Source organism: Lepidochelys olivacea, assembly GCF_965140295.1.
Source record: "Lepidochelys olivacea isolate rLepOli2 genome assembly, chromosome: 9".
NCBI classification, from domain to species: Eukaryota; Metazoa; Chordata; order Testudines; family Cheloniidae; genus Lepidochelys; species Lepidochelys olivacea.
This window is the reverse complement of record NC_140419.1, coordinates 30,115,412-30,187,500: the sequence shown is the minus strand read 5'-3', so window position 1 is coordinate 30,187,500 and position 72,089 is coordinate 30,115,412. Positions and strand designations below refer to the sequence as shown.

The 72,089-nt window shown below is 42.6% G+C and overlaps 1 protein-coding gene across 2 annotated transcripts; it reads right to left on the bottom strand.

Moving 5' to 3' along the window:
• Window positions 1-14,046: 14,046 nt before the first annotated feature.
• Window positions 14,047-65,167, bottom strand: LOC311526053 (phospholipid scramblase 1-like). 2 transcript variants are annotated; one of them, XM_084638699.1, is made up of 10 exons: window positions 65,064-65,160; window positions 64,742-64,819; window positions 46,784-46,813; window positions 45,847-45,948; window positions 37,233-37,402; window positions 36,264-36,306; window positions 34,559-34,779; window positions 26,751-26,912; window positions 25,360-25,521; window positions 14,047-14,598 (listed from the first exon to the last, which is right to left on the bottom strand). In XM_084638699.1, exons 3-10 carry the CDS (start codon window positions 46,791-46,793, stop codon window positions 14,539-14,541), a joined length of 930 nt encoding a protein of 309 aa, XP_084494825.1. In that variant the 5' UTR covers window positions 46,794-46,813; window positions 64,742-64,819; window positions 65,064-65,160; the 3' UTR covers window positions 14,047-14,538. The 2 variants fall into 2 exon arrangements, with proteins under 2 accessions (XP_084494825.1, XP_084494824.1); XM_084638698.1 differs by lacking the exon at window positions 64,742-64,819 and having other exon boundaries at window positions 65,064-65,167.
• Window positions 65,168-72,089: the final 6,922 nt, after the last annotated feature.

Here is a 72,089-nt window from a genome sequence, read left to right as displayed (position 1 = left end):
GTAACTTATTTCATGATTCTCTAAAAATAAGGGCATTTAGACCTTAATCTGTAATACTTTTGTCCTAAAATAGAATCTGCCTGGATGTAGCTTCTAACAGAGCTTTCGCTACAGTCTGGCCTTTTCTTAGTTATACTAGAACATCAGCACTGTAAGACTGGAATAGCCCAATGCTCCATCTGTTCTGGTATCTTGTGCCTGATAATGGAATCATATAAAAAGCGAGATCCACCGATGTAGCATTACACAGCTTGGTGTAAGAATTTTTTCTTCACCACTGCTGGTGGGAAGTTTATGTACAGAAACACGAGAGCTGATCACATTGGAAATTTTATCCTGCCAGTATCTGTGCAGATACTATTCTTGTTTATAAAATGCCTAGTCATTTCCAAATATTATTAGTCTATTTGCTTCAGTATCTTCAAGCAGCAAATCATACAGTCTTGCAATATAGTATATTAAAATATATTTAACTTTACCTCTCATACATTTGTTGTCTAATTTCATTAAGTGCTCTCTGATAAACATATACATTACATTAGTGCCCGTGGGTCCCAGTGAGGCAGGGACTCCATAGTATTAGGTGCTGTACAAAGATAGATAATAGTCCCTGCTGTGGTCATTTTACAATTAAGACCTCAATCCTGCAAACACTTACACTTACTCAGCTTTAACCACACAAGTAGTCCCATTGAGCTGAGCACCTGGATAAGATTTTGCAGAATTAGGGACAAAAAGACAAAACACAGACAAAAGGTTGTGAAGACAGCTGGGGAGCAAATGAGTTTCCTGTCCCACAAAACTATGTAAGACTCCAAAAATTTTTCTGTTCTGCACTGGGACAAAACGGACACCTTTTAATTTTTTTAAACTAGGGAGAAAAAGACCCATCCCAGAACAGCTAATTGGTTAGAACGCTCACTTGGGAGACCCAGGTTCAAGTCCCTACTCTGCCATTCTCCCTGGTGAATGCCCCAACCACCAGGCAATTGGCTATGCTTGGCTGGGTCTCTCAAGCTTGCCTGTTGAAGCTGTTCCACTTGTAAAATTAAACATTCATTGGAGCAGAAACTTCAGCCTGGGCCTCGGCCTGCCAGGTGAGGGCCCTAACCATTGGGATATAAAGTCAGTCTCTCTCTGGCCCAGTGCACAGTTAATTATTTATACAGTATAACAGCTCCAACAGGACACCTTAAGGTGAAAACAGACTCAATAGCCTGGTAGGTAGAACGCACAGCTAGGAAAACAAGGTTCAAGTCCCTGCTATGCCCAATTCAGAGCAGAAACCTGAAACTGTGTCTCCCACATCCCTGCTGATTATCTTGACCAGTGGGTATTCAGCAGTCACTCTCTCCTCTTGCCAAGCCCCCCTGTTCCATTCTTGAGCTGAGGGGACCTTTCCTGACAAGAGTTTTGTTGAAACTGGCACACTCCCAAAAAAGTTTTGGTGTCAATGAACTGGCATTTTCTGACAAGTTTTGTGAAAAACTTCTCAGCTAGGGAACAGAGAATAACATGCAAATCAATGAACCTGGTGACTGGCGTTATGCTGTTAGCTATGTGTTTTGTTGTTGTTTTTAAACTGGGGTTAGAGGCAGGGTGAAGCTTCTATGAGGCAAAAGGTATTTCCAGGAGCAGTTAGCCTTCTCAACTGCACCAGTCATTATTTTAGATCTTTTATGACAAAATTAAGTGGTGGGAGGCAGGGTTTCTCCCCTCCACTGCAGCTGGCTGGGGGAGAATTCCCCATGTGCAGGCATGATGTAGGAGTGCTACACCATCTAGGGTTGCCAGGTGAACGTCAAGTCAAAAGGGAAACTGGCAGCGTCCGATGCCAAAAGTCCAGTTACGTGCAGTGACCAGTCCCCGCCACTAAGGGGCGGGAAAGAGCAGCTGCTAGAGCCTGGAGAAACTGCTCTGCTTAGCAGCTGCTGCTCTTCCTGCCCCACAGCCTGACTGAGAACTGGCTGGCTCCTGGGCCCAGCTCCGGTTGTGTGCCGCCTACCTGCCCCACGCTGCCCCGCTAGACCCTGATTTTCTCCAGCCCCTAGCTCCAAGGACCGACACACCCCACTTCAACCGCGCTGTGGCACCGTTCCCCTACCTAGCCCCTCGCTCTGGGGATCATATTAGTCTTTCTGAGTAGAGCCAGATTTATGCGCAACTTTATGATCTTTAGAAGCCTCCAGAAAAAATGGAACAAAACCATATCTTTTTTCCCATTCTGGAGAAGGGATCTTTAGAAAATATTTAGGGATGTTAGGAAGTATGTTAAGTATGTTAGGAAATTAAATTGCTGAGCAAAAATCATTTAAAGTTTTACCCTTTTACATAGACTGAGCTTTAAATTTTTCCATCTTCCACTATTAACTCATATTTGTCTAACAGGGATCCAGCTGCATCCAAGTTTGCTGTTTAAACCTGCATTTTACTATATATGAACCACATCCTGGAAGATACTGAGTACCAGCAGCTCCCCTTGAGGGCTTGATCCTGCAAAAGCTACTGGCATTAGAGTTTACTACTGTGACTAGTCCATAGAAGTCAACTGGGCTACTAATGGTACTAGCTCTACATACCCTGTGAACGTTTTGAATTTCTGCCATACAAGATAAAGGTATGTATATTAAATTTAGTGGTGGAGTTTACAGGTGTGCATTTTACATGCAGGTGCTCTTGTTGTATATGTTCAAAATTTGAGGATCTTATTCTATGTATATGCCATTAAACTCAATTGGGATTTTGTCTGAGTTAAAGATTGGTTACAAATTAAGTAAGGAACTCAGATTTGACTCTCTGTATTGTGCATATTGTACTAAGGGCGTAGGGGAGGGGCTTTACTTTTGCAATTGGTGCTCATTTGGATACTTCCTCTCCTCATCTTAACAGAGAAAAGCTTCAAGTCTGATGTGGGGGGTTGAAGGCGTCAGACCATTTCCCCCCCTTTTATGCAGCCAGGCCCACACAAATCATACCAGTCCTAGCCTCAGGGTAGCCTTCTTTAAGAGGCCTTCCCTCATACACCCTCATATTCAGAGTTGCTGTGTACCAATCACTCCCCTTGAAATCAATGGGAGTTTCAGGTGCTCAATCTATTTGAAAATTGGACCTTTATTGTTTAGGGATCAACAAAATCAAACCTCATTTGTCAGAATCCTGAACTTCACAGTCACCTTAAGCCTTTCAGTTGGCTAATCAAAAGAAAACAGAAATAAGTTCAGTTTTCTAATCCCAAGCAATCAAAAATAATGAGATACCTTCCCTCCCCCTGCACACACACAAATCATGACTGGCTTAAAAATTGTGTGGTTTTTTTTAAGATACATTTTGGGTTCTGTGGTATATTTACCACTTGGGTTTTGCACCTTTAGGTCACACACAAGTCACATTTTGAAGTTTTTCTTCATACTTTTAAAATTTGAGAGTTGAGATGCTTATAATTCCAAGAGGTGAGGCTTTAAGAAACACCCCCCCCCCCAATGTTACAGTAGTCACAATAAAATCACAAGTATTAGCAACACTGCATGTTCTAGATATTTGTCTACCACTGATAGCAGGATTCTTCTCTCAGATACTTCCTCTTCCCTTGGGCTGAGCATTCATTTCTTGATAACTCCAATGATTCATAGAATATCAGGGTTGGAAGGAACCTCATGAGGTCATCTAGTCTAACCCCCTGCTCAAAGCAGGACCAATCCCCAATTTTTGCCCCAGATCCCTCAATGGCCTCCTCAAGGATTGAACTCACAACCCTGGGTTTAGCAGGCCAATGCTCAAACCCCCATGAGCTATCCCTCCCCTACATCAGCTCTGTCTTTCCATGTACTTTACAGAGACTGTGGTTCCATTAAATGATTGTATTTTGGCCTATACAGCTGGAGATAAAAGTTTACACTCATGATACAGCTGGAGAGGTCATTAAAAGATCTAGAGAAATCCATCTGTGACTCTCACTCTATAAAGGTTTTATGTAACAGTTTTATCTAACCAAGATGGAATTGAATAACACATTGCAAGCTGAAAATCTTATAATGCTTTCCAAAGCCTGGATTTATGAACAGGGAGATAAAATAGATTGCTTTATGGTCTGGCTGATAAGAAAGAGAAGAGCTCTAGATTTGCTGGTGATATATTAAAGCTGGATGTGGTTAAAGGTTTTCCCCCCAAATTAAGTTTGTAAAGCATGATAGTGTGATACCTGGGATGAATTTGACCTATTACTTTCACTGGAGTTATGTCAAGGATGAATTTGGCCCTTTTTGCTACCAAAAAGCTCTGTAAGAATTTAAGGAATGAATATGTTTTAACAAAATTATTGGAGACCAAAGGGTGATTAAGAAATAAGCATTGTGGAGAACTGTCATTTCTGCCTCTGAGAGTCTTCACACAGGGAAAACCCAAATACTGATTTGTCATTTGGCTAAAGATCTGTTCTTTGTCTATTTGCGATATACAGGAAATAAGTAGAGACTCATGTCTTAGGTAATTTAGTAGTCTCTTAGAACAGCTTTGATTATGCCACTTGTGCTTACACATAGGCTTCAAAGCTAAGGCTACTATAATCCAGTTGAAGTCAAGAGAGTTACACCAGAGATAACTTTTACCTCTGATATCTTCCAGGAATGTTGGGGAGTAATAAATGTATCAATCATTTGTATTATAATGGTATGCATAAATGTATTCCTGTCCGTATATTTATGAGTTCAATAAATGTTCTTGATATTAGTCTAATATAGATACAGTGGTCTAGCTAGGAACTTGGATATTTGGGCCCTTTATTCTCCTTATATGGAAAAGCCATTGCCTACCTTCTGTGTGAGAGGATATTCTGCTGCCCGCTGCATGCCCCATATAGAATAAGGAATATTCTAACAACATAAGCACCCTGAGCAAGTGTTTCTCAGAAGTAGCAGGGCTGCAGAATAGGGTCCTTAGTTTGCTGTTACTTAGGGTCTGATTGTAATGCCCTTATTTATATGGAGTAGCACTTCACTCCACAAGTGGTCCAGTAGGGCTAGTCATGAGGTAAGGTGTTACCCTTTCTTGTGTTGACTATCACAGTCTGATCCTTAGCAAACTGTTATTTAGCCAATGTTCTAGCAGGCATAACAGAGAGAATTCAGGTGAATGGAACTAAGAATATAGCAGCAGAACAAATTTAGAAGACAGTAAAGGATTTAATTAGATAATGGAGGGGATTTTCAAAGGAGCCTAAGGGAGTTAGGTACCAACCCTTGGTTCCTCTGAAAATCCTAGCCCTTGACTACTTTCTTGGGCTATAAAAGGAACTGAAACAGTTGGATATGAGCATCTGTGGGACAACACTGATGTATTTAGCACATGAATCCCCATAAGTCTGTCTGTATGTACATGACCTTGTTCAGGCTGTCATAGGGATTGTGCCTACTTCCACTGAAGGAACTGAAATTTTTGCCATTAATTTCAATGCAAACAAGATTGAACCTTTAATGTCCTTTTAATTTCCTGTTGCCAATTCACATAATACTTACAAAATATAACATCCCCTAAAACCAGTAACTTACAACAGAGTGAAAATATATCTCCGACAATATTATGTACAGATAAAACTACAGTATTATAGTATCACACCTGAATTTGCCTCCCACCAAAAAAGTAACTAACTTTAGACGATATACTTCTCAGGATTTAAAGTTCAAGCTACACAAGATACTCAGCGAGAGACACTTGCCCATAAAATGAGAACCTAAGTTTTCATGGTAGTGCATAGGGAGTATGTTTAACTTGGTAACTTTTGCTGATAGTCGTACCACTACATCTCTGTGCATTGCTTTGAAAATGTAACCTATTATAAAATTCAACATCACACCTTTTGTGCCATAATGTTACTTTATCAAAATAGAAGATTTTGTTATTTTATCACCATCTTGGGGTAGATAGCTCCCAGCATCCGATGACTGCACAGGATAGCTGTATTATCACCAGTCTCAAGAATGTTCAAAAAACATCACGTCCTAGAAGGAAACATACATTAGAAAAATGCCATTAGATGTGTTTAGATATACACTATAGGTCCTTTCCCTGAACAGTTATATTATCATTTTAGCCATTGCCACATAGTGCTACTCCCAGTTTGACTGGCCATTGTTGGTATGTGTATTTGTAGTGATCATAGTTATTACATAATGTTTGTACTGCTATTAGCCACCATAAGTAAGTGGCAGTGGCATTCTGAACTCTCATGCAGGGCACAATTTTGCACAAGTTTGTGATTGCAGCACAGGCTAGTGGAGATACTAAAGTGGTTGATCCTACATTCAGATATTTTACACCATGGAGGGCAATATATGTTCCAAGATTGGAAAGGCAGAACCAACATAGCATCTGAAACCTTTATTAAATGACTGAGTTCAGACTGTAAGATTTTTGGGGCAGGGACTGCCTTCTGTGATGTGTTTGTATAGTTCCTAGCATATTGGTGCCCCGATACACAACTGGCATTCTGAGGCACTACAAATATATAAATAAATAATAATGGGAGATAATTATTAGGGTGAATTTTCTGATGTAATGGAGTCATTTGCATTGCACTGACAACATAAACCAGCCCTGACACCAGCTTAACCAACCCAGGGACAATCACCCCACTGTAAGAGCCAACACAGAGCTTCATATACCTCTCAATTTTGCTACTGCTGGCATAGCAGGGAAAGAGGAGAAAGGCTGGCACTCCCTGTGCTACACTGAAACTCATTGGCGTTTTGGTTCCTGTGGCTCTTGCAGCCAGCATAAAGTGATGTAGTGGACAGGGCCAGGCAATGCAAAGGTAAGCTTAAAGCCACTTTTGCATACACAACCCATGGCCCTCTACGCAGCTTAGACACACTTCAGCATCGAGCTCTGTTGTTTTGAGTGTGTGTGTGTGGGGTGACGTTCCCCTCTGGTGTTGTCTGGACCAGTGATTGTTGGGTCGCCCTCAAAGTTATATAAGTATGATAGAATTATAATTATGTAGTGGTAGAAATAAAGATAGTCAAAAGAGTATATAGGTATTGTAAAAAGGTATGAACATCAGTTCCATGCTGTTGAATTTCACTCTGTAACAAATGCAAGGCCAAAGTGCTAATTATTTCAGGCCGGTACAGGACAAAGAGTCTGTGCTAGAAAGTGATAAGTACTTTGAGGAAACAATGCTGTTCTTTAAAACTATACTCTTCCCCCATGGGGGCCCCTTGTCATGCCTATGTAAATCTTGGTATCCAAAGAGGGAAAAATAGATAGTGGGATAAAACTTGTTAAATGAATCAAGAGTCACAGATTGTGTTGTTAAGTAAAAGAATGAATGATGCATGGAATTGAGAGCCTGAAGCAGGGAAATAATTGGTTAGTAAATGGTGCCAGCCTAATGCTAAGAATTTCAACCTTGATATCGATGGGCCGAAGAATATGCAAAGTGGAGATAACCGGATGACCCCCGGAGGGCTAACCGGAATCCACCCAAAACGCATCAAGGAAGAACAAGAAGATAACACCTAGCCATCATGGAGCCGTCATGGATGTACCACCTGCTGATTTAGCTGATGGATGGTCATGTCAATTGTAAATTCAGCGTGATGAAGCAACTTCCATAGACTTGTATTGAACCAGAGACCTATAAAAATTGGGTCCAGGGACTGTGTTCTTTGAGTCTGGTTCTACGACCACCCTCCAGGAGCATCGGATGCGCATCTGACAACGACTCAGCTCCACTCTCGTGTCCAGGCCACCTGGCCAGTGACTTGGCACGAGCAACATCTAGGCTAGTAACTATAACAACCTTTATGTAGAACCTGTGTGTGAATGGATCTATATAGAAATTGCATATAGGAATATTTTGTTGTATTTACAATAAACGTGGCAATTTGCCTTGTCCCTCTTACAAGATGTCATGGTTCCTCCCCCACTCTGAACTCTAGGGTACAGATGTGGGGACCTGCATGAAAACCTCCTAAGCTTACTTTTACCAGCTTAGGTTAAAACTTCCCCAAGGTACAAATTAATTTTATCCTTTGTCCTTGGAATATCCACTGCCACCACCAAACTCTAACTGGGTTTACTGGGAAACGTAGTTTGGACACGTCTTTCCCCCCAAAATCCTCCAAACCCTTGCACCCCACTTCCTGGGAAAGGTTTGGTAAAAATCCTCACCAATTTGCATAGGTGACCACAGACCCAAACCCTTGGATCTGAAAACAATGAAAAAGCATTCAGTTTTCTTACAAGAAGACTTTTAATAGAAATAGAAGTAAATAGAAGTAAAGAAATCACCTCTGTAAAATCAGGATGGTAGATACCTTACAGGGTAATTAGAGTTTGTGTGTGTGTGTGTGTGTGTCCCCGGGAAAAGGGGGGGGTGAGAAAGCCTGGATTTGTGCTGGATATGGCCCACCTTGATTACCATGCACATTGTAGGGAGAGTGGTCACTTTGGATGAGCTTACCAGCAGGAGAGTGAGTTTGTGTGTGTATGGGGGTTGGGGGGGGGTGAGAACCTGGATTTGTGCTGGAAATGGCCCAACTTGATGATCATTTTAGATAAGCTATTACCAGCAGGACAGTGGGGTGGGAGGAGGTATTGTTTCATGATCTCTGTGTGTATATAAAGTCTGCTGCAGTTTCCATGGTATGCATCCGATGAAGTGAGCTGTAGCTCACGAAAGCTTATGCTCAAATAAATTGGTTAGTCTCTAAGGTGCCACAAGTACTCCTTTTCTTTTTTCAAAACACAGAGAATCCCTCCAGGCAAAACCTTAAGTTACAAAAAAGACACAGACAGAAATAGTCAATCTATTCAGTACAGTTCTTTTCTCAGCCATTTAAAGAAATCATAATCTAACACATACCTAGCTAGATTACTTACTAAAAGTTCTAAGACTCCATTACTGTTCTATTCCCAGCAAAAGCAGCATATAGACAGACAGAGACCCTTTGTTTCTCTCCCTCCTCCCAGCTTTTGAAAGTATCTTGTCTCCTCATTGGTCATTTTGGTCACGTGCCAGCGAGGTTACCTTTAGTTTCTTAACCCTTTATAGGTGAGAGGATTTTTCCTCTGGCCAGGAGGGATTTTAAAGGGGTTTACCCTTCCCCTTATATTTATGGCACAAGATCCTGTTGGTATCATTTTTATTAGTGTACCATGATCTGCTAGGCCACTCCAATCCTTGACTCTAGGAGCCAGCCTTACCCTGCTCTGCCGCGAGAACCCCCACTCCTGGGTGTTCACACACAGCCTCTGGCATGTAAGCTGCTCCCAGCTACTTGCAAGCGAATGACACTCGCCAATATCTCCGGTCCCAGGAACAACCCTACGAACCTCCGTCTTTCAATGTCCAGTTATGCCCACTGGATGCTGCAAGATTATATAAATTCATCAATTTAACAAAGAAATCAATATGTACCAGGCTTGTTCTCCCAAGGGGAGTCTCTGACACACTGCAAACCAAATGCACTGCTTCAGGTAGAATAAACAAACAGATTTATTAACTATAAAGGTAGATTTAAGTGATTACAAGTCAAAGCATAACAAATAAGATTTGGTCACATGAAATAAAAGCAAAACACATTCTAAGCTGATCTTAACACTTTAAATGTCCTTACAAACTTAGATGCTTCTCACCAGAGGTTGGCTCTTCAGCCAGGCTCTCCCCTTTGATCAGTGGTTCAGGCGCTTGGTGGTGGTGGTGTCTGTAGATGTAGGTGAAAGAGAGAGAGCATGGCAAAATGTCTCTCCCTTTTATCATGTCCTTTCTTTCCTCTTGGCTTTGCCCCCAGCCCCACCCTTCAGAGTCAGGTGAGCATTACCTCATCACAGTCCCAAACTGCCCAAAGGAAGGGGGTGACTCCCTGGAAGGTCTAACAGATTCTTTTGATGCTGCCTAAGCCAGTGTCCATTGTTCCTGTGAAGCTGGGCTGGGTTTGTCCTATCCATGCCCTTACGAGGTGTAAACTACCTCTCTGTTCTTGGAGAGTTTTTGCATGGGCTTGCTGTAAGCCATGAGGATACATTTTTCAGCCTCATAACTATATACATGAAATTATAACCTATAACATTACTATAACATTTCTATAATCACCATGCTCGGTGCATTATGAGCCTTCCGAAGACACCCAACATGACAAACTTTGCATTGGATACCACATAATCATTTTATAAAGATGAACATGGAGGTGTAGGGTGTTCCCCCAAGGTACAGAGCATCATGGGGGAGGGAGGGGAGGTTGTTTCCTTGGTTGTTTTTTGTTTTAAGTTTAAAGCCAAACAGAAATAGAAAAGTTGGGAATCATGAAAGGGTTATTTAAAAGGGACTAACACTGCTAAGGTAAAAAAAACTGAAGCGTAAAGGCTGTAAAAAGAAGTCAATTATATTGGGATGATAGCTGGCAGAGCTCAATAAAGATGTAATTCAGATTGAAATTGAAAACAATTAACTGGAGTTTGACTTTCATTTAACATAAAACAAATATTTATGAATATGATAAAATTGTAAAATTATTTGCTTTGGAGGTGCACTCAACTGGTGCTTCTCCACTTTATTTTATGGGAGCAAGTATCAACCCTTAGTTAAATAAAAAGGAACTAAATACCCTGTTAATTCAGAGAACCAGTGGAGGGAAAACAATACTGCATTCAGTAAACATTCTTTTCAATATTACAGATAATAGAAGTCACAATCAAGAGAAAAAAATGCTGCAGTTAACAGACGAATGTAACAAAAATGGATGAGCTACAGAAGAATATTATGAATAGTCCTACTAGTGAACATGCAATACAGGTATGATTCCAGAACTATCACACTGTAAAACCACCTCTCAGGGCTTGCCAAATAGCTAGTTAATTTTTAAAAAGATATTTAAAAGAAAATTTGCCACACCGATACTGGCACTAAATCAGAGATACATTAGGTTTTTTCCAGTTTGTTTTCCTCTCTCCCTCCTTCTCCTGAGATAAGCAAAATCATCATTTTTTCTAAAAGGAGGAGAAATCCAGCAGGATCTAAATCCTGTTGCCCACGTCTGTTACTACTGAATAATGAATAAGAACAATTGTACATAATACAAGCCAGGAACCTGGATCTTGCCTTTATATCCTCTGTGGATGGAGAGTTACATTTCAAGTACAGCTGGGGATGCTTTGATGTAGAGAAAATTCCCAGGTGATGTTGTCAGGGTTCCCTCCCCACTCTGATCTCTGGGGTACAGATGTGGGGACCTGCATGAAAGATCCCCTCAGCTTATTTCTACCAGCTTAGGTTAAAACTTCCCCAAGGCACAAATCCCTTCTTGTCCTTGGACGGTATTTGCTGCCACCACCAAGTGAGTTAGACAAAGATTCAAGGAAAAGAACTACTTGGAGTTTCTGTTCCCCAAAAATATTCCCCCCAAACTCCTTCACCCCCTTTCCTGGGGAGGCTTGAGAATAATATCCTCACCAATTGGTACAGGTGAGCACAGACCAAATCCCTGGGTTTTTAGGACACTAAAACCAATCAGATTCTTAAAAAAATCAGAACTTTATTATAAAGAAAAAAAAGTAAAAGAAGCACCGCTGTAAAATCAGGATGGAAGGTAATTTTACTGGGCAATCAGATTCAAAACACAGAGGAGTCCCCTCTAGGCAAAACTTTAAAGTTACAAAAAAACAGGGATAAACCTCCCACTAAGCATAGGGATAATTCACAAGCTAAATCAAAAGATACTCTAACGCATTTCCCTGCTATTACTTACTATTCCTGTAATTTTAGATGTATCATTCAGAAGGAGCTGGATTACTTGCTTGGTCTCTCTCTTTGTCTCGGAGAGAACACACACAGAGCACAAAAACAAAGCTTTGCTCCCGCCCCCAGATTTGAAAGTATCTTCTTTCTCCATTGGTCCTTCTGGTCAGGTGCCAACTAGGTTAATTGAATTGATTAACCACTTACAGGTAAGGGGATTCTGTACCTCTGGCCAAGAGGGATTTTGTATTACTGCATACATAAAGGTTGTTACCCTTCCTTTTATATTTAGACAGATGTAAAGCTGGTGGTTCCTTCACTCCTGGGAAGAAATGAACTGAGATGGAAAGCAGTCCACTCAGGCAATCCTCACACAGCAGAATGATCCCAAGGGGAACACTCCATATGGAGTGATTTAGAACAGCCCTTAAGCTGCTAAAAATTATGAAGGGGAACATTTTGTCCTCCAGCTAACCCCAGAATTGAGAAAGCTTAAAGCCACATTTCCCCCAAACCTCTGTGGGTTGGCTGGACCCAAGTATCTGGTCCTATGATTTAAGCATCAGAATATATATTACCTTGGATAATATAGCAGTCATGCTTTGTTTTGGCACCATCAACAGCAATGCTGAAAGAGGTTATTACACATTTTTAATGTGACGATGTTTGAAGTGATGCTTGTGCAGCATCTTCACTCAAAGAGGAAAAGGGACCGGGGGAAGTTAGGTGTGGCTACCTGTTGGCTGTGTTAATCAGTAATGATTGCAGGGAATATTTTTATAAGTATATATTCTGGCTCTCATGCAGGAGTTAAAACAAATATACACTCATCAGATGTAAACATCTGCAAAACTACTTCAAACCTCTTCATCCTACTTCAAAATCCTTCTTGAAACTCTTATTTACCATGAAGCCTACAAAGAATGGCTAGGTTATGGATGTGCTGAGATCACAACCTATCATGCTGACAAGCGCATTCTCATGGTTTCCTTGTACTCCCACCTCAGTCTGTCTGCATCCTCTGTGCCTTGTCTTATATGTAGATTGTCAGCTCTTTGGGGTAGGGACTGTCTTTTTGTTTTCTGTTTGTATAGGACCCAGCACACTGGCATCCTGGTCCATGACTGAGACTCCAAGGCACAACGGTAATGCAAATAGTAAAAAATAATAATATGGGCATTATGCAGAGGAGTCCTATGGCTCATCGGCCTTTTGTTATTTCAGCGGAGTCATTGGCACATTTAAAAAAGGTTGAATAACTAAACAAAAGGAATGTATTTTGAGAAAAGTGAACAAGTAATTAGAATAGACTTGTCAACAATATCACACAGATGGAGGCACTCACACAAAAATGCCACCCTTAGCATGTAATAAGCATCTGGGACTGAGAAGCAAGTGTGTGCTTGTGAGAATAGGGGCTGGGAACTGACAAATGTATTCATTTGTTTACCCAGTTCAAATAAAAATGCTTATAAACCATAATCAAAAGGAGAAGACAAAACAGTTGAAAACTGATTATATAAAAATAGCGTCATGGGGTCTTATGTCTGTTTCTCCCTATTTCCATACTAATTTGCTGAGTTTACAAATAAATTAACCTACCAAGTCTTCTTAAATACCTCTGATAGCTAGTGCCTAGGCCAGTGGCCAGGAAGAGGAGTGATGATATTACCAGAGCAAAAAGAGAGGGAAATCATTAACTGTTCCGACTTTTTTCTTTTCTCTCTAAATATGTTTACCTAACTGCCTTGGTTCTACGATCAACTGTAATTACTGAGCAAGTGAAAGAGGATTCACTCTAAGGTACAAGCCGCCATACAGTTATGTTTCCATCATACTACAAAGAATCAAAAGTTCATAAAAAAAAAAGAGTTTAAAGGCCACTATATGATCCAGCTTTTAAAAGAGTTAAAAAGTGGCCTATCAATAACTGTAACAAATTTTAACTCAGAACACCAAAATCTCCCTCATGTTCTAGGTAAGTGGGACAAGTCTATTTTTAAAAAGGGTTTAGGTCTGCTTTAATCTTGCTTGGGTAAACTGTTAATTCTGAAAGACTACCAGCTGTATACAATGTCTTTAGGAATCACTTTTGCCAGTATCAGTTAACACATAGTTAAATTACAGTGAGGCACTCTACTTCTGTTGGGCAAATTTGCATCTGGATTGTGAGATGCGGATGAAGATAGTGGAAAAAACAGACCTTTCATTTACACCTCTGCTCTCATATAATATTTTCTTTTATATAGTTGAAATATATTATAAACATCAAAATATGAATGCTAATATCTATTTTATCATAATTAAACAAAATATAGGATTACAGTGTTTAATATACAATATATAGATATTACAGAGAGAACTGAATTTTTTATATATATATTTAAAAATAAAACATTGACAAAGTTAAAAAATCTGCCCTTGTTGTAGGATCAACTGTAGTTTTGTGCAAGTGACAGAGGATTACTCCCAGTCTTCCAGTACTATAAAAGATCTTCTACAAAGTGCTCACAAGAATAAAGAAATCATTTTTGCAGTTCATATTCTAGTCAGAGAAGATTCACAAACATTTCACATTATTTATACAGATCTAATCTATATTATATCAGAGGTATAGAATTGTATTTGCAATATCAAAACAATAAAATAGGGCAATAGAAACTCTAAGTTACAAAAGAAACTAGCAATAAGCAAAAGATCCATACATGTTCTATATATACTGGATTTTTTAAATATATTTTAGAAAAAGAGCACAAAGCCGTGTGAAACTTTTCTCTGTAAGCACGTTTTAAGCCCAACAATAGATTCTACTGCCACACTCCTGCTCGCTGGTTCTTATTCCCAGTTTGTTCAAAAAACATGAAATCCTAAACAGCAAAGAAAATGAACATAGAATTAGATAGTTCTAAGAGGCCAGGTATGTAGATCAGAGTCATCTTAATGCTTTTAGAGATTATTCTGAGAACTAAAACTTCATGGGGGTTTTAAATTCTATTTTGCAGAAAATACAAAATAATGCTCTCTTCCCCGTGGGTCATTTGATACAACCTTCAAAGTTTACTTTCCTAAGAACACATGCTGTGTCAGTGATAAAAGTACGAATAAAGGATTTCTGAACAAACATTGTTGCTGTGTGCCAAATAAAAGTAGCCAAACATAAAAAAGTTTATTTTTAGTTTACCATTTAAAAAGTGAAAATTGACGATTTTTTTGTACTAAGAATAGGAAAAACGATCTGAGCTTACCTGAAAGTACTTTTTTTTAGGTAATATCCATATATCTGTTATTTACATACTCCAGCCTGCTTGCAGGTTGGGAACAGAGCCAGACCTGTCAGTCATTAGCGGAGTTGGGGGAGGTGGGGATGGGAATGCCCCACCTCTTAATTTCTTTCTTGTTGAGACAACTTTTACACAAGCATAATTCCATCTTTCTTTCCTAAATTACAGATGCTTTAATTATATTCTCCGTGTCGTGGTGGTGAGTTTCTCCTTGTAACAAGGTGTGTAGAGAGCCAGGCGGCCTAGTTGCTGGAGCGCCTGATGTCCGGCCCCTTATTTCCTTGGTTAAGGTACCTCAGTCTTTCAGGCAGTGGGGCTAGGAGGACCTGGGCACCCCCATTTCCACCGAGTCCCAGCCCAGGGCCCTGTGTGAGCGGACCACTGAACAGGGGGTTCTTTGAGGAGGGATTCTAAATCCACTGCTCTGGGCTACTTCCTACCAGAGTCCATTTAGTTTGGGGCATGGCCCCCTATAGTCCAATATGCTAGGGTGGCTTGCCGCCCAGGTCACCCTCTTGCGGATCTTGGGTGGTGCCCTACTGCAGTTCCAAGCTCTTTCAAGAGGGGCAGCCATCAGTTTGGTACTGCCAAACTCCACAATGTCTCTGGGTTGCAGTCAGACAGATACTTCAGTCGCCATTACAGTTACTAAAGGCTCCTAGGTCTCCTCCGCTGTCTCTCTTGGCTGGGAGTCAGAACATGCTCCCTGTTGGCTGCCTTGGCCGGCAGGCTACTGCTCCTTCCTGTTTTTGCCAGTCAGCCCTGAACTACGCTAGACTCTCCTTTTTTACCCGCTCCAGGCCTGGCATTAGCTGCAGGTATAATAGGGTAGGGCTAGCAGGGCTCAAAGGTTCTCCTTAGCTCCTGCTGTGCTGGCAGGCAGTTTCTCTGCATTATCACACATTCCCCCATCCCCATAACCTCATCTGGAATCTGACCTCCCCAATCTGGTCTCCTCCACCTTGTGAAGAGAAGTCAGCATTCAGGTGTGCTCTGCTAGCCTAGTGTTGGATGTAGAAAGAAAAGGGCTGGAAGGAGAGGTACTAACGCATAATTCAGGGATATTATCCTTCATGGCCTGTAGTCATTGGAGAGGGGAATGGTCAGCGACTAGCATGATGTGAGCACCCCAAAGGTAGTAGCAGAGCTAGTTGATAGCCCGTTTTACTGCTAATGCTTCCTTTCCAATCATGGAGTAAGCCCTCTCTCTTGGGAACTGCTTCCAGCAGATATATAGGATGGGGTGCTCATCACCTTCCATTACTTGGGATAAAATGGTCCCTATGCCCACGTCTGAAGAATTGGTCTGCAGCAGGAACAACTTGGTGAAGTCGAGGCTGTAGAAGACGGGTTTTCAGCAGAGCTGGGCTTTCAGGGTTTGAGAAGCCTCCTCACAACCTTTGGTTCTTCTTTGGACTACCATTCTTGAGAAGCTCGGTAAGAGGGGCCACAATGGTTGAGAACTCAGGAATAAAATCAGTGGTATCACCCAGTCCTAAAAGACGGCACACCTGTTTCCTCGAGGAAGGCATAGGGCATGTCTGGAGGGCTTGGATCTTATTGACCAAGGGTTGCACTTTCCCTTTTCCTAAAGTGTATGAAAGGTAGGTTATTTCATCCTTGCCCAGGTGACATTTCCTTCTTTACTACAATCCAAGAACGATCTAAAGCAAAAGGGAAGGAGGGTGGGTAGTGAAATACATATAGGGATCTCACATCATGAAGAACCTCTCTTTGTCTTTGAGTGTTGGTCCCTATGTGTACTCCACTGTGGGTGACAGACAAGCAGTACTCACGTAGGAGGAGGGTGCAAGGTTGCAGGTGGCAGAGCTGTCTGAATCCCCATCATCCCAAAAGATGTGTCAGTGGAGGAGTCCTGTACTAAAGCATATCACCTCACAAATGTGTGGTTGGAAATCCAAGTAGCTGCTCTGCAAATGGGACGCAGAGGTACTTCTAGAAGCAACAGCACCGATGTTGCTTGTGCTCTTGTAGAATAAGCCCACACCTCATGAGAAGGATGAATATTAGACAGCTTATAGCAGGGTAAGAAATAGACCAGGATCCATTTAAATATCCCCTGAGAAGACATAGCTTGACCTTGAACTCTTTCTGCTACAGCAATAAACAATCTGGGAGATATTCTGATTGGTTTTGTCTCTTGCAGGTAAAAGGACAAGGGCTGGTCTACACAGAGTTTACATCAGCATAACCACTTCTCTCAGAGGTGTAAAAAATTCACACCCTTAAGAGACACAGTTATACCAACCTAACCCCCGGCGTAGACAGCGCTAAGTCGATAGAAGAATTCTTCTGTCAATCTAGCCACTGCTTCTCGGGGAGGTGGATCAACTACAGCAATGGGTGAACCCCTCCTGTTGCTATAGTGAGTGTCTACGCTGAAGTGCTACATAGGCGCAGCTGCATCACTGTTGCATTTTAAGCCTAGACATACCCTAAGGCTCATCACGTATCGAGGGAATGAAGTCTCTTCTCTTCTTCAAAGGCATGTGGTTTTGGGGGAAAAAAGAACAACCACAGGTAAGCGAACTGACTAGTTCAGATGAAACTCTGAAACTACTCTGGGGGTGAACTTGGGATGTAAATGCAATGGGACTTTGTCTTCAGGGAATATAGTGTAAGGCAGATCTGCCATCAGTGCTCTGAGCTCAGCCACCCTCCTGGCTGAAGTGATGGCTACCACAAATGCAATCTTCTTCTATCCATGAGACATGGAACACATATCTAGTGGTTCAAAGGGATAGCGAGCACTGAAAGAACAAGATTTAAAGTCCATTGAGGAGTAAGTTTCCTTATTGGCAGAAAGACTCTGAGCAGACCCTTCCAAAAACTGGTAGTCAATGCAGGAGCAAAAATTAAGTAACCATGTGAAGGTGGGTGGTACACAGTGATTGCTGCCAGGTGGTTCGTAAAGAGTTGCTGGAAAGACCCACTGTTTTGAAGAGGGGGCGGCGGGGGGGAGTCCAAAATAAGGGGAATACCTGTAATCTCTGGGGATATATGTTTTTGTTGCTCCCACGAGAGAAATGCTTCCATTTGTCAGTGTAGCATTTTCTAGTGCAATCTTTTTTACTGGTAATAAGAATGCTTCGCATAGCTTCAGAACACAAATGCTGTATTATTTACACCTATCCAAAAACCAAGCCCTGAGATGGAGTGCTTGGGAGATGGGATGCTTGATGTTGCCTTTCCCCGGGTCAGGAGATTGGAAGAAGACTGAATGTTGATCAGCGACAGAGACAACATGCATCAGAGACTTGGGAACCAAAACAGTCTGGGTCACTGGAGGCTGATGATGATGACTTGTGCGTTGTCTTGACAAAATATTCCATAAGACCTGAGGTGGGAGTGGTAAGGGAGGGAAGGCATAGATGGTTTGACCATGGAAAGAGGAGATTGTTGCCCTGAGAGAAGATGACTATGGCTTCTCTGGAGCAGTATGTTGCAATTTGTTCATTTGAGAGGCAAACAGGTCCCTTGCAGGGGTTCCCCACAGAGCAAAAATACTGTCTACCATGGAGCCATGTAATTCTCATTTGTGATTCATAGCAAAGTGTCTGTTGAGGGAGTCCACCGGCGCATTCTGATCCCCTGGAAGGTAAGTTGCCAACAGGGTGATTTGATTGCTGTTGCGATATTTCCATAGGGTGACTGCTTCTGCACACAGGGGAAAGGATCTCACTTGTCCTTTCTTGTTGATGTAAAAATCAGTTGTCATATTGTCCGACATGATGAGGATATGGATATCTTGAATGAACGGGAAAAAGGCTTTGCAAGCTTCCTGGACTCTCACTTTCAGATTGCTGATGTGAATCCTGGTCTCTTGTGAAGTCCAAGTGCCCTGCGCTGCAAGCCCCCCAGCCTAAGAGATGCATCCATAATGATATCCCATCTAGTGAGGGGGAAAGGAATGGCACACTCATGCATACCTGCTGGGGATTCCTCCATCATAGCAGAGATGATGTAAAGAAATAAGAAGCGATGGATGGAAATGGACAGAACAGAGTCTGTCTGGGCAAAAATTACATTGGGGAAGAAAACTATTAGAGCCTCCCCGGGATAGTGCTTGGGGTGTGCTATAGACCGCTGGGATCTAATTTGGATATGGATAGAGTCCTTTTTAATGTTTTTAATAAAGTAAATACTAATGGAAAATGTGTGATCACGGGAGACTTTAACTTCCCAGATATAGACTGGAGGACGAGTGCTAATAATAATAATAGGTCTCAGATTTTCCTAGATGTGATAGCTGATGGATTCCTTCATCAAGTAGTTGCTGAACCAACTAGAGGGATGCCACTTTAGATTTGGTTTTGGTGAGTAGTGAGGACCTCATAGAAGAAATGGTTGTAGGGGATAATCTTGGCTCAAGTGATCATGAGCTAATTCAGTTCAAAGTGAACGGAAGGATTAACAAAAATAAATCTGCAACTAGGGTTTTTGATTTCAAAAGGGCTGACTTTCAAAAATTAAGGAAATTAGTTAGGGAAGTGGATTGGACTGAAGAATTTATGGATCTACAGGTAGAGGAGGCCTGGGATTATTTTAAATCAAAGCTGCAGAAGCTATCGGAAGCCTGCATCCCAAGAAAGGGGAAAAAATTCATAGGCAGGAGTTGTAGACCAAGCTGGATGAGCAAGCATCTCAGAGAGGTGATTAAGAAAAAGCAGAAAGCATACAGGGAGTGGAAGATGGGAGGGATTAGCAAGGAAAGGTACCTTATTGAGGTCAGAACATGTAGGGATAAAGTGAGACAGGCTAAATGTCAAGTAGAGTTGGACCTTGCAAAGGGAATTAAAACCAATAGTAAAAGGTTCTATAGCCATATAAATAAGAAGAAAACAAAGAAAGAAGAAGTGGGAGCGCTAAACACTGAGGATGGAGTGGAGGTCAAGGATAATCTAGGCATGGTCCAATATCTAAACAAATACTTTGCCTCAGAATTTAATAAGACTAAAGAGGATCTTCGGGATAATGGTAGCATGACAAATGGGAATGAGGATATGGAGGAAGACATTACCATATCTGAGGTAGAAGAGAAACTCGAACAGCTTACTGGGACTAAATCGGGGGGCCCAGATAATCTTCATCCAAAAATATTAAAGGAATTGGCACATGAAATTGCAAGCCCATTAGCAAGAATTTGTAATGAATCTGTAAACTCAGGGGTTGTACTGTATGATTGGAGAATTGCTAACATAGTTCCTATTTTTAAGAAAGGGAAAAAAAGTGATCTGGGTAACTATAGGCCTGTTAGTTTGACATCTGTAGTACGCAAGGTCTTGGAAAAAATTTTGAAGGAGAAGGTAGTTAAGGACATTGAAGTCAATGGTAAATGGGACAAAATACAACATGGTTTTACAAAAGGTAGATTGTGCCAAACCAACCTGATCTCATTCTTTGAGAAAGTAATAGATTTTTTAGACAAAGGAAACGCAGTGGATCTAATTTACCTAGATTTCAGTAAGGCGTTTGATACCATGCCACATGGGGAATTATTAGTTAAATTGGGTAAGATGGGGATCAATAGGAAAATTGAAAGGTGGATAAGGAATTGGTTAAAGGGGAGACTACAACAGGTCCTACTGAAAGGTGAACTGTCAGGCTGGAGGGAGGTTACCAGTGGAGCTCCTCAAAGATCAGTTTTGGGACCAATCTTATTTAATCTTTTTGTTACTGACCTCGGCACAAAAAGTGGGAGTGTGCTAATAAAGTTTGCGGATGATACAAAGCTGGGAGGTATTGCCAATTTAGAGAAGGACAGGGATATCCTACAGGAGGATCTGGATGACCTTGTAAACTGGAGTAATAGTAATAGGATGAAATTTAATAGTGAGAAGTGTAAGGTCATGCATTTAGGGATTAATAACAAGAATTTTAGTTATAAGCTGGGGATGCATCAATTAGAAGTAACGGAGGAGGAGAAGGACCTTGGAGTATTGGTTGATCATAGGATGACTATGAGCTGCCAATGTAATATGGACGTGAAAAAAGCTAATGCGGTCTTGGGATGCATCAGGAGAGGTATTTCCAGTAGGGATACGGAGGTTTTAGTACCGTTATACAAGGCACTGATGAGACCTCACCTGGAATACTGTGTGCAGTTCTGGTCTCCCATGTTTAAGAAGGACAAATTCAAACTGGAACAGGTAAAGAGAAGGGCTACTAGGATGATCCGAGGAATGGAAAACTTGTCTTATGAAAGGAGACTCAAGGAGCTTGGCTTGTTTAGCCTAACTAAAAGAAGGTTGAGGGGAGATATGATTGCTCTCTATAAAAATATCAGAGGGATAAATACCGGAGAGGGAGGGGAATTATTTAAGCTCAGTACCAATGTGGACACAAGAACAAATGGATATAAACTGGTCATTGGGAAGTTTAGACTTAAAATTAGACGAAGGTTTCTAACCATCAGAGGAGTGAAGTTTTGCAACAGCCTTCCAAGGGAAGCAGTGGGGACGAAAGATCTATCTGGCTTTAAGATTAAACTCAATAAGTTTATGGAGGAGATGGTATGATGGGATAACATGGTTTTGGTAATTAAATATTCATGGTAAATAGGCCCAATGGCCTGTGATGGGATATTAGATGAGGTGTGATCCGAGTTACCCAGGAAAGAATTTTCTGTAGTATCTGGCTGGTGAATCTTGCCCATATGCTCAGGGCTTAGCTGATCGCCATATTTGGGGTCGGGAAGGAATTTTCCTCCAGGGCAGATTGGAAGAGGCCCTGGAGGTTTTTCGCCTTCCTCTGTAGCATGGGGCATGGGTCACTTGCTGGAGGATTCGCTGCTCCTTGAAGTCTTTAAACCATGATTTGAGGACTTCAATAGCACAGACATAGGTGAGAGGTTTTTTGCAGGAGTGGTGGATGAAATTCTGCGGCCTGCGTTGTGCAGGAGGTCAGACTAGATTATCATAATGGTCCCTTCTGACCTAAATATCTATGAAAAAAAAACCTTGGTGGACGCAGTTATATGGCATTCATGGACTGTTTGTTTGGTGAGTACAGTTTGAAGCCACGCTTGCAAGAGGGATTCTACTTCTTGTTTGAGAATCTCCTTATGAAAATGGCCCCTGAAAAGGGGTGGGGATGGAGTGTTTGGAGGAGGCAGGGAGGTAAATTCGATAGTATAGCCAGAATGGATAATGTTTAGTACCCCCACTTGCCTGTTGTTTTTGCAATCCAGATGTGGAAAGAGTCCTAGAAAAATTCCCGCAGAGTGTGGGGGAATCGGCAGGTGTTGGCATCACTGGTTTGCAGCTCTCGAACTCCCATCAAAAATATCATTTCAGTGGAGGCTGGCATGGGACCGATGTTGTTGCCACGGAAGGTCTAGGGAGATGGGACTTCTGAACCTTTTGCTTTTTACACGTTAGTTCATAAGATTGTTGGTTGTAAAACTGTTGCGCTATTGGTCTAGGCTTGTATGACTGCCTGAGCAACTCTATGGCCTTAAAGTTGAGGCCAGGGAGGCTAGAAATAAGTTAACGGTGGGCCAACCGTTTATTTGTTCACATCTGGACTGTTCTTTCTTTTGTCACTCCACCATCAGCCGCAGGGGAAGCGGAAATGGCAGCTGTGGTAGGGTATTGTAACTCAGTGACAGTTGGGAATGACAGCTCAGCACTTTCCTAAACTTCTAGGTGTGGCTGAAAGCACTTCTCACATTCTTATGATATCGTCCCAATAAGTACAAGAAGAAAGATACAGCTATCATTTGTTTAGAGTAGCCACAGACCTCCTGAGCACAGTTTCACAGCACTGTTCCTCAAAGACTGTTAGGATTATTTAACATATATGTTTTATTACTTTGATCATTTTTAGTGTGTATAGAGGAATCTGCTCAGGTCTGCGGCTTGGTCTTTATTGGGTTTAATCTGCCATTCTGTACTCCTAAGGTAAGCAGGGGTACCAGATGTAGATTTTATTTATTTCCCCTTTGGAAGATTGTCCCTATGATTCTGCTTCAGAAGGAAGAGTGAAGTTGTGCTAAGAAAGATTTCAGATTGTCCCAAAAACATTTCAGATGATTAGGGCTCTCCCTACCATCAAAGGGAGACACTGTCAGCCTTCGAGCACTGGGGCACTTTCTCAGCCTCTCCGGAGGGAGTGAGATTTGAGAACAGATTTCCCAGAAGTCAGAAATTTCACACTTCTCTTCCGCAAAGCAATCAGAAGAGTCTGCATTTCTCTTGGAGGTGCCAGCTTAGGATATCCATTGGAAAATCTTCGGAGGCTTGTTACAGAGCTGGTAGCATGGGAAGTGGTCTAGGCTTGAAGTCCCCTTACCACAATCCAGCATCAGCAGCATCTATGTTGTGTACAAAGCCCTCCATCTGTGGTCCAAGGAGAGGTGGAGCGGGAGAAAGTGGCTGACCTCCACAGACAGGGGTGTGGCTGCTGGTGCAAGTTCTAGAGATCATCCCTTTTATTTGTCTTGGGCCTGTTGATTTGTCCAACCCCTGATACACTGAGTTCTAAAGCAGAAGGGAGGGGCAGCTGCAGCTCTAAACTACTACTCTGGGTATCCACAGGCCTGAGCGTTTTTGTACCTTTGTCAGCTTTTTCAATCTTGCCTCTCTCTTTAGCCTGGGGGATAGAAGCAGAGGGGTCTTCAGCCAGAGTGGGCAGCTGAGACCAGTGCCTTCATTATGTCCAGCATAACCAGGTTCCCTAATCCTTCCTGGCTCCTCTCCTGCCCAGGTAAGTTGCACTGTGATTCCACATATAATGGGGCTAAGGGGAAAATTCACTTCTGGCCACAGATGTGGCTAAACTTCCCAAAGAGAAACTTGATAAAGGAGGCACTGGGAGAGAAGAGACCGTGGGTTAAAGCACCAGACTGACTTTTTTCTTTTTCGCCTTTAAGATTCCTTGGTCTAGTTTTCTCTCTGGAGCCTGCAGGTGCACCAATCAATGTAGCATCTCAGAAGGGGAAGTGAAGCTGAGGGGGAAAATTCACCAAAAGATAGAACAGTCCTAGGACATAGCTTGGAATTAAACTGAATTGTTAAGCAGAAATTTGAAATAAAATGTTGTTGCCATTTTCTCCAGGAAGGAAATCTAGTTAATCTTGCCTGTCACTGAGGAGATAGAGAAAATTGGAGGAACTACAGGGACAGGACATCACAGCTGTCATTTTGCCCGCAAACTAAAGTGCCCACAATGAAGAAAAACAGCTTTTTTTATTGGAGGGGGGAAGGTCAGTGTCTGTGTTGGAGGGGAATTTAGTAGCTAAACAATAGCTGAGCAACAACTCTAAGAAGCATGTGGATGAGGTATTGGAGTGGGCACTTCCTTAACTTTCCCTCACTTCACAGAAATCTGAAACCTCGTTCTTTGACATGGCCTGGAATTTAAACATTGATTCCCATTCTTTAACTTCCACCAACCCTTTTTTTTTTTTTTGCCCACCCACAATCAGAGAAATCGACTAGCTACACACATGCAAAACATAAAAACCCAACAAAAAGACACAGCACACACACGCAAACAATTTATTTGTGCTTTATAATGCCTTGTGCATTTTGGGCCCATTCAGCAAAACACATAAGCATATGATTAATTCCATCCCTGTACCAATCATTTGATTAAGTTCCATTAAAATCAATGGGACTTAAAATACATGCTTGCGTGCTTTGCCAAATTGTTGTCTCTAAGCAGGGCTGTTTCCCGTATTTTTATCTGCATGACAAAGTCACACAAAACAACATAGCCAAGTAAGAAAAGGCTCTGGTTAATCAATAATGGTCTGATAAAGATTGCTGCTACAGAGCAAGGTGGATTGTTGACGTTTCCATCCCTGAGCTGATGCATATGCCTCTCTCCTTCCTTCTAGTTTTCTTCCCCATTTTCAGAAAACTCAAGCTTGACAGTAAACATCTAGCAGAAACCAGACGTGTCATGGTTACAGTAGTCTTCAAGGGAAGGGACAAGTTGTTCTGCTCTTTGTTTAGTAAATGTCAGCTAATTAATGGAATGGCTCCTACAGCAGCTTCAGAGAAGCCATGCAGTGATAACTGGTTCCTTATGGCATAGAAATGGTGTGAAACTTTACAAGAGCGGGCATATCAGCAATAAATAAGTGTATTCCTAAATGTAATTTTATACTTCCAATTGCACCAAATGTAATTCCATTATTTGAAATAATTCATTTGTCATGCCTCCTAGGAACCTGATCCTGCACCCTCAAAGTCACTGGGAGCTTTGTTGTTAACTTCAATAAGCCCAGGATCAAGTCATATCCCAGTACAATTTTAACATATAGATGAACAGAAATGAGCATATATTCATTGTTTAAAGTTAGTGGATTGGCAGACTTACAATGAGGAAGCAGGCACCAATCATGACAGCTTTCATCTTAACATCAAGATCCAGTGGAAACTGGATTCCAAAATTATCAGCATCTGTAAATGCCTCTCTCACAAATCCACTCCACTGCTTAGAAATTCTTCCGATTACAGAACTTTCATCCATCGACTTCACCTAGTTTGAAATAAAACAAAGAAAGTCTGCCACTCATAATTAAAAAGATTTTGTGTGATCATTTTAAATGCTCATTCAAAAACTTCAGGATATTCACATTTATATTGGTTGTTATATGTACTACAGCATGTGGTATTCAATATTGTGGTAATCTCAACTCTACATCAGTAAATCATGGGCGCAAATCCTAGGCTAGAACTTGGGCTCATATCAGTGCTAACTACACAGTACAGCACAGTAATGGAGAAGGTTGCAGGGCAGCACTGTTAGAAGTGCTGTAAATCAAGGTTCCTTCACCCAGTGACAGGTGTCTACGTGGATATTAAAAGATTACATGATAATTTTCCAAAGTAGGGGAGAAGACATATGTCAACATTATGTCTTTTGAAAACTGGTTTCAGTGTTCAAAGCCACGTAAAATGGCTATTCTGAAGAACATAGTGGCTACTAAGCCTGCTTAGAATGATCTTGCAAACCCTTGCTTATGATTACTATACATTGTTTTAGAATAAACTAGTATCTGGAATATGAAAATAGGATTCATTAACTCTTCATTAGTTTAAGAATTAATTAATTACAGAATTAAATAATGTACAATAAAATTACATGATCCACTTATGCTGATCCATTTTGATCATTTACATCAAGTACTGAACAATTAAGTCAGTGGCTCTAGAAAGTTGTCATTTAATTAATATACTTAAAAATACAGTACTAAGGGAAAATTATGTATTGAATCTATTCAAAAGTGTATACTGAATCTATTTTTACTACCTAAAGTAAGATAATGTAATGATATTTTCCACTGTTAATTCAATAAACATTAAAGAGATTTCAACACCACCACAGTAAAACAACTGCAATATATGTAAGGTACACTCTAATTGGCGCTAAAAGCTTCACTCCAACAGGAAGAAAGGGGAAAAAAAAGGATGAAATATTATCTAAACATTCAATATCTCATGGTTTGGTAATCTGAAAGTTGATTTATCATGACAATGTTTGAAACCTGGGTTATTTACTAAGATAACTGTTTTCAAAGATTTTCATATGCAAACAGTTGGACTATCTAAACACCAAATGTTATTACTGAATGCATTACAACTTAGTTTTGTGGGAAATGGTCCATTAGTAACAATAAGACCAGTTTGAGATATTAAACTATTAGGAAAACCAACTAATTAAAAATAGAAGAGAGGAATACAAACACTTTAAACAATGTTACCTACCTCAAAATTAATATCCTCACAACAGCTGCATACAACGCATGGGCCAATGATTTTAAATACATCAATTTTTGCTTCATTTTGAATAGTAAATTTAGGCAGACAGGGATGCCAGTTTTGTTTTATGTAGCCAACTGGTGTACCTGGAGGGGCCTGAACTTCAAGCTTCAAAAGAAAAAAAAACCACAACACAGAAGTGGTATAAAAGTTAAGTATCTGCATAATTATTCCAATTTGTTTTAAATGCTTGTAAAATAATCTTCAGCATAGAGAAATACTGTAATGCAGAGAACGGGTTATATATCCTACAGGAACTGTAGTACTTTAAGATGTCAACACAGATTACATTCTTGGTGTGCATGCGCCCACATGCTCACAAAATCAAATTCTTTTGAATAGCAGTGTCCATTGTGGCAGATAGATTCCAAGTTGGCAAAATCGTAACACTGTTCCTATAAATTTTATGCTCTGTCTCAGAGTCAGTGTTGCTTTATCCTTGTTGATGATGAGTAAGGCTATAATTTAGCCAGAGGTATTTTTAGTAGAAGTCATGGGCTGCCTGAGCAACAGCCAGTGTGGCTGGCCCCAGGGACTGCCTGAGCAGCGGCTGGTATGACTGGCTGCAGGGCTGCCCCACTGGCTGGCTGCAGAGCTGCTCCAGCAGCAAAGCTGCTCCAGCAGCGGCCAGTATGGCTGTCTCCGGGACCACCTGAGCTGCTGTCTCTGGAGCCAGCTGCTTGGGTGGCCCTTGGGTCAGCAAAACTGGCTGCTGCGAAGTCATAAAGGTCACGGAAAGTCATGGAATCCGTGACGTTCACGACCTCCGTGACAAACACAGAGCCCTAATCATGAGGCAGAGGGAGGCAAAGTGGTTTAAGGTGTTCTGCCTAGAGTTTGACTTGTGGAGAAGAGCCTCGTGTCAGCCAAATTATCCAAATACACCAGGACTTCTTGTCTCCTTAAATATACTGTCACCACTACAGCGAGGACTTAGTAAAATCTTGTGGCTATGGACAAACCAAAGGATAGGACCCTGTACTGATAATAGGATGTTTCTATTATAAACACCATTAATTTTCTGTATGCCGGGAGTATTGAGATATGGAAGCAAGCATTGTGTAGATTGAAAGCCATGAACCAGTTCATGGGATCAAATACAGGAATGATGAAAGCTAGGATGACCACCCTGATCTTCTTTGGGATCAAGTAGTAATGGGAGTAGAAGCCCCGCTCTGAATTTGAGGAACCTCCTCTATCACTCCCAACTGTAGCAGGGAGTTTACTTCTTGTTGTAGAAGTATCCTGTGAGAAGGGTACCTGAAGAGCAGTGGGAAGGGAATTAGAACAGCCCCAAAACCTTCCTTATGGTCTCAAGGACCCGTCACAGGTGATCCCAGCCCAAGCTTATTTAAAATAATAAAGGTGGTTGTCAAACAGAAAAGTGGATTGATTCAGAGATGGTCCAGGTGGGCTCTTGACTGTCCTGTCAAAGCTACTTCCTTCACACTTGTCCCTGCTGTGGGGACAGCCAGAGTGAGGTTGATGAGCACCACTGGTGGAACTGTAGGCCTTTCCTCAGTGGTTCTGATGGACACAGTGGGAACTGTTGCTGGGATCTGTAGCAGAATGAGGACTGAGGCCTCAGTTTCTAATGCTGTTTGTGCCTGGGCTCTGTTTTTTAATGAGTGCAAAGCCTTGTTGGTACCAGTGCTGAACATGTCTTTCCATTGAAATGGAAGATATTCAGTGATCACTTGTACTTCTTGGGGAATGCTTGACATCTGCAGACAGGAGGAGTGTCTTATTGTGTGACCATGGACACCATAGTTCGTGCTACTGTGTCTTACATATCCAGTGCAGCCTGGCATGCTGTTCTCACAATGAGCCACCCTTCAGCCAAGGTAGATGTTAGTTTTTCCTGATATTTGTTGGGAAGCGTATCCATCAATTAACAGAATCAGTCCCAAAAAGAGAGAATTGTATTTAGAGAGGAGCACCTGTTAGTTCACAACTCTACTTTGTAAATTCACTGATAAATACACTTTGCATCTGCGGAGATCCAGTTTGTTTGGATCCTTTTCTCTCAGAGTTCCTCTGATCTGATCTTTAGACTGGGGTGGGCAAACCTTTTGGCTCGAGGGCCACATTGGAGTTGCAAAACTATATGGAGGGCTGGGTACGGAAGGCTGTGTTTCCCCAAACAGTCTGACCCCCACCCCCTATTCCCCCCTCCCACTTCCCACCCCCGACGACCCATCCAACCCCCCCTGCTCCTTGTCCCCTGACTGCCCCGCCCCCTGACAGGCCCCTCAGGAGTCCCACACCTATCCAGCCCCCTGTTCCTCATTCCCTGACTGCCCCCCCCAGAACCGCTGTCCCATCCAACCGTCCCATGCTCCCTGTCCCTTGACTGCCCCCTGGAACCCCCACTCCCCGCCCCCTTATCATGCCAAAGCCAGTCACGCTGCCGTGCTGCCCGGCCAGGAGCTCAGGGGCCAGGCAGGATGGTCCCGCAGTCCGGATGGGGCCCGCAGGCCATAGTTGCCCACCTCTGATTTAGACTGTTCTTGTGCAACTTGGATGATCAAAGATCCCAGAGTGGGATGTTGGAAAGAATACCCTAAACCCCTTTGTTGTTATCTGATACTTTCTGTCCACTTGCTAGCAGGTGACAGTGAGCCAAATGATCTCAGCAGGCTCTAGAAACGATTTATCCTTTCATTAATGGGCAATTGCCCGACTCAGAGGGCTAAAGAATGCCTGAGAGCTTGTGCTGCTTCTCCTGAATGTTTTTGAGGAGTCTGTCAAGAGCACTGCCAGATGCCTCATCAGGTCCTGAAAGATCCTGAGCTCACCTATGGAGGGAATGGATGGAGAGGTTGATTGCTTCATCTGGAGGCAACGAAGATATGGCCAATAGTTGCTGGTGCTCTGAGGAGAGTTCCTCCCTGCTGAACTTTTCCTTTTCCTTTTCCTTTGCTACGGACAGTTCGGGAGTCTGTACTAGAGTTATTGTACATGCTGCCTCAGAGATGATTTGAAACTGTCTGGGCAGTTGGCTTTCTGCCATATGGGATGACTCCAAGGGGGCCAATATGTGCAAGGCTTAGATAGGACCATTTCCGCATGGCAAGGGAGATCTAAGTTTTCCCTAGTCCGTGGTATGAGTGTCCTTGTGGACTTTGTCTCACACCAATGTTGAAGCAGGAAAGGAACAGGATATGTAAGAGAGTGTCCCCAGAGCTCAGGTTGGCACAGCAGTTTACAGGAACACTTGAGAAAAGAGATTGACTGGCGGGAGGTGGCCTCTTAGCTGGCTTGCCTGGGTTGGATAACACACTGAAGTCTCCAAAAGATTCAACTTCAGTCTGCCCTCTTTGGATTTTTGCACGTACTTTGAAAAAGCCTTGCACTCCGAGCAATGCTTAGGCATACACCCCTCACCTAATCAAAGGAGGCATCTAGCATGACCATTAATGATGGACATTGCCAAGGCTCAGAAGGAACAGATCTTGACTCCTGGAGCTTTGCCTTCAACCAGGTTGGTCTTGTGTACAGAGGGAGAAGTGGGGGGCATTGGGTCCTAGATATGGAGGTTGGGAGGAAAACTATCAATGCCTTGTTTCCACCGGGGAAATTACACCCCCCCCCTTCAACAAAACAAAAAAAAAAAACAATGTTGAAGAGACTTGCAAACCACATAGTCCAGCCTGAAGGAACTGTGAAGCGGTTGAGACCACCTTGCCTCTCATACTCTAAGCCACAGTAATTGCAAGGGATCTCGCAACAGACACTGCTATTCAAAAGAATCTAATCGCATGCTCATGAGCACCAAGAGTGGAATCAGTGTGGAAAAAAATCACTTGAAGACTACAACTGTTTCTTAAATGATTCAAGGAGATTTGTCTGAACATTCTGTGAGAACTGTCACAGATGCTACCATCGTTTAATAAGAAAAAAAACATGTTCCCATCCCCCCAAACCGCCAACCCCCAAAGTTGCTGGACCCATAATACTACAAAAAGCAGCGAGTTAAGTTAAGCCAGAGTAAGCTTTAACTTTGTCCTAGTAAGAGATTTAATAGTGTTTTAATTATAGGAATTTCAATATTGTTTTTATCTATCTGAACAGTATTAAAACTGAGATTTTGCTTAGTATAAAATAATTTTACATTCCAAACTCATGTAGTGTTTCACTTTATTTGCATATATATATAAAAATTTGTAGTGGAAATGAAGGGCAGATTGTGACTCTAAACAGAAGACACCATCCTACTGTGTAGCCCATAGAGCTAGCTTAGCTTTTTATTTTACTCAGCAGTAACACAAGAAACCTACAGGCCTGTATTCTATAAGACACTGGCTTAAGCAAGTTAGCATAAGTAAAGTAGGTCTTGTGATTCTGTGTATAAGAAAGGTGACCATTTATATCACTGTTACCACTATTTCAGAATTTCCATAAGTCTTGTACAAAGTATGTCATGTAAGATACCAATAGAAAAGTTATGAATTGGTAAGTATGATTATCTTGTTTATATTCATATATCATCTGTGTAGCTGAAGTTCTGAATATGAGTGAGTACTTGTATCTTACACATGTGTTGTATTTCTGGGTGACACCCCGCAGATAGATTTGCATCAGACAGCTAGACTAGACAGATATGTGTTGATGGCCCATTAAGGACACTCAGCTCACAATGGGCCATTGAAGAAATTCATGCCATCCAGTAAGTTTTTCTTGTGGACACCTCAGAAAGAATACAGGCAATGTCTGCCCTTGTGAGTCAGTAAAGCATGTAAGGACTTGTGATAAGGACATGTGACCCTGGACTCCATCTTGGTCCGATAATTTTCCATGCACCTGGACTGTGGGCTTTGTTTGGGACAGTAAATTTCCATGCACATGGCAAAGGATATAAAAGACCTCTGAGACACCTCCATTTTGCTTCTTTCCTACTCTAATTCGCTGGACTGTGGATTTACAACAAAAAGGAGCATCTTGAACTATGGACTGAGGATCTTCCAATCTTTTGGAAGTTACCAGACTTTACAAGCAAACAGTCTATTCATTCACCGCTACAGACCTGACATAAGGACTTTGCAATCATTTGTATGCATATGATCTATTAACCATTTATCATTCTCTTTTTTATTATTATTAAATCTTTAGTTAGTTTACTAAGGATTGACTGACAGCATGATATTTGGGCAAGATCTGAGATACATATTGACTTGGGGTATGTGTCTGATCCTTTGGGATTAGAAAGAACCTCACATATGGTAAAATGAGTTTTCGATAACCTCTCACTATATTAGATTGGCTTGTCTGGATGGGAGCCAAGTGCTGGAATGCCTAACGGGGACTGTGTTTGGCTTCTGGTTAACCAGTGTGGTACTGGCAGAAGCTCTTTTGTTACTGGTTTGGTGAATTTGATTATAGAATAAACCACCAGTTTTGGGGGACTGTCTGTCCTATTTCTTGCAGTCTGCCCTGAGTGTTGCACTCTCATTGTGGTCTATCCCAGGCACGTGGTCACAGGTCCATGACCCTTAGCACAGATAAAATGGCCCAACAGTTATCCTAGATTTTGGGGAACTGGGAATAGCTTGCTCAAGAGAAGGAGTTGGTACATAATGATACCAGGCAACCATAGGAACACTGAACTGATACTGGGATTGGGTATTTTAGGATAGAATCATTGGTAGATGTTTAATCACAAACCTGCTTTAGCAATAGGTGACATATATGATAATGAGTTAGAAGGCATTAATATGTTAACCTATATGATAAGGGCACCCCAATATTAGGAGGGTAAGGAAGTTAGATTTGGACATGGAAGACTGGGCATCTGAATGAATATTCATGATAGTGCCCAGAGAATATAATAACTAAGCCACCATGTAGCTGGGGTAAGCTTTCCATCACCGATAACAGCGAAGAGCTGAAGGGTCAATCACCAACCTTTGGGGTTCTGGACCATCAGATTCATTTGGCATGCCAGGGACAGGGCTGATCCTTTGTCTCTCACCATGTTGGATCATATTAAAGAAGTTCTGTATTAAAATCACAAATGAGTTTGATTCCCCAGAGTTTAAATTCCAGGGTATTACTAATTAAGAGGTCTCTTGGTTTTTGGTACTGTTTCTCTCCCTCTATGTATGAAACTTGCAAGCTGCTAATTGTGTTAGTACATTCTAAGACAGAGTCTGTTCTCAAAGCAATTCACAGAGAGAGAGACTCAAAGCAATACTCTAACAACAGAAACAGCACCCAGAGACTCCCCGCCCTTTTGTTGTATTAACAATTGTGATTAAAATAGAGATAGAGGATGTATGTGGATGGATGCTTGGTGTGGATAATAACTGAATGATCAGGGAGGTGCCAGCCTAAGAATCCAGTGTCCATTGGCTGAAGAAGGTGTCAAGTGGAAATAACCAGAGGACCCCCCACCCCCGGAGGGCAGACTGGAATCCACCCAACAGCCTCAAGAATGGGAGAACCAAAGAACAAGATAACATCTTGGAGCCGTCAGGAATGTGCTATCTGCTGATTGATTCAGCAACAGCATGATGAAGCAATTCCCATAGACTGGCATAGGAAGAAATTCCTATAAAAATAGACTCTAAAAAGTGAGAACTTTGGGGTCTGATTCTGCAAACCAACTTCCAGGAGCATCAGATGAGCATCTGACAAGGCCCTGCTCCCTCCTCATGTCCAGGCCACCTGGCCAGTGGCTTGGCATGAGCAACTCTAAGGCTGGTAACTATGATAACAACCTTGCAGAACCTCTGTGTGTGTGTGTGTGTGTGAATGAATGTGAGAATAAATTTGAGATTGAATGGAATGTTATAGCTATAACTAACTGCTTACTATGATTCTTTCTGTATTCACAATAAATGTGGTATTTTGCCTTTTTCCCTTTAATAAGATCCTGCTGGTTTTTATTTTATTGGTACAACAACCACAAGGTTCCCAAGGAAGGATGAGAATATATACGAAGGATGTACATGAGCAAATGCAGGGAATGATACCAAAGATATCCCTAATAACGTGTTACTACTACTTGTGTATGTGGTTTGGAGCTTTGTCTTTACGGATTGTTTTAATAAAAGTGGCTAAGGCTTTGCTTTGCCTTCAGTGTGCTTTGCCATACATCCTGGGGTTCCCTACAAGATACTGAACTTGTTAGTTTTAATTCTGTGGAGCCTAATTCTGGGATGAGAACCCTATTATCTCCAGCTCATTAAATCAGTATCAATTGGCAATCAATACAATTGTTATTAATCATTAAAAAGGATCAGGCAACAACTATACATCATTCAATTAGTAGTATCAGATTCCTACAATGAGGGTCAGGTCAAAGGTTTATGAACCTGGTACCTTTTTCTCCTCCTTTACTTATCAATATTCAGAAAGCTAAATTCTTTAATATTCTTATTCTTTAATAAGCTAAATATAATTATCAAAATTTTGAATTAAGTTGGTTCCTCATTTGGGTCCAGTCCTAAAAAAGTATTGAACACCCACTTTTCAGGGAAGCCACTGTTGTCTTGAGGAATTTATGTCACTTCCCGAAAGGAAGGATACAAGCATTAAGCCCATAGCAAAATGTCAAGAAATTCCATCAAACAGGAGACAAAAATCATGAAAGAAATTTTCAAAAACCCTCAAAGAACAAAAAACAAAACAAAAAAATCACAGATCCCCACAAAATTACAGATGAAGTTAACCTTGTCCCACCTGACCTCTTGACACAAAAGAAAATCTCTGAAAACTTTTAAAGGTGCAGGAAAGAGAAAGGAATATCTCACCTCTTGCAAGCAGCAAGGACAACAACATGCAGAGCATCTGAGAGGTCTCTGCAGTGTTATCACTTCTTGACCCATATTGTCAATGATCCTAATGGTGAAAGATCGTGATGGTCCACAACAATTTCGAGTACAACAGTCATTTTCCTCTGCTGCAAAATATACTCTTTGCCCCAAGCTGTTTTTGATTTCATATTTGTTGTTAGTTTCAAAACCAGTAAGAACTGAAAATTAACAACATTAAAAAGGTATTCAGTTGATACACTAAATAAAAATATTAATAGAAATAGCAGAGGCCCCAATCAGGGTCAGGAACCCACTGTACTAATCCCTACATAAACACATAGGAAAACATGTCCCTTTCCCTGAAGATCTTACAATCTAATAAGGTTACTAACATATTGGGGGGGGGAGGGAGAGGGAATCATAGAAGAGATACATACATATTTGCAATGTATTATTTTATTGTATTATTTTTTCGTTATGAATAAGTTGCTAACTTTTCCCATTTGCCCTTCAAAACTAATTAATGTGAATGGTGAGTTCTTTTAGATATTATGGCACAGCTGAGACTTACGGTATCTCAGGATGGAGAAGGCCTTATGATCAGTTCAGAAAGGGCATTCCACGGGTGAGATGCAACAGAGGTGTTTGTGTGAGAAGTGACAAATGAGCAGACAAAACATGCACCACTGTCACAGTGGATGTGGCAGTGGGGAGGAATGCAAAAAAGTAAAAAACAAAAGTAGACAGCTAGGGAGGGGTAGAGTTGTGAAGGGCCCTGACAATAAGAAAAAGAAGCTTTAAGTTGATGTGAAACAGCTGGAGCCAGTGGAGGGATCTGGAAAGTAGCACAATACTGTCAGAGGTGTAAACCAGCAAGATTATTTTAGCAGATGTGTTTTGAATGGACTGGAGGGGGAAAACATGCGTGGAAGGGAAGCCAATGAGTAGGTGGTTACCATAATTGAGATAGGAAATGATAAGGACCTGAACAAAAAACAACAGATCAATCTTAGAAATGTTATGGGATGAAAAAGCAGCAAGATTTGGGTGTAGCCTAGTTGTAGAGGGTAAGAGAGAAGGTGTCAACAACATCATCAATATTAAGGGCCTGAGTAACATCAGGATCATGATGTTGCCAAACATGGCAAAGAACAAGCAGAGTGGAAGGGATTTGGGAGAAAAGATCAGTTAGCTAGCAGCAAGACTTCCAGGAGGAGATGTCAGAGAGATAGGCCGAGATATAGGATTAGATTGAATTAGACAGGTCAGATGTAGCAAAGGAGATCTGTACAAATGACAGTTTGAAAATCACATGAATGAGTGAGATTAGATGTAAAGATTATACTTTTAAATTAGAAATTGTCACTTTTAAAAAAAAATACAAATTGAAATATAAAAAAGTTCACATAAATTATATTTTAAGTTTGAGATACTGAAAGTAACCAATATTTTAAGAATCAGTGTCACCCCCTCTCGGCTCTCCAAAATGTACTATGGTAGAGAATTGATTAAAGATATAAAAGACAAAAAACAAATCAATAAAGACCCCATCTTTAAAAGGCAATGAATAAATGAAGAATTTCTATCATTAAATAAGACTGGTGTTTAACAGTCATGTATAATTACTTGATATAGGACCAAAGTCATTTAAAATATCTCCAGCATAATGATCTTCCATTTAGCAGTATAGCAAGGTACACACCTTCCAGAAGCTCAATCTGCTGATGAACTAATATCTGGTCAATCTGTTACAGTGGTAAAAAATAGTTTAGAATAGAAGTTAATAAATAAAAGTTATAATTAAATTTCAAAAATAAAATCTACAAGTATGTCGGTTTTTATTTTTCAAAAATTAGATTTCAGGACACAAAATTATGGATCAATTCATAATTTTAACATTAGATCATCTACATTAATTGTGCTTTAGAAATGGTCTCTCTCTCACACACATAGATGATCAAAGAGATCATTCAAACACTAACATTCCAATTTTGCGAGCTGCTCTGTTGTGCACTACATCTAATTGAATATACTTGGAGGTGGAGAAAGGGAATGAATACTAGTGCTCAGAAAGAGTACCACATTGAAAGTCATGACGTCTGATGTGCTACTGATGACCATATGGTCATATAAGCTTTTGCCACACCATACTACCCTTACCTAGGGTCACTATTTCTGATACAACAACGTACAATAGAACAATACCCATTCTCATTTAATCTTAAATTCTTGGCTAAAATTGCCAAATTGGGTGTCAATTAATGGTGGACACTTGTCTGCTAAAACTGGAACTATGCAGTGTTGTTGCAGCCATGTTGGTCCCAGGATATTAGAGAGACAAGGTGGGTGAGGTAACGCTTGTCTCTCTCCCCAACAGAAGTCGGTCCAATAAAAGATATTATCTCAGCCACCTTGCCTCTGTAAAACTGGGACTGACAGTACTTTTTCAAAATGGGCCACTGAGCAGCCATAAAATGGTAATATGCTTCAATTATGATGGTCCTGAGATAGATTTTTAACCTCTGACCTAAATGTAAATGGCTCTGTATCCCCAATACCAATCATGTAAGCCACTTGATTTCCCAAAGTAGATAAAAAGGTACTTAAATGCACAGGTATCTATTAGTTTTGTATTTTCATGGGAGTTTAAAACGGAGAAGAATATAGGTACCTGACTTAGGTATTCTAATCCGGGTGAACAGTTGAGAGTGGGAGGAGGTGCTGGCATCCAAGCTGCCCCACTGGTCCCAGAAGGCTGATTTTGGACTGGAGGGACCCCAGGTCCATATGGAGCTCCTGCTGGGTAACCCTGGAAGGCATAATTAGCTTGTTCTGGAGCATCTAGTTTGTGGGAAGATAAACAAAACACACACAATTCTGAAAAATCAGATATTAAAAACATAGTTTCAACACACCAACAAATACACTTCTGAAGTTCTAGCATTTTTAACTATTGAGAGTTTCATACTGAAACTACATTAGATAATTAGGCTTGGCAGAAATCAACTTATTTTATAATTTCAACAATATTGACATTTATTTTAAGCATTTTTAAATTATTAATAATTTACATTTTCACAGTTGTGCAAAATTATGGGTTGTAAGCTTTTTTTATTTTTATCTATTTAAATTTTTGGCAGTTGTGGGAAGTTATGGGGAGGTTAGACACTTACTTAAATGACAATAGTTGTTGAGATTCAAAAGTTAAAGCTTTATAACCATTAAAACATAAATTGAAAAACTCATGTCAAAATATACAGAGTAAACATCCTTAAATCAAACTCCAATAAGTTCTCAAGGAGCATTTTTCTTATTCTGCCTATCTGCACATTTCTATTATTATAGATGGAAATATTTTGTCATCAGTTTGTGTGCATAGGGTAAAACTGATGTTTAATAATAAAAATCTAATACTTCCAAGCTCACCCATAATTCAGTTCAGTGATCCTCAAACTCTGAAAGCTGGAGAGCCACTACAACAGCAAAGTGAGTAGCCAGGAATCACAAAGCTGCAAACTGATGCCGTCACTCTGTTGTAACTTTCACATCATGATAATGAATCACATCAACAGGTCATTATTTACCACTGCAACTCCAGGGCTCAAACTTCACAGTAATGTCAAAGACACTGCTTAACTATTTTTTTGTGGCTCTTTGACTGACATAGTAGCTCCCCTCTCCCTATCTTCCTTCTGGCTGTTTGCAGCATAGACAGGTCACTATTCTCTCTCCTTTCTAAAAAGCTGATTCTCTCTCTCTCCGTCTTCCAGCACAGCAACAACCTGTATCGGTATAACTACATCTGTACAAGAGTCATTGTATGGCTTCAACTATATTGGTATACTTAAAGCAATATAACTTACGTGTAGACAAGGTCATAGAGTAAACAGGACTTACAGGGAAGCCACCAGAGGATAGAACACTGACAGGGACTCAACAGACCTAGCGTCTATTCCCAGCTCTGCCACTGGCCTGCCTGGGTGACCTTGGGCAAGTCACTTCACCTCCCTGTGCTTTAGGTTCCCCATCAGTAAAATGGGGATGATACTGACCTTCTTTGTAAAACAGTTTGACATCTACTGATGTAAAGTGCTACACAAGAGCTAGATATTTTTATTATAATAAGACAAAATATCTGGAACCAGATATTTTACACCCTTCACACTAATATGAAAAGAAACCCCTCTCCCACACATACAAATTTCATATAGTAAGATATCTATAAATAATCTACAAATTAAATGTAATAAAAATGAAGCTGCTCATTTGATCTCATCATTACAATTTAAAAGTAATATACAGCAAATGAAAATAGAGTATATTTGAACATGGAGAGGTATTTGATAAATGACTGTCATACTGCCATGTTGTGAATAGCAATTTGAGAACTTTTAGAAAAAGATTTTCTATAGTTACTTATTTTCACTTATTTTAGAGATAGTGTGTCTCTAGAAAAATCAGTCTGCAGCTTTCAAGCACGTACTATACTCTCTCTATATATTTAATTAATTTTGTCTAAATAAAGAGTGTCAAGAAGTTTGTCATACTGTTAATTCATACACAGAAATAATTAAATAACTGCATACTGATTTTAGCTATATTAAATGAACTATCTCCCATTTACTTTATTTGCCCACACAGAACTCAGTATAAAATTAGATTCAAGTCATGCTGTTTAACACTTAACATTGTGATAGGCCCACTAGATGGCGTACACAGTATATATTTATGTTCATGGATTAAGATCTCTCTCTAAAAAAAAAAGGAGGACTTGTGGCACCTTAGCCCTGGTCTACACTAGGACTTTAGGTCGAATTTAGCAGCGTTAAATCGATGTAAACCTGCACCCGTCCACACAATGAAGCCCTTTATTTCGACTTAAAGGGCTCTTAAAATCGATTTCCTTACTCCACCCCTGACAAGTGGATTAGCGCTTAAATCGACGTTGCCGGCTCGAATTTGGGGTACTGTGGACACAATTCGATGGTATTGGCCTCCGGGAGCTATCCCAGAGTGCTCCATTATGACCGCTCTGGACAGCGCTCTCAACTCAGATGCACTGGCCAGGTAGACAGGAAAAGAACCGCGAACTTTTGAATCTCATTTCCTGTTTGGCCAGAGTGGCAAGCTGCAGGTGACCATGCAGAGCTCATCAGCACAGGTGACCATGATGGAGTCCCAGAATCGCAAAAGAGCTCCAGCATGGACCGAACGGGAGGTACGGGATCTGATCGCTGTTTGGGGAGAGGAATCCGTGCTATCAGAACTCCGTTCCAGTTTTCGAAATGCCAAAACCTTTGTCAAAATCTCCCAGGGCATGAAGGACAGAGGCCATAACAGGGACCCGAAGCAGTGCCGTGTGAAACTGAAGGAGCTGAGGCAAGCCTACCAGAAAACCAGAGAGGCGAACAGCCGCTCTAGGTCAGAGCCCCAAACATGCCGCTTCTATGATGAGCTGAATGCCATTTTAGGGGGTTCAGCCACCACTACCCCAGCCGTGTTGTTTGACTCCTTCAATGGAGATGGAGGCAATACGGAAGCAGGTTTTGGGGACGAAGAAGATGATGATGAGGAGGAGGTTGTAGATAGCTCACAGCAAGCAAGCGGAGAAACCGGTTTTCCCGACAGCCAGGAACTGTTTCTCACCCTAGACCTGGAGCCAGTACCCCCCGAACCCACCCAAGGCTGCCTCCTGGACCCAGCAGGCGGAGAAGGGACCTCTGGTGAGTGTACCTTTTAAAATACTATACATGGTTTAAAAGCAAGCATGTGAAAGGATTACTTTGCCCTGGCATTTGCGGTTCTCCTAGATGTAGTCCTAAAGCCTTTGCAAAAGGTTTCTGGGGAGGGCAGCCTTATTGCGTCCTTCATGGTAGGACACTACCACTCCAGGCCAGTAACACGTACTCGGGAATCATTGTAGAACAAAGCATTGCAGTGTATGTTTGCTGGCATTCAGACAACATCCGTTCTTTATCTCTCTGTGTTATCCTCAGGAGAGTGAGATATAATTCATGGTCACCTGGTTGAAATAGAGTGCTTTTCTTCAGGGGACACTCAGAGGAGCCCATTCCTGCTGGGCTGTTTGCCTGTGGCTAAACAGAAATGTTCCCCGCTGTTAGCCACAGGGAGGGGGGAAGGTTGAGGGGGTAGTCACGTGGTGGGAGGAGGCAAAATGCGACCTTGTAACGAAAGCACATGTGCTATGTATGTAATGTTAACAGCAAGGTTTACCCTGAAAGAGTGTAGCCACTGTTTTATAAAATGTGTCTTTTTAAATACCGCCGTCCCTTTTTTTTTCCTCCACCAGCTGCATGTGTTTCAATGATCACAGGATCTTCTCCTTCCCAGAGGCTAGTGAAGCTTAGAAAGAAAAAAAAATGCACTCGCGATGAAATGTTCTCCGAGCTGTCCTCCCACACTGACAGAGCACAGACGAATGCGTGGAGGCAAATAATGTCAGAGTGCAGGAAAGCACAAAATGACCGGGAGGAGAGGTGGCGGGCTGAAGAGAGGGCTGAAGCTCAAATGTGGCGGCAGCGTGATGAGAGGAGGCAGGATTCAATGCTGATGCTGCTGCAGGACCAAACCAGTATGCTCCAGTGTATGGTTGAGCTGCAGCAAAGGCAGCTGGAGCACAGACTGCCACTGCAGCCCCTCTGTAACCAACCGCCCTCCTCCCCAAGTTCCATAGCCTCCACACCCAGACGCCCAAGAACGCGGTGGGGGGGCCTCCGGCCAACCAGCCACTCCACCACAGAGGATTGCCCAAAAAAAAGAAGGCTGTCATTCAATAAATTTTAAAGTTGTAAACTTTTAAAGTGCTGTGCTTAAAGTGCTGTGTGGCATTTTCCTTCCCTCCTCCACCACCCCTCCTGGGCTACCTTGGTAGTCATCCCCCTATTTGTGTGATGAATGAATAAAGAATGCATGAATGTGAAGCAACAATGACTTTATTGCCTCTGCAAGCGGTGATTGAAGGGAGGAGGGGCGGGTGGTTAGCTTACAGGGAAGTAGAGTGAACCAAGGGGCGGGGGGTTTCATCAAGGAGAAACAAACAGAACTTTTACACCGTAGCCTGGCCAGTCATGAAACTGGTTTTCAAAGCTTCTCTGATGCGTACTGCGCCCTCCTGTGCTCTTCTAACCGCCCTGGTGTCTGGCTGCGCGTAACCAGCAGCCAGGCGATTTGCCTCAACCTCCCACCCCGCCATAAACGTCTCCCCCTTACTCTCACAGATATTGTGGAGCACACAGCAAGCAGTAATAACAGTGGGAATATTGGTTTCGCTGAGGTCTAAGCGAGTCAGTAAACTGCGCCAGCGCGCCTTTAAACATCCAAATGCACATTCTACCACCATTCTGCACTTGCTCAGCCTGTAGTTGAACAGCTCCTGACTACTGTCCAGGCTGCCCGTGTACGGCTTCATGAGCCATGGCATTAAGGGGTAGGCTGGGTCCCCAAGGATACATATAGGCATTTCAACATCCCCAACAGTTATTTTCTGGTCTGGGAATAAAGTCCCTTCCTGCAGCTTTTGAAACAGACCAGAGTTCCTGAAGATGCAAGCATCATGCACCTTTCCCGGCCATCCCACGTTGATGTTGGTGAAACGTCCCTTGTGATCCACCAGAGCTTGCTGCACTATCGAAAAGTACCCCTTGCGGTTTATGTACTCGGCGGCTTGGTGCTCCGGTGCCAAGATGGGGCTATAGACGGAACCCATATCCCCACCACAGTTAGGGAATCCCATTGCAGCAAAGCCATCCACTATGACCTGAACATTTCCCAGGGTCACTACCCTTGATATCAGCAGATCTTTGATTGCGTGGGCTACTTGCATCACAGCAGCCCCCACAGTAGATTTGCCCACTCCAAATTGATTCCCAACTGACCAGTAGCTGTCTGGCGTTGCAAGTTTCCACAGGGCTATCGCCACTCGCTTCTCAACTGTGAGGGCTGCTCTCATCTTGGTATTCATGCGCCTCAGGGCAGGGGAAAGCAAGTCACAAAGTTCCATGAAAGTGCCCTTACGCATGCGAAAGTTTCGCAGCCACTGGGAATCGTCCCAGACCTGCAACACTATGCGGTCCCACCAGTCTGTGCTTGTTTCCCGAGCCCAGAATCGGCGTTCCACAGCATGAACCTGCCCCATTAGCACCATGATGCATGCATTGGCAGGGCCCATGCTTTCAGAGAAATCTGTGTCCATGTCCTGATCACTCACGTGACCGCGCTGACGTCGCTTCCTCGCCTGGTATCGCTTTGCCAGGTTCTGGTGCTGCATATACTGCTGGATAATGCGTGTGGTGTTTAATGTGCTCCTAATTGCCAAAGTGAGCTGAGCGGCCTCCATGCTTGCCTTGGTATGGCGTCCGCACAGAAAAAAGGCGCGGAACGATTGTCTGCCGTTGCTCTGACAGAGGGAGGGGCGACTGACGACACAGCTTACAGGGTTGGCTTCAGAGAGCTAAAATCAACAAAGTGGGTGTCTTTACATCAAGGAGTATTTCAGGCAGGACTTCACGGAGGGTTCCAATAAGAAATGGTGCACCTAAGTTATCGTTCTTATTGGAACAAGGAGGTTAGCCTGGCTAGATTTACATGGCTAGATTTACCTCGCTGCACCTTCTCTGTGAGTGACTGCAGTGTGACCTAGAGGAATAAGTCCCCTAGACAGGGGAGGAGGCAAATGAGTACAAAACAAATCTGGTCTATTTCTTGTTTTGACCCACTCCATCTATCTTTTACATCTTTGGCTGGCAGCAGACGGTGCAGAAGGACTGCATGCCATCCACATCTCATGGCTGCTCGGCAGAAGATGGTACAGTACGACTGCTAGCCATCCTCATCTCTTGCCTGCCTGGCAGAAGATGGTACAATACGACTACTAGCAATCCTTATCTCTTGCCTGCCTGGCAGAAGATGGTACAGTACGACTGCTAGCAGTCCATATCGCCTGCCCGCTCACCATAAGACGGTTCAATAGGACTGACTGCAGGACTAAAGAGAATGACCTGGTCAAGTCACTCCAAATTTAGTCCCTGCGCCCATGTCTGCCCAGGCGCTCCCAGCCGACGTGGCCAGGAGCACCTCGGACACGACGAGGACGACTACCAATCGTATTGCACCGTCTGCTGCCAGAAGGCAATGGGTTGCTGCTACTGTGCAGCAAAGCCGTACCGCGTCTGCCAGCACCCAGGAGACATAGGGTGACGGTTACCTGAGCGGGCTCCATGCTTGCCGTGGTATGGCGTCTGCACAGGTAACTCAGGAAAAAAGGCGCGAAACGATTGTCTGCCCTTGCTTTCATGGAGGGAGGGAGGGAACGGGGGCCTGACAATATGTACCCAGAACCACCCGCAACAATGTTTTAGCCCCATCAGGCATTGGGATCTCAACCCAGAATTCCAATGGGCAGCGGAGACTGCGGGAACTGTGGGATAGCTACCCACAGTGCAACGCTCCGGAAGTCGACTCTAGCCTCGGTACTGTGGAAGCGCTCCGCCGAGTTAATGCACTTAGAGCATTTTCTGTGGGGACACACACACTCGAATATATAAAACAGATTTCTAAAAAAACGACTTCTATAAATTCGACCTTATTCCGTAGTGTAGACATACCCTTTGAGACTAACCAATTTATTTGAGCATAAGCTTTCGTGAGCTACAGCTCACTTCATCGGATGCATTCAGTGGAAAATACAGAGTGAGTGCATCCGATGAAGTGAGCTGTAGCTCACGAAAGCTTTTGCTCAAATAAATTGGTTAGTCTCTAAGGTGCCACAAGTACTACTTTTCTTTTTGCGGATACAGACTAACACGGCTGCTACTCTGAAACCTAAGATCTCTCTGTATCTGTAATATAAATTCTATACTACCAGAGGAATGTGTTATCTATAGCAGTGCTGGTAGTATATAAAATTTATTTATAAAGATTAAAATTGAACAAATGTGTACAATGTTCATGGAAGTTATATGTAAGAACTAAAGAAGATTCAAATTTAGCATGAATTCAACATCAAGCTGGTACAAGTTTCTCCACCTACAGAAAGTAAAAAGTTTAAGCTTCCTCCTCTACAATGAAGCAAGCATTATACTGAAACTATAAAGAATGTTCATGCAGTTATTCACGCACTCTAACATTTGCAAGAGATATTACCACAAACACAGCCTTAGTAATGGCTGGTCCACCCAAATGTTTTGCACAGCTTTTTATAGGATTTGAAAAGGGCATCTTTTCCAGTGAAACTGGATTACACTACAGCAAATAGCAAATAATTACAGTCTACAGAGAAGATTCTTAGCTAGTGTGACTATGACAATGTGTGTTTGTACTTAATATCAGGCTCAAACAGTGAAAGTGCAAACTACTTTGAGCTCAGAATTTAATCTTTCTTGTTCTGAAAAGAACAAACTTTTTTCAGTCTCCACAATGCATAATCATTATTGCCAAGTACTGACAGTGTTAACAGAATGTGAGAGTACAGTTGCACTCTGCCACAAAGTGCATAAAATCCAAAAGACAAGCAAGAAAGGCCAATACAGGACAAATATAACTCAATACTTAAGACATACACGATATCACTGAGTGTGAACGTTCAAGTCAGAGGCTTTCTTACATTTAAAAAAGCTAAATAAAAATGTCAAACATTCATATTTCAGCAAATTATTACTTAAAGGGTTATTTGAAGTGGTGTGTTCTGGAGGAAAGGCTTGAATGTAGAGAGGAAGGTCACTCAGCAAAGAGGGAGAGATAACAAGTTTTAAGTTTCTGTGACAGTGTGGAAGAAGGGGCAACAAAGTGGGAAAAATCATGAGGGTATTCAGATAGGAGGCTGGTAAGACAGAAACAGTACAGAGATGGAGACTATACCTTCTCCAGTTTTAACTCCAGTTCTAAATTGCTAGAAAAAATTAGTAAAATATTTTTATTTTAAAAGACACTATTGACTGAGATGTAGAGTTCAAAAGCAAAGAGCTGCCATGCATGAGCTACTTCTGCAACTGCACCAGCCTCCCTGCCTTCGCCCCTACAGGGTTTTCCTGCAGACAGGAGATTTTCTGACTATTTAATTTTCCTTTATAGGTAGCATGTTACCACAGTAATACCAAATAAACGAAAGAACAACCAATCTTTCCTACAAGTCTAAAGATTTCATCCTGGAAAATTAATAGCAGGGGAATTAGTTCACAGATGGCTGCCATTTTGGAACCCAAACTATTTTTTCTGGGGACAAAACAGATCAGTTAATTTGTACGGCATATCATAATCAAATAACTTACTTTGGAAAATTTGAGGTGCGTACTGAGGATATCCATGAGGAACTTGATTTCCTGCATAAGTTGGAGGGTAAGTGGGATTTGGAAATTCAGCAGCTTTATTTGCTGGAAGAAAGAAACAAATATTCATTTTTTTTTGTTTTGTCAAATTAAAAAACAAATCTATAAAATGAACTTATTTCATTGTAGATAAGATCTATATGAAAATTAGACATTATGACAAGTTTGCTGTATTTAAACAATATGAAATGCCCTTAAAAACAGAAGGCTTGTTTTAAAAAACGCTAATGGGAAATTTTACATTATGAAAGAATCAGAACAATTTAGATGCATTCAAATCCAAAAAGTGCTGAAAGTAAACAGGTACTGTAAACTGTATCTAATTAGGAGGTTAGTTCATGCTTACTCCATACCAGCACCTTCCTTTTCTATTTCTCTTGTAATACTCAAAATAGAAAGTTCTTGGTACCATTCTAATTCAAATAATTACTTGTGAACACAAGTCAACATTCTCCTCCATAGAGAAGGAGAATTAAATGATTCTCCTAATTAATTTTGGTATAATTTTTTCTCACTTAATTAACAAACAGCTTTACAGGTTCAAGATCCTTGAGATTTTTTTTAAATAGTTCCTGCTCCTGCGTTGTATCATTTCCACTCACAAGGGACCAATTATCTGCATTTAAATCCCTATTAGCTCATCCTGATAATTTAGGCCTGGTAACTACTTATACTGATCAATGTAGTTGACATGTGGCGACATGTCATAAGGATGTTAAGAGCGATTTAAACATCTGTGTTGAAGCGCATTTATTCTAAGAAGCCCTCCCACTACTACTGTAGCAATATATATCACTAATTTAGCTGTTTAGTTTAGACTCCTGTAAGTGATCCACATTTAGAAGACATTTAACCAATGTTAATGAAATATTTTACTCACGTATTTCCATGGTCCCGTTTACAAGTGTATCTGCAAAAAAGACATTTGTTTCACGCTTTGAAAACAAAAAAAGCCCTCTGTTACACAAAACTCACATTTATGGTTTTCTATTTATAAGTAATTAGCCACGAATACCTTCAGACTATGTATTGAAAGGGAAAGGGTACAATTTTTTCCATTTTCTTAGCTTAATCGATTTAAGTATTAAGATGGTTTTTCAATCATGTTAAGACACAGACTGACAAGGCTGAAGCAGTGTTAGCTGGCTATTTTGTAGCAAGGAGTCAGCCTAAGTTACAACACAGCCAGCTAGCATGGCTTCACATGTGTCACCCTGAATCTTATACAATGCCTTCACTCAAGTTACCCTTGTGACACTGCAAAATAACAGCTCAAGTCAGCACAACTTGTCAGCTGCAGCCCACATCCCTCCACAGGCCAACCAACTTGAGTTAAAAACACCATCACATTTGAGTGAAGGATGTGTGGGGAGGGAGCAGGACTCAAGCTAGGAGCAATACTTTGGATTAACCCTGCAGTGAAGGCAAGCCCTTAAAAGGCATGTTTTTACCAGAATTAGCTGAGCCTAGCCAGGGTATAGCCCTAAACCTTTCTCCATTCACATGGAAAGACCTCTAACCTGGGCTTGAGGGTGCCTGACGCTCAAACTAGCAGGCACAGATGAAGGTAGAGGCTTGAGGTCATGTTTGCTTTAGCCTGGGCTGGCAACCCACACTTTGCAGGGAGAATGCACCCTAATCAAGCCCAGGCACTGCTAGTTCTCCAGTGCTATCCCACAATTCCACCTGGGCTGTATTTTCTTGTTATCTTTGGACTTTTCTCATTATAGCTGACCCCTTAGGGTCACTAGGGAATGTCAACACTACACTCTAAACACAGCTCTGTGGGACCCACAGTTGTGGACTCTGTGTGTTGAAACCCATACTTGAGCACTCACACTGCATTGTAAACCTGGGTTTACAATTGCTAGAGTCGAGTCACACAACCATGATAATACATCCATACTGAACTATGCAAACCTTCTGACTCAGGACTAGGTTGAGCTATGTCCACACTGCAAAATAACAGGGTTTGGACCTGAATTTCAGCAGGACCCAGGTTGGTCCTATGACCCAGTCCTGAGTGCTTGCTGACCCAAGTCAGATTTTTGGGGGGGAGGGAGGGGGAGGGTCTGGGCTCCAACCTGAGTCTGAGCCTGTGTTTACAGAGCAGTGTAGGCATACCCTGAGAGGGTGGAGGCAGAAATATCATTAATGTAAGGTTGGGTATTTGATCCAAAAATAACTGGTCAATTGATGAGTCAAATAATGTCAAAAATGGTCAGATATATTAAAGCACTAATTTATTAGAACAGTAAGAAAAAAAGAGTAAGGCTATATTGTCTTCATAAAAGCTTATCCTCAGATAGGTACTTATGCTCAGTCAGAAAAACCAAGTTACTTAACTGAGTTAAAATAACTCAGAAAAATGTGAAACACAAGGAAATGAAGTGCTAAAAAAATGAAAGAATGTCACCATGAGCCAATCAAAAAAATAGGCTGCCACCTACATCAGGGAATTGTTGCTGGAATATTTGACTGTAGTCAAATAATAGGCAATCAACTGAGTGGTCAATTGGTCGGCTGGCCAACCTCCGTTTAATCTTCATGGGTTTAGCTGGTGTAGAAGCATGTAAAGTGCATGTGCACACACTCCACATCCACCTTGCTGAATCTGACACAGTGTTTTGAGAGGTGACTTAGCATTGTAAGATGCACAGTGTAGAAAAACTAAAAATGAATAAATAAATAAAAAGCAACTAACTGGGATGTGTCCGTTTTACAGAGTTTGACTGCCATTCCTAGAATATGAACAGAGTGATACCACTAAAAGGAGCAGAGGTAGGCTCCCTTTATTTTGATACAAAGTGTAACACAAACATGTACAGTTCTGAGGGATTGGGGTGGAGGAAGAAGAAAGAAAGAAAGAAAGATATCCAGACATCTGTATCACCCTGCTGCTCCTACGACCAAATTTCAATAAAATTGCTAATGAGGAGGAGAGACTGGGAAATGAGTGGGCATGTTTGAAGTATGAATAAAATGGGAAAAAAAACCATTTATATTTGGTCCTGCCTCAGCATAGTGGGATGGACTAGTTGACCTCTCAAGGTTCCTTCCAGCCCTATATTTCTATGATTCTGTCTTTTTCAGATAATATACTATGAAGGAGGAAATTCCTGCCTGGCTGAATCCACGATAAAGAATCCATTCTAGAAAAAAGGGTGGAAACTTGCAAGTAATTTGTAAAACCCTTCTACTATTAGATAAGATATTACTGAATTTAATGGTAGTCCCTTTCATAAGTATAGGGAATACATACTCAAACAGGCAATAATTTACCTTCCTGTGAAGGACAATGGAAACTTTAATTACACCCACTGTAACTTGAAAGGGAGGTAAATATTATTTTTTGTAAAAAAGGAATTCCTTCAACAGAATTAATATAACAAAAAAGTTTCAGCAAATAGGATTCCACTAGTGAATGAACCTGGCTCCCACAAACACTTCACAATTTGTAATAGTACTGATACTAATCTTTCTATTACATAAGCCACTTCATGAACTTTGGACTTGTGATGTAAATTGTAATAGCGACTTTATTCCAGTATTTATATGTCCCTTATCATCATAGTATCCAAGATCCTAATAGTAAAGAGCATTATATAATCTTGATATCTTGGCACTGAGGTTCCCCAGGAAGTGGAGGCTGGTGGAGCAGGGTGGGTATTAGAATATAGATATTCAGGCCTGCCTGTTAAGGCCTATACTTTAAGAACGTAGGTGTATTTTTATCACTTAGCTAGTTACCAGGTGTAGCAGGGTGCTGGTGCAAAACCACCTAATTAGCCCCTGCCCAGTCAGCTCCAATCAGGGGAAGCCAATTGATGGAAAAGGCCTGTTGCTCCTGGCCTGACAGGGAGGGAGGGAGCCAGAAGGCTGGGGGGCAGCCAGGAAGAAGTCAGTCAGTCAGTCAGTCAGTCAGGGAGGAAATTGGAGGTCTCCTAGCTGAAGGCTGACTCTGCCTGTAAAGGAGGTGACTAATCATGTCAAGCTTGTATATAGACACTGGTGGTGGGATAACTTTAAGTAAATAAAGGCATGGGTGTTGCACAACCCTGAAGCCTCTCTGAGCCTTATTGGGGGCAGCAAGCGGGCCCCTGGAAGAGGGGTGGGTTGTGAACCCTGTTACATGTGGGGGCTTGTCCGGGATACATTGCCAGTGACACAGTTTGGCGACCCAGAGATGGAGGGCACTCTGCAGTGGCTCATGGAGCAACACAGGGAGACACAAAAGACACTGCAGGCCTTTCAGCAGTCCCACCAGCTGGAGAGGCAAGCTTTACTAGCTTGGCAGGCCAAGCAACAATGGACTTTGCAGGACTTTATCAAAGATCAGGAGACAGTGCAGCAGCAGCTCCTGCAGAGGCTGGTAAGTCCTGCGGGGAGAGATAGCACCTGGCCCCTGGGCCTTAGTCTCTGTAAGATGGCCCCGATGGATGACCCTGATGCCTTTTTGGGTACCTTTGAGTGGGTGGCCCTGGGCATGGGATGGGACCAGGTAACTTGGGCTCTGCAGCTAGCCCCATATCTTGCTGGGGAGGTGTAAGTGGCATACATGGCCCTGACGGATGCCCAGGCTAGGGACTATGACACAGTGAAGGCAGCCATCTTGGACTGCCTGGGGCTTTCATCAGGGAAATACCGGCAAAAGTTTCGGGCAGCCCAGTGGGCAGGGGGTGTGCAGCCCCAGGCCTTCGTCCAGAGATTGACGGACTGGGCGACGTGGTGGTTGAGGCCCAATGCCCAAACAGTGGGGCAGATTATGGATCAGGGGATCCTCAAACAGTTTGTGCAGTGCCTCCCCGATACCATGCGGGTCTGGGTGTGGCGACATCAGCCTGGCACTATAAAAGCCGCTGCCAAAAGGACAGAGGAATATGCAGAGGCAGACTTCCCCGTGAGGGAGCACTGGACCCTGTGAGATACAGAGGGAGGCAAGAAACACCATGAGCACCCTGCTGGGAAGCTGGCAGACAAGCAACGGGAGGAGCACAAGGGAACCCCTAGCCATCCGGGACGGATTTTATGCTGGTGCTGTGGACAGCTGGGGCATAAGAGCCATGACTGCCCAGTGATGGACTGTGGGGTTGCTGAATTCTGTGGTTGGACCAAGGTTGGGGGGCTGAAGAAGTGGCGTGGAATAGCCACTATCCCCGTGTGGGTGGGGAGAAAGTCCCAGAGAGGTCTAGTCTAGATACAGCCTCAGCCCGCTCCCTCATACAGCAGCGCTTGGTAAAGCCGCATTGGCTTATCCCTGGAGAAAGGATGCTGGTGGAACACATCCACGGGGATGGGGAGTATTGTCCTGTGGCCCAGGTATCCCTGGAGGTGCAGGGAAGGTTTGCCTGGAAGCGGGTGGGGGTAATAAAGGGGTTGCCCTACCCCGTGGTCCTCGGGTTGGACTGGAACCCTTCCTAAAAAGGGAGAGAGGGTATGGGGAAGAGACCAACAGAGAAAGCAAGAGGGAGGACCCTGGAGGGTGGGGGCAAGGCCTGAGACCCTGAGAAGAGGGAGTCCCCACAACCTCAAGGGGAGAAAGATACAAACGCTAGACAACACAGCCAGGATAGGGACCCTACAAGAGGGACTGATGAAGGAACAAGTGTTCCAGAACGGGACCACCCAGGGGAAGGAATCTCTGTGATAGAGGCAGAGAAGCTAAAGAAAGATCAGAATGTAGAAACCCAAAAGGGAGAGGCCCAAACTCCAAGAGGCAGAGGGCCCAAACCAGAGACACGGAGCAGCCTCAGGGCAGTTGACGCCGAGCCGTCTCCCCCACCAGGGAAGGAAAGAGAACATCTAGGGCGACCTGCTCAAGGGTGCGACTGGTGTGACAACCTCTGGGTGGAGGTGGACTTGTGGGGTGGCCCACCCCCTACCCAATGCACCTTTTGTGGGTGGGGCATGCCAAAACCCTACAGGGTTGAGCCCAGGGACCACCCCGCTGGGCAGGGAGGCCGCCCCCAGAGTAAAACCCCAGGCCGAGAAAAGCGGCACCAAGGAAGATCAGGCCTGGCGTCGGCTTAAGGGGGGGAGGTGTGTAGCAGGGTGCTGGTGCAAAAGCACCTAATTAGCCCCTGCCCAGTAAGCTCCAATCAGGGGAAGCCGATTGGGGCTGATGGAAAAGGCCTGATGCCAGCCTGAGGATTGGCAACACCTGCTGGCCAGACAAGTCAAGGGCTATAAAGGCTGGGAGGGAGCCAGGGAGAGGTCAGTCAGGGAGAGAACTGGAGGTCTCCTAGATAGACACTGGTGATGGGATAACTTTAAGTAAATAAAGGCATGGGTGTTGCACAATCCTGAAGCCTCTCTGAGCCTTACTGGGAGCAGGCAGCGGGCTCCCGGAAGAGGAGTGGGTTGAGAACCCTGTTACACGGGGGGTATAAAAACAAAGAATCAAAATCACAGTCCACCTGTGTATGGGCCTTCTCTCACTAGGATAGTCCAAGGCCTTCTTCTTAGGCTAAGCCTTTTGGTTAAGCAGCAGGGGTAGCCATAAGCTGGGAAGCCTAAAGTCACATCCTCACATTCTAAACCAGTCACATTGAAATAAGGTGGTATTGGGCTGTTAGAATACAATCCTGTCCTGATAGTGCCTATCACCACCAGATAAAGATGGAAAGAGAAAACTTAGTTTGATGGCATCCTGTCTGGCAAGAAATCATTTATCATTGGTTGGTTGTGAAACCCTCATTTCTGTACTGTTTTCTCTTTACGGCCTCAACTTTTCCATTGTAAATCTGTCTGGTTCTCTAATTGTTTCTGTCTGCTGTATAATGAATTTTGCTAGGTGCAAGTTAATTAAGGTAGTGGGATATAACTGGTTAGCGAATTACGTTACAATATGTTAGGATTGGTTAGTTACATTTCAATAAAACGATTGGTTAAGGTATAGCTGAGACTATTACTGTATAAACTGGGGTCAAACAGGAAGTGGGGGGGAAGGCAAGTTGGAATCATGTTTGCTAAGGGGACACTGGGTAAATGTGCTGCGGCATCAGAGCTGGGAAGGGGGACACTGGGGAACAGACTATCAGAATATAGAGATAAGCCCGACTGGTTTGAAGGGCTTTGGAATACGCTTGCTTGGAAACTAACCCCAATAAACATGGCATTGTCTGCGCTTCGGACTTCTGGTCTCTTGCTGCTTACTGTCTGCGTGACAAGAACCAGGGAAGTGGGAGGGTGAAGGGAAATCCCTCTAACAATGTGTATGGAAGAAAAGGAGTCCCAAAAGCATCTAGTCACTAACTAGACTCCTTCGAGAAAAACTCTGTTACTGAAGGAGGGGATTTGTGGCAATGCATCGCTCTCTCTTTCTCTCCAGGGTTCCATTTTGCTCAGAGAAGCAGTACCCATTCATTCAGACAAAGCACCAAGTGCTATTGTGTGAGCTGGAATCCAAGCAGAGGGCTTCAGTCCCCACTGCCTTGCACAGCATGTAGTCTTTGACACTTGTATAAAACAAGCGTAAAAGTGCTATCACTTTGCACAGGTGTAAAGGACTAGGCAACATGGAAGGCAGAGATTCAGAGCAAGCAGAGTGCTACTCAGTGAGATTTCCCATAGTCCTGGTGACAACAAGCACCAGATGAATAAATTAGATGATCCCCCTTTCCCCCCCTTTCAGAAGTCCCTCTGGTCTTTGTAGTTAACCACACTACCACTTCCTTCAATGACAATACTATTGTTCCTGTTAGCGTTGAACCATCGATTTAAGCAGATGATATAGATCCATGTAGTAACTTAGAACTACACATACATCTTGAGAAAATTTTACAGCTCATTTGTTTCTTCTCCTACAAAAATTAAATATCTCTAGACAGTCTGCACCTGGACAAAACTGAACCCAGGCAAAAAAGACAGTGTTGCTAGAAAGATGCCATTTTGCGTAGTGTTAGGCACATGTCACCACTGTTCTTGTGAGAAAACCGTTTAGGTGCCTGACTTCAGGAGAGGGTTCCTGAATGTGGACCCCAAGCAGAGACAGGATGCCTCCCTTCAACCTAGACTTCGGTACCTAACTCTGGGAGAGGAGTGGGACTTAGGTGATACCCCTCCAGTCAGCATCCACTATTGGCAAGCTTAGGTGGCTTTTATTCTTAGATGTCTATCTCTCCCCATTCATTGTATAGGGAGCTAGATGCCTAACTCAGGATTTGTGGATTCCACTGGGTGGCTATGCACCATGACTGAGAAAAACGCCAACTTCCACCTGAGGCTGCCTAGAAGACTACATCCAATCCTATCACAGACAAATCTGGCTATAGAACCCTATACTTTTGTGGCCTCCTGGCTGAACGTTGTAATTCAATCTGGGAATGAAGCCATATAACTTTAATAAAACAACCAACCAAATAAGAGTATTCAAAAAGCTTTAACGGGTACAAAGTGCAACAGACCATTTCCTTAAAAAAAAAAAAAAAAAAAACCCCAAAAAACAGGTCATCATGAACACATAACCCTGGTACTCTATTTCCTACACTGGCTCCCAACAAAACAGAGTCCTCCCCATCATCTTAATATTCAAATCTCTCCATAGGATCGGCCCTAGCTGCCTGAAATATCATCTCCCTCTCCATATCCAGGGCCTCCATCTACAGCTGTTCACTTCCAGAGATGTAACTGTTTTGTGACTAGAGGATGTCAATTCATGGCTACTAAACATGTCAAATTTTGGATTTTATTTTGCCACTACCAGTTTATTAAGGAACCTGCAAACACTAATCTGGAACAGGTGAGTTAATCATAAATAACTATCCCATTTTCTTTGAATCTTAACATACTGCTTTGAGTCAACTAAGAGGACTGATACAATTTTCTAGATATTGAATGAGAGATTAGTATACATATTTGAAAAAAAAAATATTTGAAGTGCAGTAAATATTGTAACATGAATGACACAGATAAATATGAAGCCAGTAACCTAGGATATGACCCCTCTTCTGTCCAAAGATACGAATCTTCTTAGTTCAGGCTCATGTGTGCTCATCATTCAAAATTAAAAAAGATAAGTCTGATGCACAAGTATTTAAATCCCACTGTCCAATAAAGTTCACTGGTTAGCCTCCAGCTGTGAATTTCTGCTTTCTACCATTATCCAGCTTGTCAGAAAGGTATTAGCAAATCTCCTCCTCTCCCTTAAAGTGTGTTTGTAGCTAGGGAGGGCCGTTGCTAAGAAACAGAGTGGCTCTAATCAAGTCCTGCCTAACAAGCTGAACTGGCAGAACAACATGCCCTTCTGCTTCCCATTGCAAATTAAAACCTCAAGGCACCTGTTTAGTTCCATTGTCTTACTCAAGCAGAAACATTATTGATGTAACGGGCAGTATCAATTAGTACCAATATTGTTCTGCTACCATTGGAGAGATCCACACTTCCAGTACTTAACTATATGTCCAATAGACAGATTAGCCCAAATGCCTCGGAGACATTCAAAACATTTGTAAGAACAGTGGAGGAAACAACTGCTTTAAGAGAAATCAGAAGAATGGGATGGTGGTATTTTTAGTGTATTATGAAATTTATTAAACAGGGAAATAACACCCCCACATTCTTTTCCCCATTTCCTACTCATGAACTGCACTTGGGGAAAAAAAAAACTTTCAGCAAAACATTTTCATATATGTTTCCTCAGACCATTGTTTTATGATTATTATGTAGACAGATTCTGATTTCAGTTATCCTGGTTTAAGTCAGGAGATGCACTCTCTAGGTTGACAATAGCAAACATAGGATCAGAATCTAACCCTAGATGTATGCAGTCAGGTGCACTACAGGATTTTTCCATGGGCAGAGTGTCTAATAGGCAGGGGAAGGCTGTGCCTCCCCAAACAGCCCTATGTGGCCCCACCCATGCTCCATCCAGAGGCTCCCTCCCCTCTTGCTGCTAGTTGGCCCCAGGTCCCTGCCCACCAGGCAGGCTACTCCTCTTCCAGGAAGGGAAGCCTGCTGGGGCTGGGTCTAGTGCGGCTGGGACTTGGGGTAGCTGGGGCTGCCCAGTGCTGGGGGGGACGCCCGGCACTGGGACCGTACTGCCCAGTGCTCCAGGGCAGGGGGTGGGTGGGTGGGGAGCTGTGCGCCGCCTGCCACTCTGGGGCTGGGGCATGGCTGCACGCCTGGTGCTCCAAGGCTAGGGGATGTGCGCCCGACCAGCGCTCTGGGACTGGGAAGGGGGCGCATGCCCGCCCAGTGCTCCGGGGGGGGGGTGGTCTGGGTTTGGGTGGGGGAAGCCTCAGGCAGAAGGAGTGGACTGGGTCAGGGGCTAGCCTCCCTGAGCCCGTGGTTCACCCACTGCCCATGGATTTTTCTATTTTGTTTTGAATATAATTTAAGGCAACTGTCATCTCTCTTCATGATGAGGTCTAAGCAGCTTTATCTCTTTCTGGTTATGTCACAGAAAATACTGACATGAACATATTTGCTTAGGGCCACAAAAGTAGTAACACTATGCTCAGCCTCATGGAAGAAGCAGGCATTAAAGTAGACCATTCCTTGGAGAGTTTACAGTGTAGAAAGCAGACTTACAAAGACAAGCTGCTCTGGGGGATCCAAAAGGAACTTTATCTTAGATATCTGGGAGTGACTTTTGTTTCTTTTTCCACACACATTATGTTAGATCAGTGGTTCTCAAACTTTTGTATTGGTGACCCCTTTCACACAGCAAGCCTATGAGTACAACCCCCCCTTAAATATGAAAAAATGTGTTTTTAATTTATAACACTATTATAAATGCTGGAGGGGAAGCAGGGTTTGGGGTGGAGGCTGACAGCTCGTGACCCCACAAGTAGTAACCTTGTGACTCCCTGAGGGGACACGACCCCCAGTTTGAAAACCCCCATGTTAGATTGTTTATATAAATCCTAACCTTCAGCCTCTATTGCTGACAAGCCAGCACATTTCAGGAGGACTAAATTAACATGAAAATCAAAAGCATAATAATTAAATAATCAAAAGGGGCACCTCAAAAACCTCTGGTCCCTCCACAAGCAAGTGAACAACTATTAAAAAAAAATCTAGATACCCTCAAAAGAGTGAAACATCCAAAGGAAATATCTTATCACTCCATCAATGTCTCTGCATAGAAACCTGTGACGAGAGAAAGCTGAAATGCCAAACTGCCCAGCTTTACAGTGTAGCTGTAGCCATGCTGGTCCCAGGATTTTAGGGCAACAAGGTGGGTGGAGTAATATGGTCCAATAACAGATATTACCTCACCCTTCCTGTCTCAGCTTTACAGAGTAAAACTAAGACCAGATTTTTTGTAAATATATATTGTGACACTTTGTATCCCATGTGATACACTGTACCCCATATTCCTCACTTTCATATGGTTATGATATATGTTGTACAAAGTATATTTTCTGAAGAAGCATTTGAAAACTCATAATCTGCTGAATATTATCATCTTGTTGAAATGTGTGTAACACCACTGCATGTAAAATTGTGAGATTTTACTATATGATTGTTACTAAAATATGCTGTAGTTCTGGGTCACACCCACAAACCAGTTTCTCAACGACAAAGATACACTAGCACGCCAGCAAGGTACTAATGGGCCAGGAAGGTGTAAACAAGAAATTTACATTGCATCACAGGAACATTTCAACCCCCACATCTACGAGGGACTACATGTTGTCTACACCCCAACGGGGGGTAATCCTCCAAGAGGGGAGAAGGTATGAGAATGAGTGACCATGACCACCCATCTCTCTGCTTATGACATCAACAACTTTAAAAGAACTGAACAAAGGTTGGAGTGGTTCCAGGCTTGAAGAAGACCCAGTCTGCACTGCGAGGTTATGTTGAGAAAGACATTTTGCTTTTAATTTCATTAAGTATTAGCTTTTGTTTTTATCTTTTTATTTCTTTTGTAACCAATCCTGTCTTATATACATCTATACTTATAATCACTTAAAATCTATCTTCTGTAGTTAATAAACTTATCTTATTGTTTAATCTTAACTAGTATGAGTTTGGATTAAAGTGTGTGGGGAAACCCCATCTGAGATAGAAAGGCTGGTGCACATTTTATTTCCTTTGATGAAATTACAGATGTACCATGAGCTTGTACTGTCCAGGAGTGTACTAAGCAGTACAAGATGCACATTTCTGGGGAACAAGGCTGGGACTAAGAATTTGCAGGTATCACACTATATGTAGTTCATGAGTGGCTGGGAGAGCATTCATATATTTAGCTGGGAGTGAATTTACATGCTGCAGGCTGCATGTGAGCAGAACGGGGAGAGGTTGTTGTTCACCACTAAAGCATTGCAAAAGGCACCCCAGGCTAGAGAGTTCAGGGGACACCGTTATTCAACAGTCAAGATTTTACCCTAGGGACATCTTCCAGGTCAGAGCATGCATTTGATATGTTTCTTCACAGAATTTACATCTCCAACCTTTAAGATGAGTAAATAATTGAAAATGTCCCATAGAAGAGATAGATAACAGATTAAAGAAGTACATTAAACACATGGGGGTTTAGAGATAAAGAAAATAAACAAATTTGGAATTTGCAGGTTTTAAGACCAGAAGGGGCCAATAGATCATCTAGACAGATCTCCTGTATAACACAGGCTATAGAGTTTCACCCAGTTATCCCTGCATTGAGCCTAATGACTTAGACCCATAGGCTTTAAGGACGAAAGGGACCATCATGATCTTCTAGTCTGACCTCCTATACATTGCAGGCCACAGAACCTCACCCACCCACTCCTCTAATAGACCCAGAACCTCTGACTGAGTTACTGAAGGCCTCACATGATTTAAACACGTCAAATTACAGAAAAATCCGTCATTTATGCTAGTTTAGGCCTGCAAGTGACCAGTGCCCTATGCTGCAGAGGAAGGCAAAAAGCCTCAGGGTCTCTGCCAATCTGACCCATGGGAAAATTTCGTCCGGACCCTAAATATGGCAATCGGTTAGACCCTGAACTTGTGGGCAAGACCCAGCAGCTAGACACATGGGAAAGAACTCTCTGTAGTACCTCAGAGCTCTCCTCAGCTAGTGTCCCATCACTGGATGTTGGAGATGTTGGATATTAGCAGTTGCATACTGGCTACATATCATTGTAGGCAGTCTCATCATATCATCCCCTCCATAAATTTATCAAGCTCAGTCTTGAAACAAATAAGGCTTTTTGCCCCCACTGCTTCCCTTGGAAGGCTGTTCCAGAACTTTACTCCTGTGATGGTTAGAAACCTTCGTCTAATTTCAAGCCTAAACTTGTTGATGGCCAGTTTACATCCACTGGTTCTTGTGTCCACATTGGTGCTTAACTTAAATAACTCCTCTCCCTCTCTGGTATTTATCCCTCAGATGAATTTGTAGACAGCAATCACATCTCCCCATAGCCTTCTTTTGGTTAGGCTAAACAAGCCACACTCTGAGTCTCCTCTCATAAGGTAGGTTTTCCATTCCTCAGATCTTCCTAGTAGCCCTTTTCTGCCCCTGTTCCAGTTTGAATTCATCTTTCTTAAACTGTATACAGTATTCCAGATGAGGTCTCTCCAGTGCCTTGTATAATGGTACTAACCCTTCCTAGTCTCTACTGGAAATACCTCACCTGATTCATCCCAGGACTGCATTAGCCTTTTTCACGACCACATCACATTGGTGGCTCATAGTCATCCTGTGATCAACCAATACACCCAAAGTCTTTTTCGTTCTCTGTCACTTCTAACAGATAAGTCCCCATCTTATAGCAAAAAATCTTGTGATTAGTTCCTAAGTCAGTGTCCTTGCACTATTAAATTTCATCCCATTTCTATTACTCCAGTTTTCAAGGTCATCCAGATAATCTTCTATGATATTCCAGTCCTCCTCTGTATTGGCAATACCTCCCAACTTTGTGTGACCTGCAAATTTTATTAACACACTCCCACTTTTTGCATCAAGATCATTAATAAAAATCTTAAATAAGATAGGTCCCAAGACCGGTCCCTAAGGAACTCCACTAGTAATTTCCCTTCAGTCTGACAGTTGACCTTTCCATATGACCCACTACAGTCTCCCCTTTAACTTATCTATCTTTCAATTCTCATATTAGTCCCAATCTTCTCAAATTTAACTAATAATTTCTCATTGGAACTGTGTCAAATGCCTTACTGAAATCCAGATAGATCAGATCTACTGCATTTCTTTTGACTAAAAAAATCAGTTATCTTCTCAAAGAAGGAAATCGGTTGGTCTGACATGATCTACCTTTGTAAAGCCATATTATATTTTACCCCAATTTCTGTTTACCTCTCTGTCCTTACTTACTTTTTCTTTCAAAATTTGTTCCAAGATTTTTCACACAATTGAGGTCAAACTAACAGGCCTGTAGTTTGCCAAATCACTTTTTTTCCTCTCTTAAAAATAGGTACTATATTAGCAATTTTCCATTCTTAGGGTACAACCCCCGAGTTTACAGATTCATTAAAAATCCTTGCTATTGGTTTGCAATTTCATGTGCCAGTTCCTTTAATATTCTTGAATGGAGATTATCAGGCCTCCCCTTTTACTGCCATTAAGTTGGTTGAGTTTGATTTCCACCTTGGATATGTTTCAGAGTAGCAGCCGTATTAGTCTGTATCCGCAAAAAGAAAAGGAGGACTTGTGTCACCTTAGAGACTAACAAATTTATTTGAGCATAAGCTTTCGTGAGCTACAGCTCACTTCATCAAATGCATTCAGTGGAAAATCCACTGAATGCATCCGTTGAAGTGAGCTGTAGCTCACGAAAGCTTATGCTCAAATAAATTTGTTAGTCTCTAAGGTGACACAAGTCCTCCTTCACCTTGGATATGGTAATCTCTGCTTCCATATTATCATTTCCATTAGCCACCCTCCCACTATACCTAAGCTCCTCATTGTCCTGATTGAAAACTGAGGCAAAGTATTTGTTTAGGTGTTGGGCCATGCCTAGATTATCTTTAATCTTGACCCCATCCTCAGTGTGTAGCAGTCCTACTTCTTGTTTTCTTTTAATGAATAGGACTATAAAACCCTTTACTATTGGTTTTAATCTCCTTTTCAAGGTCCAACTCTGCTTGGCTTTTGGCAGTTCTCATTTTTTCCCCCTACACTTTCTGACCTACAAGAGGTAGCTTTCCTTGCTGATCTACCGCATCTTCCATTCCTTGTAGACTTTCTGCTTTCTCTTAATAATATGTTTGACATGCTTGCTCATCCATCTTGGTCGGCAGCCTTTCCCTACAATTTCCCCCCCCTTGCTTAGGATGCAGGCTTTGGACAATTTCTTCAACTTTAACTTGAAGTTGATTCCAAGCCTCCTCCACATTCAGATTCTTGAGTTTTTCAGTCCAGTCCACTTCCTTAACTAATTCCCTTAATTTTTAAAGTTTGCCCTTTTGAAATCAAGGACCTAGTTGCAGGTCTATTTTTGTTTATCTTTCCATTTATTTTAAACTAAATTAGCTCATAATCACTCAGACCAAGGTTTTCTCCTACAACCACTTCTTCTATGAGGTCCTCACTACTCACCAATACCAAATCTAACAATGGCAACACCTCTTGTTCGTTCAGCAACTAGTTGGTGAAGAAATCTGGAAGCAATCTCATCCAGGAAAATCTGGGCCCTACTGTTATTAGCAGAACTTGTCCTCCAGTCTAAATCTGGAAAGTTAAAGTCTCCCATAATCACACAATTCCCAGTAGTATTTATTTCATTAAAAACATTAAAGAGGTCTTCATGCATATCCAAATCAGATTCTGGGGTCTATAAGGTACACCAAGCACTATCCTAGGGGAAACTCTGGCAGCTTTCTTCCCCGAAGTGATTTTGACCCAGACAGACTCTGTTTTATCCATTCCATCACTTCTAATTCCTTTACAGTCTACCTCATCATTAATATACAATGCTATTCCACTACCTTTATCTTTATTTCTGCTTTTCCTGAACAGCACATGCCCTTCAATCTCATACTCCAGTCATGACTGCTATTCCAGCATGTTCCTGTTATCCCTATAATTAGGGCCCTACCAAATTCACAGTCCATTTTGGTCAATTTCACAGTCATAGGATTTTAAAAATTGTAAATGTCATGATTTCAGCTATTTAAATCTGAAATTTCACAGTGTTGTAATTGTAGGGGTCCCGACCGAACATGGAGTTGTGGGAGGGGGTTGCAAGGTTATTGTAGCAGGGGTTGCGGTACTGCTACCCTTACTTCTGCACTGCTGCTGCTGGTGGCCCTGCCTTCAGAGCAGGGCAGCTGGAGCGTGGTGTCAGCTGGCTGGGATCCCAACTCTGAAGGCAGAGCTGCTGCGAGCAACAGCACAGAAAGATGGCATGGTACAGCATTGCCACCCTTACTTCTGCACTGCTGCTGGCGGGGCACTGCCTTCAGAGCTGGGCACCTGGCCAACAACCGCCGCTCTCCAGCCCCCCCCCGGCTCTGAAGGTAGCGCAAAAGTAAGGGTGGCAATACTGTGACCCCCCACCCCTAAAATAACCTTGTTAATAAGGCCCAACAAAGAAAGTAACAGAACGCCACTAGCTGTCGCCTTCAGCCCCCAACTAAAACCTCTCCAGCGCTTCATCAAGGATCTACAACCTATTCTGAAGGACGATCCCTCACTCTCACAGATCTTGGGAGACAGGCAAGTCCTTGCTTACAGACAACCCCCCAACCTGAAGCAAACACTCACCAGCAACCACACACCACTAACCCAGGAACCTATCCTTGCAACAAAGCCCGTTGCCAACTGTGTCCACATATCTATTCAAGGGACACCATCATAGGACTTAATCACATCAGCCACACTATCAGAGGCTCATTCACTTGCACATCTACCAATGGGATATATGCCAGCATGTGCCAGCAATGTCCCTCTGCCATGTACATTGGCCAAACCAGACAGTCTCTACGCAAAAGAATAAATGGACACAAATCAGACGTCAAGAATTATAACATTCAAAAACCAGTCGGAGAACACTTCAGCCTCCCTGGACGCTCAATTACAGACCTAAAAGTCGCAATTCTTCAAAAAAACCTTCAAAAACAGACTCCAATGAGAAACTGCAGAACTGGAATTAATTTGCAAACTGGACACCATTAAATTAGACTTGAATAAAGACTGGGAGTGGATAAGTCTTTACACAAACTAAAAACTATTTCCCTGTGCTAATTTCCCCCCTACTGTTACTCACATCTTCTTGTCAACAGTATGAAATGGGCCATCCTGATTATGACTACAAATGTTTTTTTTCTCCTGCTGTTACTAGCCCACCTTAATCGATTATTCTCGTTTGAGTTGGTATGGCAACCCACATTTTTTCATATTCTCTGTATATATATATCTTCCTACTGTATTTTCCACTGCATGCATCTGATGAAGTGGGCTTTAGCCCACGAAAGCTTACGCTCAAATAAATTTGTTAGTCTCAGAGATGCCACAAGTACTCATCGATCTTTTTGCTGATACAGACTAACACGGCTACCACTCTGAAACCTATCTTTCAGATAAGCATCCTGAAGACCTCAAGAGGGGGAGACTCCACTGCTTTCCTTGGTAGTTTGTTCCAACAGTTAATTTCTCTCAATGTTAAAAATATGTGCCTCATTTTTAATTTGAAGTTTTTGTTGTTAACATCCAGAGATTGCTTCCATTTATGCCTTTCTTTACTAAATGAAAGAGCCCTGTAGTACCTGCTATTTTCCCTAGTTAACGTACTTATTATGACTCACCTCTCAGTCTTCTTTCTGGCAAAGCAAACAGATCAAGCCTAAAGTCACATCCTCACATTCTAAACCAGTCACATTGAAATAAGGTGGTATTGGGCTGTTAGAAATACAATCCTGTCCCGATAGTGCCTATCACCACCAGATAAAGATGGTAAGAGAAAACTTAGTTTGATGGCATCCTGTCTGGCAAGAAATCATTTATCATTGGTTGGTTGTGAAACCCTCATTTCTGTACTGTTTTCTCTTTACGGCCTCAACTTTCTATTGTAAATCTGTCTGGTTCTCTAATTGTTTCTGTCTGCTGTATAATGAATTTTGCTAGGTGCAAGTTAATTAAGGTAGTGGGATATAACTGGTTAGCGAATTATGTTACAATATGTTAGGACTGGTTAGTTACATTTCATTAAAACGACTGGTTAAGGTATAGCTGAGACTATTGCTACATAAACTGGGGTCAAACAGGAAGTGGGGGGAAGGGAAGTTGGAATCATGTTTGCTAAGGGGACACTAGGTAAATGCTCTGCTGCGTCAGAGCTGGGAAGGGGGACACTGGGGAACAGACTATCAGAATATAGAGATAAGCCCGACTGGTTTGAAGGGCTTCAGAATACACTTGCTTGGAAACTAACCCCAATAAACATGGCATTGTCTGTGCTTCGGACTTCTGGTCTCTTGCTGCTTATTGTCTGCGTGACAAGAACCAGGGAAGTGGGACCTGATGATCACTTTAGATAAGCTATTACCAGCAGGACAGTGGGGTGGGAGGAGGTATTGTTTCATATTCTCTGTGTATATATAAAGCCTGCTGCAGTTTCCACGATATGCATCTGACGAAGTGAGCTGTAGCTCACGAAAGCTTATGCTCTAATAAATTGGTTAGTCTCTAAGGTGCCACAAGTACTCCTTTTCTTTTTGCGAATACAGACTAACACGGTTGTTACTCTGAAACCCTCTAACAGTGTGTATGGAAGAAAAGGAGTCCCACAAGCATCTAGTCACTAACTAGACTCCTTCGAGAAAAACTCTGTTACTGAAGGAGGGGGTTTGTGGCAATGCATCGCTCTCTCTTTCTCTCCAGGGTTCCATTTTGCTCAGAGAAGCAGTACCCATCCACTCAGAGGGGGGAAGCAGACATACAGACCTCAGTCTACGGACAAGCCGGGTCCGGAAGCTGGATCTACAGAGACGACAAGGGTCGCTGGCGCCGTCACCCGCATCCCTTTCAGGCGCAGAAGAAACGAAAGTGAAAGCTGTCAATTGCTGGGGAGGGGGCAAGCCGCGCCATCGCCATCACCCGCATGGGGCACCGGCCCCCTGCAGCCGCCCCTGGGGCGAGCAGGACCCCGCCCCGAGCACCATGGGGGGCAGCTCCCCCCATTTGCCCCGGAGGGCGGGAAAATCCCCTCTGGCAACGCCGGGGGCGGGGCGGGGCAGGGCAGTCGGCTCCCCTGTCACCCCCTCACCTTCAGGTCCGGGTCCGGGTCCGGGTCCAGGTCCGTGGAGCAGCGCAGCGCGGGCACCCCGCTGTCCGTCTCCCTTCTGGCTCCACCGCCCCGCGACGGGCTGGTCTGGGAGGAAGCGGAGAGCGGCCGCTGAGACCCGCCCCCTCCTGCGCCTAGTGGGCAGGGGACGGGAGAGGGGCCGGTGAAGCGGAGAGGGAAACGTGGGGCAGGGCTCTGCCCCGAGAGAGATGAGGGAATGGGGGGGGGGGGTCTATGCGCCGGGGACACCTGCCGAGCATGCCTAATTATTATAAAGCAGCCAGCTCCACTGCAGCTGCCCCAGAGGTATGCAAATATATGTTAATACGTGCTTTTGTGGCCTGTGTGACCTCGGACCTTGAAGGCCCAGTATAAGCCAGTCTCCTTGGATTGCCTGCCCCTGGCCTCCCACCCGTCTTGACCCCCAAGAGCCTGCCCCACAGGACAGCCACTGTGGGCTCCTCAGTCCTACCCCCTTCCGAACCATTTGCCCAGGCCTCAAATTGTAAGCCCTTGGGGGAAAGACTCTCTCCCTCTCTCATTCTACCGCTTTTTGTTTGTACAACACCTAACACCCTGGGATTGCAGTCCTGATTATGATCTTTAAAAGAGCCAGTGAATCCAGGAAGTCCTCTAGAGATTTTGTTATTGCTATGAATTTGGGGTGGCATGTGCTCGCATACTATGGTGATGGACAGCAACACAAACTCTAAAAAAGGTACTGTAATATATTGGATAATTACAGGTTTCAGAGTGACAGCTGTGTTAGTCTGTATTTGCAAAAAGAAAAGAAGTACTTGTGGCACCTTAGAGACTAACCAATTTATTTGAGCATGAGCTTTCGTGAGCTACAGCTCACTTCATCTGTTTAAGCAACAAGTTGGTAACTGTTCTCATTGCTAGAAAGGCTTCAGAGAAAGCACCTAAAATACTGTCAATGACTTTCTTCACGGGTCACTTCCATTAGTAGTGCAAGTACACAATGCTTGTACAGAGGAGGAGGAAGGTGATATGATTTTGCAAGGACTATGGAAACCATTGAGATTTACTATATCTCTAGAAAAATATTGCTTTTGAGAGATTTTTGTTATTTGTAATAAAAGGGCAAATATATGTGACTGGAAATGCTCAAAGATGTGAATTTGGGTCATTTTGACTCATTAATGAACAGACAGAAAAGCATATGGAATAATAAAATTAACAGATTGAGACACTGACTGCTGCAGAGAGCATGAGTTAACCTTAATCTGAACCATATACATTGGTAGAGGCAGTAAAATACAGCCAGGGGCTCCAGGTGATCCAGCAAGCAGCAATTCCATGAGGCATCATTTCAGAAGGGGAAAAGTACAGCTGAAGGAAATAGCAATCGTAATCAAAACAGAAGTAAAAAGCTTTCTGAAAGTCAGATTCCTATTTGATGGATGGATGGATGGTGGTGAACTTGAGCCATGAAATATCAAATACAAAGAGACAAAAATCATTTTTCAGAGGTATATTGTACAGTTACAAAGTCCAACCTAATCTTGGAGAACAGCAAGGTTTTGAACAGATCTCCTTGTAGATACACTCACTGTACAGCAAACTTCTTCACCTTGAAAAATACAGCTAAAGATAAATGGCAGATGTAGCCATTAAACAGGATATTGATGCACAATGGAGTGTTAGTCCAGGAAAAAAATATATAAAAAAAGCTCCACCTTTTTTAAACTATAACTTCTGATATCATATAATATTTACTAGGTCGTAAATCGGCCTTCTTTGGGAGAAGGCTCAAGCATTTTTATGAGCTGGCACCTCAGATTGAGACTGCTCAGGATTCTGAAAACATCTGATTCTCATTGGGCATAATTAAAAGCATAGCAGAGGTGTCAGCACAGTTATTCTCGTAAAAGTGTTGCATAATCTTATTTGCAGAGTGATGCTGTAGTTGGAATACGATACAATTTGTAAGAACAAGTTCTTACAAACTGTTGTCATCTCTAAGTATTGCTTAATTTAGTAATTTCTAACATGACTGTTTTACAGAGTGGCTTTTTTGATATGAGAAACATTTCATATTGATGTCAAACCGCTATAGTTAAGGATGAGAAGGTCTTTCATTTCCAGAGCACTTTTTTGAGTGACTTATCTAAAAACAATTATTTGTTTATATTATAAATGTTTCATGAACCTTCTTTTATACTTGGCTAATGTACTGTGGCAGCATACATATCAACAGTGGTATCTATAGCAGTAAAAGCACAGGTCTTTCCTTGTCACAGGGCAGCTCCGTTGTAACCCAGTGAACCACGCTGCCTAGTCAGGTGGTATCACAACCACACACCAGGCTATTTATCTTTCACCAAGGTGTGTATTGATTCTTCTCTTATGCACTAATACTGTGCAATGCAGGTTTACAGCAAGGGTAGGCTTCCCCACAGCTCTCTCTCCTCAGCACAGGCTCACCCTCTGAGCTGCCCTTGCTTCCTTGTTTCCTCCCCTGATATTCTCCCAATTATCTCATTAGCCCAGGGATTGTCACCCCATGCTCACAATCCCCCAACAGAAAGTGTATAATTGCCCTCAGCTGAGCCAGCAGTCTTCCCCAGGCTGCAGCAATATCAGTGATCAGGGTGCTGCTGATAGCACCCTGTCAGACTCTTGCTTGAGCTAAACAAGGTACAAATATATTGTGGGGAGAGACAAGGGACAGACCCCTTTTCTCTCTACCCCTTGAGGTATCTTTTTTTGTCCCTCCCCTTCCACTGCAATCAAATTGTCTAGATTTTAATAGCCATTTGGTAGAAAGAGCTGTTATTGCCAAATGGAAAGACTTGTCTACTGAGCTTCAGTTTATCACTTTCCCCATTTTCTTTCTTTCTATGATGTTTAAAATTAATGCAACAGCAGGTAGCTTGAATAATTTGTTAATTGTGCTGTATAAATAAACCTTTGATCTTCCACTTTGAGTAGAGGAAGAAGTATGGCACGTTTTAAATGCTAACAAAGCAGAAGGCTAGCCTTGACAAGCTTAGTGTCTTTGCACCAAAGTCAGAATCTCACACAGTAAAATGAGGATCTAAAGGTTTTCTTTCTCAGACCCTATATTAATAAAAAGAGGAAGAGATTTTGTTGTTGAATGGTTCATGTCCTTTCCAGGTTACATATATATATTTCTATGAAGGGCTGAATTGCAGTCAAGGGATAGGAGAGAATGTCCTGTGTGGAATATATCCATGAGCCAGAAGCAAAGCAGCAGCGTGCGTATGGGATTTTGTCATTTCAGCAATATAGAGTGGGGGAAATAATCTAAAACATTCCTTCTAGCTAGGAGAGGGAAGGGGAGAAAAGCTAAGAATAGACAAACCTCTTACAAACAGTATTGTGTAGTCAGGTTTTCCTTGTTTAAACAGTAGACATCTGCGATTTTACTGGCATGTGATGGATGAGAAGGGCAAACAAGTGTAAATATATTTTCTGAAGATATAGTCTATTGACCTGGCATTTAGATTAGAAAACTATATAGTGCAGATGGAGAGGAGAGGGTTAGGAGGAGAAGCAGGATGGTCATTACTACTCATAGTAGCTCTAAGGAAAAAAAAAACCCACCCCCAACACTAAAATACTTGAAGTAGTTTGTGAATTTCACTAATGCACCTGACTAATGGAGGAAGGAACATGCAAAGAAATCTCACTATCAGCAAACCAAAGACAATCATCAGGAAAGTGAACCTGATAATGCTGGCTTCCAGAAAGGCTATCTGGGTGTCCACAACCTCTCTTTTGATTTTATGAAATCATTTATTGCAAAAATTTAGGCATATAGGTATATCCCTTTTTATGCTGCAATGCCTCCACCCCTTAGTAAAATAAACAACACTTCTGTTTGAAACAAACGAAATATTCTGGATGTTAGAAACTCATGACATTTGCAGTTAAGAAACCCAACCTTAACTTTGCCCCTTTCCATCTCTACATATAAGTTGAAGACCACATCAGCTGCCTCGAAGGAAAGAAAGAAAGAAAGTTGTTAGTTTTGAGTTCAATGCACTGTGCTGCAACTCAGAAGACCTGGATTCTATTCTGGTCTTTGCCACAGACTTCCTGTAGACACTGGGAAGTAATTCCAAATCTCATTCAAACTGGTCAGAAGGCAGTGAATTACTCTGTACTGCTTGTGCAACATGCAGGACCCAAATTGAGTAGGCAGAGAAATGGAAGATGCACTGGTTGAATTGGAGTCCCTCAGTTTGTGTCATAAGACATGAGGAGTGCACTGAGGAGGCTGCCAAGTAGAGCTTATTTAATCCTGGATCTCAATAGGTGACAGAATTTGTAACATCTATGGTTTTGGTTCTTGGGGGACTGGGTGTTACCAGTGTGAACAGAGTCATATCTGAGGCCTCAAGAAAGCTCCAGGATTTGCCAGTAAAAACATTGGAATCACTATGAAGCTCACTTTTCAGATTTCACTGATGTTATGAACACCACCAGCATACTCCATGGGGCTCTTGGCAGTTACAGGACCCACCGATGTGCTGCTGACAATACTTAGAACTTTCTGGAAGAGTTCAGGTTTTAAAAGACTCCATATAATTCAGAATTTGGAAACCCCTATTGGAACCACTTGGATATACCCTATTCTCACTCTGCACTGCACAGTGTATCCTGAACATTTGATTCTAAGGACAGAGGGAGGCTTTGAATGCAGATAGGCAAATGGTGGAATAGAATTTTTGTTGAAAAGTATTCTGTGTAAGATCAGGGCACTGCCATTTTGCTAATCATTGTACATATCCAAAAGAAACTGTCTAAATCTAAATTTGGACAATCTAAATAGACAAGAGAAAGGATGAAAAAAGAATTATTCCTTTTATTATTATTATTAGAGAAACTGAGGAACAGAGACGTGATCATACTGGAAATCTGTGTCATCACCAAGATCTCCTGAGTCACAGTCAAGTGCACAAGACTAACTTCCATTTTTCAGTAAAAGTGTCCGGTCTTTGTCACTATGATAATCACAAATCTTGGGAGACAGGCTGTTAGCCGACGGCCAAGGATGTTTGGTGAGGTGCCAGCTATGCCCGTTTATACCATCCGTGACTTTAACCGCTAGGACGCACTGTCCCTTCGCGGCAGGCAGCCCGGGCTAGGCTGACGGATGCCCCAAGGTCCTAACCACCCGTGACTTTAACTGCTAGAGCTCAGAGCTCCTTCGCAGCGGGCAGTCAATACTGACTGACAGGTGCCCCAATGGCAGCACTAAGAGCCTCTCCACACCCGTGACTTTAACTGCTAGAGCTCAGAGCTCCTTCGCAGCGGGCAGCCAGGATTGACTGACAGGTGCCCCAAGAGTTTGCCCCGTGGAGGCGGCACAACTCAACGCTAGGCTCTTAGTACTCTCACCTAATGGCCAGGCTTTAGAGCCAAAACGGCTGAGGTTCTTTAATTGTGTTGGCTGCTTTACAGTAAACCAGAGAAAACAAGTCAGGCTTATGCATAAATGGTTACCAAAATTTATTAAGCTAGATTCTAATCATGTGGTTACAAAATTGCTAGTGCCTACTTATTTAAATGTAGAGATGTTACACACACAAACAAGTTACAAAACTGAAGCCACAATCCCAAAGAAAGAAAACAAAATATAGAGCTCTATTTCAAAATATGTGTACACTAAAGATAGGAGATCAGGTGTGGGTGCTTCTTACCCTCCTTGCATCTCTCGATTCCAGCGGTGCCAAGCCAGGATCGGTCACTCAATTCCGCGGAAAGACGAATAAGGGACAAGGCGTAGGGACCCTCTTAGCTGCAGAAGCCTTGGGAGGCTGTCACTTATCTGACCAGCAGATAGATAGTGAAAAGCACTCAAAAATCATGGTGCTGTAGGTCCCCTACTTATACCTCTGTACTCCTTTATTCTCTTTCTCCTTTCTTATACCAAATTGAGGCTGGTCTGTCTGGGTGACGCCAGCTTTCGCAAGAGTAGTTTACACTTGCAAAGGAGAGAAACAATAAGTTTCGACTACTGGACATTTCTTTTATCAGGGTAAATATTTTCCCACCTAGGATGTTGGTGTGTGTGCATCACGCTATTTAGTTGGGGCTAAGAGCCATGTCTGTCACAGGGCCTCTGCCTGCTGTGAGCTTAATCCTTGTATCTGCTCCCAGAGGCACATTGTAGCAGCACACCTGTGCGTTCACAGCTTCAAAGGCTGTGCTGGAATATATGTTAAGTGCCCTGTTCCTGCTTCCTCCTGTGTTTCCAGCAATGCTGGTCTGAGGGGCGGGGGGGCTGGCTGTCTGGCTACACAGGCCAGTCCTTGCCTACAGACAGCCCCGCAACCTGAAGCAAATACTCACCAACAACCACATACCACACAACAGAACCACTAGCCCAGGAACCTATCCTTGCAACAAAGCCCGTTGCCAACTGTGCCCACATATCTATTCAGGGGACACCATCGCAGGGCCTAATAACATCAGCCACACTATCAGAGGCTCGTTCACCTGCACATCCACCAATGTGATATATGCCATCATGTGCCAGCAATGCCCCTCTGCCATTTACATTGGTCAAACTGGACAGTCTCTATGTAAAAGAATAAATGGACACAAATCAGATGTCAAGAATTATAACATTCATAAACCAGTCGGAGAACACTTCAATCTCTCTGGTCACGCAACCACCGACATGAAGGTCACTATCTTACAACAAAAAAACTTCAAATCCAGACTCCAGTGAGAAACTGCTGAATTGGAATTCATTTGCAAATTGGATACTATTAATTTAGGCTTAAATAGAGACTGGGAGTGGCTAAGTCATTATGCAAGGTAGCCTATTTCCCCTTGCTTTTTCCTATCTCCCCCCCCAGACGTTCTGGTTAAACTTGGATTTAAACTTGGAGAGTGGTCAGTTTGGATGAGCTATTGCCAGCAGGAGAGTGAGTTTGTGTGTGTTCCCCGCCGGGGGGGGGGGAAGCCTGGATTTATGCTGGAAATGGCCCACCTTGATTATCATGCACA

Excerpts from the sequence above, each read along its gene's own strand:
- LOC311526053 (XM_084638698.1), bottom strand. Across the intron at positions 34,780-36,263 it reads GCAGATTGAGCTTCTGGAAG|TTCTTACTGGTTTTGAAACT; the intron begins GTGTGTACCTTG and ends GTTAATTTTCAG. Across the intron at positions 26,913-34,558 it reads GTCCTTGCTGCTTGCAAGAG|CTTGAAGTTCAGGCCCCTCC; the intron begins GTGAGATATTCC and ends TTTCTTTTGAAG.